The 68614-nt window shown below is 39.1% G+C and overlaps 2 protein-coding genes, 1 long non-coding RNA gene and 3 pseudogenes across 5 annotated transcripts; 3 read left to right on the forward strand and 3 right to left on the reverse strand.

Annotated features, from left to right (window-relative positions):
- Nucleotides 1-12288: 12288 nt before the first annotated feature.
- LOC148739768 (slit homolog 2 protein-like) lies at nucleotides 12289-15582 on the forward strand. Its single transcript, XM_088750102.1, has 3 exons — nucleotides 12289-12643; nucleotides 13235-13346; nucleotides 15472-15582. The coding sequence occupies exons 1-3, from the start codon at nucleotides 12406-12408 to the stop codon at nucleotides 15545-15547; spliced, it is 426 nt and encodes a 141-aa protein (XP_088606228.1). The 5' UTR covers nucleotides 12289-12405; the 3' UTR covers nucleotides 15548-15582.
- A 1548-nt stretch (nucleotides 15583-17130) lies between these two features.
- LOC148739769 (uncharacterized) lies at nucleotides 17131-24193 on the forward strand. Its single transcript, XR_015996829.1, has 3 exons — nucleotides 17131-17196; nucleotides 22186-22257; nucleotides 24118-24193. It is a non-coding gene; the product is annotated as an uncharacterized LOC148739769 (long non-coding RNA).
- A 13136-nt stretch (nucleotides 24194-37329) lies between these two features.
- LOC148739770 (uncharacterized) lies at nucleotides 37330-39072 on the reverse strand. The gene is made up of 2 exons (XM_088749564.1): nucleotides 39007-39072; nucleotides 37330-38529 (listed from the first exon to the last, which is right to left on the reverse strand). Exons 1-2 carry the CDS (start codon nucleotides 39070-39072, stop codon nucleotides 37330-37332), a joined length of 1266 nt encoding a protein of 421 aa, XP_088605690.1.
- A 257-nt stretch (nucleotides 39073-39329) lies between these two features.
- LOC148739771 (uncharacterized) lies at nucleotides 39330-40981 on the reverse strand (annotated as a pseudogene).
- A 10948-nt stretch (nucleotides 40982-51929) lies between these two features.
- LOC148739772 (uncharacterized) lies at nucleotides 51930-54187 on the forward strand (annotated as a pseudogene). Its single transcript, XR_015996943.1, has 2 exons — nucleotides 51930-52224; nucleotides 52402-54187. The product of XR_015996943.1 is annotated as an uncharacterized LOC148739772 (transcript).
- On the reverse strand, nucleotides 52909-55927 carry LOC148739773 (uncharacterized; annotated as a pseudogene). Its single transcript, XR_015996959.1, has 3 exons — nucleotides 55654-55927; nucleotides 55097-55386; nucleotides 52909-54909 (listed from the first exon to the last, which is right to left on the reverse strand). The product of XR_015996959.1 is annotated as an uncharacterized LOC148739773 (transcript).
- Between the last annotated feature and the right edge of the window lie 12687 nt (nucleotides 55928-68614).

A 68614-nucleotide genomic window follows, 5' to 3' on the forward strand; every position in this document is an offset into this window, starting at 1 on the left:
AAATCTGCATTTTGATGGACTACATAATTTAAACCTGACAAAATTACTTTCGAGATACTTTGAATGGCCTAAGATCATTTTTTAAGATTATCTGCTCTATAGAGATTTTGAACATGTTTTTGAGGATATATAACAAAAACGACAAGAATCGTGACAAGAAACCAGAGAGGAACTAACTTTTGACGCCTGTTTTTATTTTCATTTATCAAAATGGAAAGTAAACAGTTATTTTCATTGTAAATTTTTAGACGAAGCTTGTATAAAATTGCTTTCTTAGTAGGTGAATTCAAACATTCAAGTTATTTCACCGATGGCTTCCTTACTCCACACGTTAAAACAACGCAAAAAAAGCCGTTTCTTTAAATATTTCCTTTTAATTTCGCGTTCCTCCTTTTAAATTTTAGTCAGACATTAAATCCTCTTCTTATACACTTTTGTGTTGCTGATTTACTAACATATATCCCCTGACTTTTTTCTCCGCTAACACAAAATATTGGAAGCTTAAAAAAAAAGAAACGATCCGAATTCAATTTATATTTAAATTCTTAATGCAGAAAAATCGTGTGTCGGTCATAAAGACTGTAATTAAGAATTAATACTTCATCGTTGTCAGTTTCTATCAATGTTTGCATTTCTATTCACTAAGGGGGGAATAATTTTTGAACGCAAATGTCCAAGCTTTTTTCTTAGCTGTTATTAGATGACAGCGGGCCACTTTTTGGGAACCAGAATACGTTTTCCCAATATCAGTTTTTTGCTGAGTTCTTCTTGTAAAAGTCTTGTATTTCAAGGTTACCGGTATTCCTTTTTCAACGAAAGAAAGGGTTAACTCTCTCGACAATATCAACGCTTCCGATCAAGGAAAAAGGTATCGAGAAAAATAAGCCTTGCATTCGACTGGGTTCTCACGTAAAGAAATGTTATCATGTCTAATTTCTTAGACTCGCTCTCTAGTTCAAGGGAGATTTGCTGTAGTTTATATGCTTCTCGAAAACAAGCTGGAGTTGTTGAAAAAAATGTTTTGTGGCATATTATTTCGCCAAGCGCGATGCTGACATAATTTTCATACTGCGTTAGCGATATTTTCTAAACCAAAACACTCAAAGGTTTCTTCGGGGACTACGCCTCCCATTTCCCCCTGCTTCAACACTTATGAAGAAACTTTATAAAACGTTTATGTTACCCCATTTTCACTACTGTTCAATGATATGGCACTTCTGTAATTCAGAGGACCCTGTTAAACTGGACACCTTTAATAGACTTATGTTAAGATTTGTTTTAAAGGACTGGGACTCGAACTATGATGATCTTTTAGACAAGGCAGGTGTGTGTGGTTTAGCCAAGAGGAGGATACAAAATATGATGACTTGTATATTTAACTGTATCCATCTTGATATGTATCCGTGCTATTTGAAACAACTGAGCAAGCTAAGATCTACTGCTTACTCCCTAAAGAGCACCAATATTTTATCACTTCCTAAGCCGTTTACAACCCCATATGGTCTAAATCCTTTTAGCCACTTATCTGTTAAGTACTGGAACTCCCTCCCTGACCACTTTAGAAAGACTGTAGATAATAGTGAATTTAAGCGCAAACTATTAGTGAACGGTTTCTGTTAACATTACATTAATATTACATTATATTATTATATTAATGATTATTATATTATGAATTACTTTTTTATCTTTTTAGCCTTGTTCTTGCTGTAACTTTTAAAATTAGTAATTAGGATCGGAGATACTAGCTTGTAAGCTACACTGAAATCCGAGGATAAATAAAGCTTATGTATGTATGTATGTATGTATGTATGTACTTGTAACTGCATCAAATTTCAAATTTTCGCTGACGAAGTTAACAACTGATGTCTACTGAAAGGATAGCCATGTACGTTAAAATCAAGAAAAAATTAAGCATATATCAACTTTTTTTTTAGCAAACTTTAATGGGATGGTATCTTCAATGGCCAAGTGGATTTTCATCCTTGTTTTCTGTAAGCACTTCAAATGTCTACAGCCAATCTCTAAATGTTAAGCTATTCAAAGTGGTTTTTTTCCTTATGGAGGGAGAGAGGAGGCCCTAGGGTAGGGTGGGCGGTAAGGAAGACAATGGAGATGATCGGTGGGACATTCGTCGAAAGAGGGCGATGAAGAGTTCGAGGATGGCATCTCCTGAAAGATAAGCAAGAGAGTATAATCTCTTGAAGATAAGTGTTTAATGCAACTAATATTAGGCTTGTGAAATGGGGTGCATTACTTCTCAGAAGATGTCCAAGACGTCAATAGTGTCCCATCTGAAGTCTCTGAGCCCCAGTCCTGATATCTGTTGGGTCACTGAGCTCGATAATTTACAAAGCGACTGAGCTTATGTTTTCCTTTTGCTTTTTATTACTCTGAATGCTGCCGAGGAATATTGGGGTTTTTTAAAGTTCAACTTACCTTGAAATGACCTTTTTTCCCAGCTCGAGCAAAGGTTAATCTTTGGGTACTGCCTCTGTCTCTCTCCCCCCCTCTCTCTCTCTCTCTCCCTCTCCTGTGCGGAGTATGAATGAGAGTAAATGTATTTTTGTGAAAGATTTATTTTTGAGTAGTCTAAAATCGAATAAATGGAGTAGTTGTGTTTGCAAGAGGGTGCCCAGCAAGTATGCAAGCCCTTCTTTTGTGTACTAGCACATTCTTTCTTTTTCTTGGTCTCTATATATCATTTAGAATTTATTTATGATAACCAGCAATTGTTTTTGCTGCAATCAAAATAATTGGATTGATGCAGTTGTTGCAGGTTTGTTGGAGAATGCTAAGCAAGCACAAGAATGGAGACAAGTCCAAGAGTTTGATGAAGAACACGTTCTTTTAGTTCCACAAGGAAATTACGTGGAACTTAACTTTACCATGCGCGGTCAGGAGCCACGATATTGTCTGCTGGATCTTTATCTCGAGATCCGTGATGGCAATAATCAGTCAGCCAACCTTCTTGGTGAATTCTGCGGAGATTACGGAACTGAAGTAGTGAGATCAAGGGGACGATACATGTGGTTGAAATTTATTATAGTTAATCGCTATGATTTCACTGCATTCTATTCTGGCAGACTCTACAATGAAACAGGCATGGAGTTCATATATAGATATAGATATAGATATAATCCAAGAGTTGGTTATTCGGTCATTTATTCGCTACTCTGAGTTTCATTGACCGCCGCCTGATGATTGCTTCGCACGAGGCATGAAACTCAGAGTAGCGAATAAATAACCGAACAACCAACTCTTCGATTATAATTCATTGCTCTAGTTCAGCTATCGAGCACTTTCAAGTTGATGAGGATTTCATCCCATTCCTAGATTATATATATATATATATATATATATATATATATATATAGTAGAGAATATTAAGAAAGGTTTTTGCAAAGTCTTCCGCGACAATGACTTAAAAATCACAGTCGAGGCTAACATCACCAAAACCAATTTTCTAGACGTCACGCTTGACCTCTCAAATGGGAAGTATTACCCTTTCACTAAGAAAGACAACATCCCCCTGTACCTGCATAAAAAAATCCAACCACCCACCATCCATTCCGCATAACATCCCTGAATCAATCAATAGGAGGCTCTCCGAGATATCTTCCGACAGGGAATGCTTCGATAGCGCTAAACCTATTTATCAAGAAGCTTTCAAAAAAAGTGGGTATAGCTACACCCTATCATTCAAAGCCGCATCAAACCAGGCACCACGTCCACGACGAAACAGGCAGCAAAACATTACATGGTTTAATCTACCATATAGCAAGAACGTGAAAACTAACGTCGAAAAATGCTTTCTTGAACTTATTGTAAGCATTTCACCAAAACTAGTCCTCTTCACAAAATTTTTAACCGAAACACCCTTAGATTGAGCTACAGCTGCATGGGCAGCATTAAAACTGTCATATCTAGTCATAGCAAAGCAGAAATCCGGAAACTCGCACGTATTAATGATCAAGCTAGGAAAAGCTGCAACTGTAGGAAACCTGACATACGCTCCATGGATGGAAGCTGTAACATGGAAAGCGTAATTTACCAGGCCGAGGTTACCACAGAAACCGCAAAGGAAACATACATCGGTCTCTTTAACACTGTGTTTAAAATGCGTTACAGGAACCACTTCCGTCCATTCCGAAACGAACGTTACAGGCATGCCACTGAACTTAGTAAATATATATGGAGTCTTAAAGATAAGAACACTAAGTTTGATATTAAGTGGCGCAAGGTGAAACAGGCTAGTTCTTATTCTAAAGTAGCTAAGAAGCTAAGAGATGCAATTTTATGTTTGTGGGAAACATATTTTATCAATTGTAAACCGCAAATGGCAAGTTTAAACAAAAGAAATGAGCTGACATCATGTTGCAGACATGTCAGGAAATTCCTGTTAAAGAACGTCACGTTGCGATAGCGCGTGTAGTATATTGCGCGCGCATGTACACATTGTTCTGTATTTTAAATTTTGGTGGATTGTAACCGTTATTTCTGGCAGTTGCCTGACGATTGCTTCGCAAGAGGACATAAAAGAATTCTACCCATCCATCAGCCTAGCCCTCCTGAACAAAGCACTAGACTTCGCACTCAACTTTGACAGGACTACCGTCGACGAACAGAACCTTATAATTCACGCCAAAAGCTCCATTTGAACCCACAAACAGCAACCCTGGCAAGAAAAAGGAGACACTACATTTGACGTAACTATGGGCAGCTATGACGGCGCTGAAACCTGTGAACGTGTCGGAAACTTCCTCCTCTCCCAGCTACAGGATATCAACATAAATGTTGGACTATACCGAGACGACGGACCGTGCCACCACTGACGCCTCACCTAGGGACACTGAAGACATCAAGAAAGAGATATGCCGCATCTTCAACGCCAACGGACTCCGCATCATCGTAGAAGCCAACAAACAAGTAATCAACCTCCTAGACGGCACATTTAACCTCAGCCAAAACACCTACCAACCATACACAAAGCCCAACACTACACTGCAATACGTCCACCACGAGAGCAACAATCCAACGATCACCACAAAGAACATCCCCGGCGGTATCAACAGACGCTTATCATCTCTCTCATCCGACAAAGCTTCCTTCGAGAAAGCCGCTCCCGCCTACCAGAAAGCACTAGACGACAGTGGATACAGCTACATACTTTACTATGAACCAACGCACATGCAAAGGCGCAAGAATCGTCAACGCAACAAAATCCTCTGGTACAACCTACATTTCAGCAAGAGCGCCAGCACTAACATCTGGCATACATTCCTCGTGCTGATAGACAAACACTTCCCTAAAGACCATAGGCTTCGCAAAATCTTCAACAGAAACACTATCAATTTCAGCTACAGCTGCATGAACAATACAAAACAAATCAATGAGAACCACAAGAGTGGCTACACATACAAGCTGCACTTCACTGAAACGGAACCGCACCGACCGCAACACCAAACCAAACCACGCTGGAATGCTCCTTATCAACTATCAAAGTGCTCAATAGTTGGACTAGAGCAGTAGATAATATTATCAGCAACGAATTGGGTTATTTGGTCCAAGACATTTAATTGCTACTCAGAGTTTCATGCTCCATCAGGAGCAATCGTCAGGCAACTGCCTGAAAAACGGTTACGTTCAAAGTCATTTGAAAAAAACGGTTACATTCAAACTTTTGAAAACATGTGTGGCGCGCGTTACGTAAGGGAAACGTATATCGGACTTTGTGATACTCCATTCAAATTAAGATATCGAAATCACATTTTCTCATTCCGTAATGAACGTTATAGAAATGCAACTGAGCTTAGTAAGCATATTTGGAACCTGAAAGACCGAAACATTGAGTACAACATTAAATGGCGCAAAGTAAAACGGGCAAGATCTTACTCAAACGTCACCAAGAATTGTAATTTGTGTTTGTGGGAGAAGTATTTTATTTTGTGTAAGCCCGAAATGTCAACCTTAAACAACCGAAATTAATTAGCATCGTCCTGTAGACACTCTAGGAAATTTCTGCTAAAAATGTCATCCCATTATTAGCGCGCGCCACACCTTAAAAGTTAAAAGGCCTCGAGCCAAGTTAAATACAAGTTAAAAGTTAAAAGTGAAAGTTAAAAGGTGTCGGGCTAACAGTGACGCAACGCCAGAAGGATCCAAAAGGATTCACAGTCCAATCCTCGATAAATGGTAGGAAAAATATTGTAGTATATATATATATATACAAAGTGTGACTTGATTTTCGTAGAACAGTGCTCAATACATAGAAGTAGAGCGAAGTATATATTGTGTATATATTAGTATATATTAGTTTACTTGTCTTTTTCCTCCCACAATATATATATATATATATATATATATATATATATATATATATATATATATAAGTGTAAAACGATGAGACATGAAGCAAACTTCTAACTGCTCCAGCTTTAATGTGGCGACGTTTCGGCCTTCGGCCTTCTTCAGGTGGAACGTATTTACATAGAAATTAAAAACTAAAAATCCTAGTAGGATTACAGAATGACCTGAATTTATACTAAACGTAAGAAATAAAAATAGTATTGCGTAATGCATTCCAGACCTAAATAATAGGACGTAATAATGAGTTCTATACTCCTACTAGGATTTTAAGTTTTTCATTTCTATGTAAATACGTTCCACCTGAAGAAGGCCGAAGGCCGAAACGTCGCCACATTAAAGCTGGAACAGTTAGAAGTTTGCTTCATGTTTCATCGTTTTACACTTACTTAACATTTTCATCGAAGCACTGTATCTTCTGCGGATCCTTCTACTGGGAGCTCATCATTTGGTTTACCTTTTTATTCTGTTTATATATATATATATATACAGTAGCAAATGGACTACTCAAGTAACGCACATATGGATTTTAATACAGCCTGTTTCGTAGACCAACAAAAGTTGATCCACTCATCAGTTAAACTCCATACACACTGAGGCATCGTGACGGTTAACTCTAACTCAGCAACGTGATCACATTACATTGTTTAAAAAATTCAAATCTTGAAAACCGTGCGCGCGCCGATAATAGCGTTAAGAATACCTGAGAATATATTTTCGCTGATGTCTACAATTGGATATTATTTCACTTCGCTTGTTTAAAGAGGCTTCATGTGGATAAGACAGATAAGAAATTTCTCAGTGAGGCATAAATTGCAACGTTTTGTGGCATTGGAATATGCTCTAGCCCTTGCAATAGTTTTCCATGAAATCGAATATTCTTCCCTGTTCTCCTTTAGTTTCCACAGGTACTTGCTCAGCTCTGTGTCATTTCGCCGTCTCTCGTGGTTGAACGACATTCGGTGGTTGCGCCATATAGTCTTAAAATCTGTCGCTGTGAGGCTAACGTACGTTTCAGTTCCTTCCCTGGTAGCGACTGTGGCTTGGTAGGCGACCTCGCTTTGCAAACATTCCCCTCCTAAAGGGCATTCGTTTTCGTTCCTGCAGTTGCACAATCTTTGGGGGCGGCTATCTTCGGTCATTTTTTCGTTCCTGATTGTGGCTTTGTTATGCCCGTCTATGATCTGTTTCATATTTGGTGTACATGAGTAGCTCAGTTTAATGGTGTTTCTATTGAAAATTTTCCTCAGTTTGTGGGCGACTGGAAAGCACTTGTCAATAAGGTTAATGAACGCTCTGCCAATGTTGGTCTGTACGTTTCTGTTAAATGGTGGGTTAAACCAAATTATATTTCTTCGCCTTTTGGTTTGGTATTGCGGTCGGTGCGGTTCCGTTTCAGTGAAGTGCAGCTTGTATGTGTAGCCACTCTTGTGTAACGCGTCTTGGTAGGGAGGTGCGGCTTTGTTGAACATATCACTACTATTTAGCAATACTATTTACTATTCTTTAACTACTATTTAGCAATGGGACCTCTTGGCAGAAGAAAAATTCCAACGGCCTTTTCGATGTCACCATGAGAAGGTATGATGGAGCGGAGACATGTGAACTAGTCGGCTGCTACCTCCTATGACAGCTTGCGACTATACCAGATATTAACATCGGACTTTACCGTGACGACGGCCTTGCAGTTATAAACGAGACACCCCAAAAAGTGGAGAGAATTAAGAAACAGATTTGCACGATATTTGCCCAAAACAATCTTAGAATTACCATCGAGGCAAACAAGAAAATCATCAACTTTCTCGATGTAACGCTTGACCTGATAACCGGCAGATTCGGACCCTATTCCAAACCAGCAACTACCTATCTATACGTACACAGCAAGTCTAACCACCCACCCTGCATACTACGAAACATCCCCGAAGCAGTTAATAAAAGACTTTCTGATATCTCTTCTGACGAAGACATGTTTAACAAAGCCGCACCTCCCTACCAAGACGCGTTACACAAGAGTGGCTACACATACAAGCTGCACTTCATTGAACCGCAACCGCACCAACCGCAATAATAAACCAAAAGGCGAAGAAATATAATTTGATTTAACCCACTATTTAACAGAAACGTACAGACCAACATTGGCAGAGCGTTCATTAACCTTATTGACAAGTGCTTTCCAGTCGCCCACAAACAGAGGAAAATTTTCAATAGCAACACCATTAAACTGAGCTACTCATGCACACCAAATATGAAACAGATCATAGACGGGCATAACAAAGCCACAATCAGGAACGCAAAAATGACCGAAGATAGCCGCCCCCAAAGATTGTGCAACTGCAAGAACGAAAATGAACGCCCTTTAGGAGGGGAATGTTTGCAAAGCGAGGTCGTCTACCAAGCCACAGTCGCTACCGCGGAAGAAACTGAAATGTACGTTGGCCTCACAGAGACGCACATATGGATTTTAATACAGCCTGTTTCGTAGACCAACAAAAGTTGATCCACTCATCAGTTAAACTCCACACACACTGAGGCATCGTGGCGGTTAACTCTAACTCAGCAACGTGATCACACGACATTGTTTAAAAATTCAAATCTTGAAAACCGTGCGCGCGCCGATAATAGCGTTAAGAATACCTGAGAATATATTTTCGCCGATGTCTACAATTGGATATTATTTCACTTCGCTTGTTTAAAGAGGCTTCATGTGGATAAGACAAGATAAAAAATTTCTCAGTGAGGCATAAATTGCAACGTTTTGTGGCATTGGAATATGATCTAGCCCTAGCAATAATTTTCCATGAAATCGAATAGTCTTCCCTCTTCTCCTTTAGTTTCCACAGGTACTTGCTCAGCTCTGTGTCATTTCGCCGTCTCTCGTGGCGTCTCTTGAGTAGTCCATTTGCTACTGTAATCGCTCCTTCATTGTCGAGCACTGTCATGGATCCTACGTTGCCTATTTCGCTTATATATATATATATATATATATATATATATATATAACCAAAATAGCGGAATGAGATCATCATCTACTAAAAAGTGCTCAATAGCAGGGCTAGAGCTATGGATAATTATACCTCAAGATTTAGGTTACTGGAACTTTTCCTGCAAATCTGAGTTTCATGCCTCTTGCGAAGCGATCGTCAGGCAACTGCCAGAAATAACGGTTACAATCAACCGAAATTTAAAAGATAGAATAATATGTACATGCGCGCGCAACATACTACAAGCGCTATCGTAACGTTACGTTCTTTAACAGGAATTTCCTGACATGTCTGCAACATGATGTCAGCTCATTTCTTTTGTTTAAACTTGCCATCTGCGGTTTACAAATGATAAAATATTTTTCCCACAAACACAAATTGCATCTTTTAGCTACATTGGAATACGAACTAGCTTGTTTCACCTAGCGCCACTTAATATTAAACTTAGTGTCCTTATCTTTAAGACTCGATATATATTTGCTAAGTTCAGTAACATGCCTGTAACGTTCGTTTCGGAATGAACACAAGTGGTTCCTATAACGCATTTTAAAAGCGGTGTCACAGAGACCAATGTACGTTTCCTTTGCGGTTTCTGTGGTGACCTCTGCCTGGTAAATTATGCTTTCCATGTTACAGCTTCCATCCATGGGGCATATGTCAGGTTTTCTACAGTTGCAGCTTTTCTTAGCTCGATCATTAGTGCGTGCGAGTTTCCGGATTTCAAATGTGTTGTGGTTAGATATGACAGTTTTAATGCTGCCCATGCCCCTGTAGCTCAGTTTAAGGGTGTTCCGGTTGAAAATTTTGTGAAGAGGATTAGTTTTTGTGATTTGCTCATCAATAAGTGGAAGGAAGCATTTTCCGACGTTAGTTTCCACGTTCTTGCTGTATGGTGGGTTAAACCAAGTAATATTCCGCTGCCTGTTTCTTCGTGGACGTGGTGCCTGGTTTGATGCAGCGTTGAATGACAGGGTGTAGCTATACCCAATTTTTTTTAGAGCTTCTTGATAAATAGGTTTAGCGCTATCAAAGCATTCCCTGTCGGAAGATATCTCGGAGAGCCTCCTATTGATTGATTCAGGGATGTTGGGCAGAATGGATGGTGGGTGGTTAGATTTTTTATGCACGTATAGGGGGATGTTGCCTTCCTTAGTAAAAGGGTAATACTTCCCACTTGAGAGGTCAAGCTTGACGTCTAGAAAATTGGTTTTGGTGATGTTAGCCTCGACTGTGAGTTTTAAGTCATTGTCGCGGAAGACTTTACAAAAACCTTTCTTGATATTCTCTATTTCCTGCGGTGTTCCACTGAGGGTAGCCAAACCATCATCCCGTTATAAACCAATATTTTGACCATACTTCTCAGTAAGAATTCATAAGAGAAAGCATCCAACCAGCTCACACGTTTCCGCTCCATCGAAGGACCCCATGGTAACATCAAAGAGGTTGCTGGCAGATTTTTTCTCCCATGAGCAATCATCGTTAAATAACAGAGATCCTTTTGCATGCAGGATAATTTCATGCTCATGGCTGTTGATTGGGCAGTAATTAGAGGTGAAATCTAGTGCTTTGGGAAGCAACTTCTCAGCGATGGAGGGGTATAATTCAGAAACGTAGAAACAGATGAATGAAAGAGAGCTCTTGTTTTCTAAACTATTAAACCATTTGAGGACACTTGAGGTGTTTTTCCACTGGTTTACTTTACTGCTGGTGTTGATAGCGTTGCTAATTTAATCGAGGAGATGCTTACAGATTTTCCCAATTTCAGGCTTAGAAGGGTTTATTAAGCGGCATGATGGATTGTCTTGAAAATTGCAGTTGCCTGACGATATATATAAAGAAGCGAAATAGACAACGTAGGATCCAGGAAAGTCCTCGACAATGAAGGAGCGATTACAGTAGCAAATGGACTACTCAAGTTACGCACATATGGATTTTAATACAGCCTGTTTCGTAGACCAACAAAAGTTGATCCACTCATCAGTCAAACTCCATACACACTGAGGCATCGTGACGGTTAACTCTAACTCAGCATCGTGATCACATGACATTGTTTAAAAATTCAAATCTTGAAAACCGTGCGCGCGCGGATAATAGCGTTAAGAATACTCGAATTTCCTTTAGGAGGGGAATGTTTGCAAAGCGAGGTTGTTTACCAAGCCACAGTCGCTACCACGGAAGAAACTGAAATGTACGTTGGCCTCACAGCGACAGATTTTAAGACTAGATGGCGCAACCACCGAATGTCGTTCAACCACGAGAGACGGCGAAATGACACAGAGCTGAGCAAGTACCTATGGAAACTCAAGGAGAAGAGGGAAGACTATTCGATGTCATGGAAAATTATTACTAGGGCTAGAGCATATTCCAATGCCACAAAACGTTGCAATTTATGCCTCACTGAGAAATTTTTTATCTTCTCTTATCCACATGAAGCCTCTTTAAACAAGCGAAGTGAAATAATATCCAATTCTAGTCATCGGCGAAAAGATATTCTCAAGTATTCTTAACGCTATTATCGGCGCGCGCACGGTTTTCAAGATTTGAATTTTTTAAACAATGTCATGTGATCACGTTGCTGAGTTAGAGTTAACCGTCACGATGCCTCAGTGTGTATGGAGTTTGACTGATGAGTGGATCAACTTTTGTTGGTCTACGAAGCAGGCTGTATTAAAATCCATATGTGCGTAACTTGAGTAGTCCGTTTGCCACTATATATATATATATATATATATATATATATATATATATATATATATATATATGTTACGTTTTATTCATTATACGTTTTATTTTATAGAAGTAATTATACCAAGTTAAATGGCTTTAAATCTGAGATACAAACAGACAGGCAGAGACAGAAGACGGAGAAGGAGACAATAGAGCTCCTATGCTACCTGAAATTTGAATTGTGACAGGATTTGGAATGATTTTTTTTATGCGCAAGTAAAATTGGTTCTCCTCACATACCGTGTGTAAGGTTTACTTGTTCTGTACACGATAAAATATCATTTCAACAAGTATTTTCCTTAATTCTTTGAAACCTAATATAGTAAATCCAACCATGGAACAAGTACCAAAGACGCAGTTTATATTCTTGAACAGAACCTCTAACCTGTGGTGCCCAGTGAAAGGTGCGCCGGCTCCATACATTGCATGGAGAAAAAATGGTGTCCCTGTTCAAAATAGTACCAGCATAACATTTCAGCTTAAAATAACTTCGGGAAACGACGTGAATTACAGCTGCGAGGTACAAAGAGATGGAGAGATGTTTACAAGGAACATCAGCCTCAGAGTTGAAGGTGAGGTGTCATGTCAGTACTTTTCATAACTGCATTGTGTAAACCTCCGAGAATTTTTTGATTTGCTGAATTCTTACCACGCAAAAAACGGTTAAGCTTCTTTGATTAGGGAATAATCTTTAACCTTTCAAAGTATTTTTTCAATACCCCGTTGATTTTACTTGTATACTATTCATACTTTTGAATGCTTATTAGTGGTATGGTAGTTATCTGTTGAAGGGGACAGCGTAAATGATTAGAAGCAAAGGATATTCTCCCATTTACACGCCTAAACTTATTCCTATTTCAATTGAAGTTACTATGCTACAGTTTGTCGATTTTGGCGCCAGCATACAGCGTACCTGAAGTTCGTGTTGTCGGTCCAGTTTTCATCTTTAAGTCACCTTTTAAATCATCCTCGTTCTTATTTATGGGTAGTGTACATTTGGACTTTCAGTGTTCGAGTCCAATCTCGGTAACTGATTTTGCCGTTACATTCTATTCAAATGGAAAATTCTTCGTCGTAAAAATTAGTGACTTAACACTTTCAAATTTGAATAATTTTATGTGCCTATCTGAATCATGTTCACAGTTGCTTTTACCTTATTTTAGAGTGTCCAGACCCGTGCGAATGTGACGTCGTCCACAAAACAATAAGTGTGAATTGCAGCGGAAAAAATCTTATTTCAATTCCATGGAAATTTCCATTTGCCATCGCAAAATTGTGAGTACGATTAAAAAGTTGTCAATACCAAGAAAAGCTTTATCTCGAGGACTACTTCCCCAGTACAAGCCTTATTCTCAGAGGAATCCCTCTCATGCTATCGTAGAACTACCTCCCTCTAAGGCCTTATCGTTAAAGGAATCTGTTTCATGGTCTTGTAGGACTCAAGCCAATCAGGATAACCCCTGGATAATATATGATTTACGATGACGGATAGTCGATTCATGGAAATTCCTAACGTGCACAATGCTTCACCCATGCCGAGAAATCGAATACGAAATGGCGGCGGAACATGCGCAGTGTGAAAGATTTGCGGACTTTGAAAATGGTTTCCGTTCAAAGTTTTATGTGAGAAATGAACAAAATGTGGCTTAGTGTTTGAATATAAAGTGGATAGTCAAAATGTGCACGTCTAAATCATTAAAAAACAGCGTAAGCAGCACACAAGAATTCCTACGATCCCCCGATGTACCTAAGTTCGGTCATTGTTTTGACTACTTATGGCCTCCCTGATCCTTTAAATCCGCCAGTGTTTACCATTTTCCATGTCTCACCACGCCGGTGTGAGGTAGTGTTTTCCAACAGTGCACGTCAGAACGTCTTCTACGATGATTGATCGTCCATTTGAGACATATTTCAAGGTACAGAGAGCCGTTTAAGTTCGGCCGAAATAGCTGACAAAATCCTGTATTTCATGTTTTTCCAGGTGTTGACCTCTTTGGGGAAACGAGCGCTTGTGTAATCAAAAAATGAGTCGAATTTGGTGAAGTCTTTAAACTCACAAGAAAAATAGTCACCATCTTTGAAGGGCTTTGTAACCTAGTTTTTTAGAGGATTTCCGCTGTTGTTCATCCCATGGAGTATTGTGAGAAATTCGATTCCGATCTTATGAATTATGCATGAGTAACATAATTCGAGTTAATTCCATTTCCTGTTGTTCAATGATATCTTTAGAGTCCTTTGACTTCCAAAACATAGTAATCCTTTATTTATAGAACGCTAATTTCAATTTAAAAATGTCTGATAGACCCCCATTAGAAGCCTTTTTGAAGTGGGAATTGAGAATTGAAAGTCCCTCATTAGCATATGCAGCACCCACGACATCAACCGCTGACTGTCGTCGATTTCTCGGCATGCTCAGGATTGGCTATATTCTCCTGAGGTCTACAAGAATGGGTGTGATCTTGAAAAAATTTCAGAGGGATTGCCCCATTAATAAGGCTTAAGTGTAGGATTTGGTCACTCGACTTGATTCTCTCTTTGAACTAGTATAGCGCTTGTCTTAAACCGTGCAAATTTAACTCTAGCGTGTAGTAGAATAAAAAAAAAAAATTGGAGAATGAGGGATTTTCTTGCTTGGGTTATCCAAAAGAGGGAAGAAAGTTGTTAAATCTTGCTAACAAAGGACCTAAATGTACTAAAGTTCTAACCCTCAATTTGAACTGAACAAAGGTTGTGATACACACAAAGGTGAAAACGTTCCATCTTACATCACTAAATTAAAAGTGAAAAACATAATATTTTCAGTCTATTTTAGTTTGTCTGCCGACGCAACTTTTTTATTTTGATAAGCTTAATGCTTGCCCAACAATTAATGTAACTATCCTGAAGCTTGGGACACTCAATATTCTTTGTATGAAGACTACAGAAAAGGAATAATTCATCGATCAGCTAAATTTGAGCTTTAAAAACAAGTATTCAATACCAAAAGACGGAAAAGAACGTCAATCATGAGAAGCGCTATATGTGCCAATTGCTAGTGCTGCTCTTACCATATGTATCAGAAAGCGGCAAAAGATCGGCTGTAATGGGTCATTAGGCTGAAGAGAGTAACCTATGATTCAAGATACGGTCATACGTCGCGTGCTCGTCATCGTAATCATGCTATGTCCAGCTTCAACTTTCCTTAAATTTCCAAGTGCGGTAAAAATTTATCAAAGGTACTAAAATACTTTACATTAAGGTTTCATGGAAGTATCGACTCATAGACTTAGAAGTTATCTATTAGTTACTTTCTTTATTTAGTTCCATATGGTTTTGATAGTGAAAAGATTAAACGTTCAGTTGACATTCTTATCAATGCATTCAGCGTGTTATTTACACGTTTCTAACCATTTCTTTATAGGTACCTACAAAACAACAAACTCAGGGACTTGCCCCTAGGCATCTTCAGTACTTACACTGAGCTGGAATGGCTGTAAGCCAACACTCTTTTTTTACCTTCTGTTCTTTTTATCTTCTCTTCTGTTGTGCTTTCAACAACTTGAAATGGCTGCCTTTTTACGGAGAAACTCGTATTATTGAGATGTGCAATACTGTATAGGAGAATTGAACACGCAGTGCCAGAGTATCTTATGGACTCCTTGAGATTGAATAGTTTTCAGCATTCACGTAATACAAGGTTTGCCAGCTTGAATTTTATTACGCCTACATACCAGAGAAAGACTGAAGGAGGAAGCTCGTTTGTAGTGTCTGCAATACAAGACTGGGACAATTTAAATTGTGAAATAAGGAAGCAGCCAAATGGAAAATGTTTTAAGCTCGCCTTGAGAAAGAAAATTTTTCAAGATCAAGCTCACTTGCCTTACTTTTATCCATAGATTTTATTGAAATTTATTATGTATTTATTTATTTGTTCAATTGTTATTATAGAATTATTACTTGTCCATGGTTTATAGTTTAATAATGTAATTTTCATTCATATGTAGCAGAGGGCCGCAAGTTTATCATATTTTAACTGTTATGTGCTACTCTCTTTAAATAAATACTACTACTAAAGAGTACTATCGATCTGATAGTGAACGAAAAAATCCGTATTCGACACTTAAGTAATGAATTTTGATAGGAAAGTGAGTAGCAGTAAATCAAAGGACTCCTCTCCTATTAATCTACGATAACAATACCGATCCTTTTCAGCTCTCAAAAATCATTATTAGCTCCCCGCCCTCCCCCCTCCAAACTTTACATGAACACCTCAAATATACCTGAAGTAATTACTTCAGTCACTGTCAGTGACTTTGACTGACAGTGACAGAAGGAGTGTTATGACACGGTGACATCCACTGATGGACAGTAATTCCGAAAACAATCCTACGCAGGGCTATTCTCACTTGGACAATCAAACTGCGATAAAATCTTTTCACACGAACTTAGTGAAGTGGAGCGAAATTACAACGGGCAAAACTTTCAGTTATCTCGACTCCATCACCAATGATGCTGTGGTTGTCACTGAGGGTGGGAGACGAAACAGGTTTCTGGGATCAGCTTTCCGGCGAGAATACTCGAATCTTCCCTCCAACCCCCCCCCCCCCCCTTACCCCATCCTCCTTGGATATTAACCTAATACCCTCCCTTTCCCCCTTCCTCCCTGGATATTAACCAAATACCCTCCCTCCCCCTCTTCCTCCTTGGATATTCACCTAATACCCTCCCTCCCTCCCCCCCTGCCTCCTTGGATATTAACCTAATACCCTCCCTACCCCCCTTCCTCCCTGGATATTAACTTAATACCCTCCCTCCTTCAAGCTCTGAGTTTAAATAGAGCTCCCTAATAAGAGAATTGTTACACAGTCACCAAAGATAAAAATCCTCAACTTGCAGTTCTGGTGAAGTACAAAATAGATTCGATTCGCAGCTGATAGAAAAGAATTATATAGGTTTGTTTGAGACCCCATTTTAAAGCATGTAGGAAAATAGAGCATTACCAGATATACCCTTTAATTTAACTTAAATAACGAATACAGTGTAATGAACATCACCCTCTATCATCTCTTGGTAGGGAAATGAGCAACAATATGTTGAAGGAGTTGCCATCAGGTATATTCAGTTACAATACCAAGCTGGTCGCCCTGTAAGTTAGGACCCTTCCTTCGTTTTGTAAAGAATGCCCGTAATCCATCTCGTACTGGGAAAGAAACCAGCAGATTTGCAGATCACACTGACTTTTTGACAGAAAACACTTTTAGTTCTGATCGGACAGAGGCCCCGAAAACGAAAAGTTCTTAACAGAAATTTAATGAGCCAATCCAAGGCTTACAAGAAAACACTCAATGTAGAAAATATACCCTGGGTTGTCATCAGTAACATGACTCAACTGTGGCAACCAATGACTGAATGTCCTCCTAGGCGCCAATGAAAAGTATCCCGGTGTTTAAGACATTTTAGTACAAATTTTGTTGATTAGGAGTAAATGTATAAGATGGTTAACCTTTGACTTATATGTTGGAACTTACTTCTAGCATGTCAGGTACTGTGGCATATCTTTTTGCTTTTCATATTAGTGCCTTTACAGATGAACACGCTGTTTAAAATCTTAGGAAAAACCATAGAGAGACTTTGTGCAATTATTCCATATAGTTTCCTTTACTAACTTTCTTGATAACAATATAATAACAATATAATAATCAGTTTAATTACTCTTTTTGTAGCTTGCACCTAAATTACAAGAGTGGTCAGGATACAAATCATATCTATACATAACATGAAACATTTCACTAAAAATATCTATATGTATTAAATTTTACTACATTTGACTTCTACTTCTAATTTACTAAGAATATCTATATGTGATAAATTTGACGAGACGGTTAGTAAAAGCCATAGCGGGATCATCTCTAAGAGTGCCTGAGCGTAGATTGTATCCATGGGACACAGTTGTGCGATGTGGCAACAAGTTAACAAGGACACCAGTGTCCCGAACTTTCTGGATAAACTTAGTGGATGCAGCGGCACGCCGATCAGAGAGAGTGCAAAGACCACACAGCACAAGTGCGTCCCTGTAGGGAAGCCCAGGAAAGACTATTTCTAAGGCTTTTATCGGCACATTCTCATTTAGGAGGCTAAGATAATCAGGCAGGTTTGCCCAAACTTGGGAGGCATGCTCCAACACTGAGCGAATCAGGCTGGAATACACCATAACTAACTCCCTTTCCAAAACACCTGACCTCTTCAGACAACGCAGTGCGAACAGGCGTTTGCGAGCTCTCTGAACAATATACTCACAGAGCGTATTCCAGCTTAAATTTTCAGTAACATACACCCCAAGCAACTTGTGCTTGTGGTCACACTCGATTTCAGACCTTCTGAAAGCTGTAAAGAAGGAAGATGGTGCTGCTTATAGTGCAAGAAGTCGATAAACATCTCCCTGCACTTCACAGGGTTAAGGCGCATGCCATTCTTGTTAGCATAAGTGTAAATATCTCGCGCAATGAACGGAAGAACACTAGTGGAACACCTAGGTGTCATCTCTACAACTGAAAGGTCGTCGACACATATAGCCCTGAACTTCTATTGCCTTGCCAGGTTAGTAACAAGTATTGCAAATAGTAAGGGGGCCAGTTTAGTCCCTTGGGGAATACCACCCTTAGGTACGACATGACCCGAGGTAGCACCACCTATTTTAACAAACTGCGATCTATTTGACAAAAATGATCCGAACCAGGAAATTAGGACATTATGTACACCAAGATTACACAATTCAGTGCAAAGGACATTATGGTCCACAAGATTGAACCCTTTGCTAAAGTCAGCAAATAAAATTCTAGCATAGCAGTGTCCAGAGTCTAGGGCCTGTAAAACACAGTGTAAAAGGTAAATTAAGGCGTTTGTCATTGATTTTCCCGGTATGGCAAATTGCAAAGGGTCATCAATGTTATCAATGACGTGGCTATACAGAGAGCTAAGTGTTAAACCTTTCATGATTTTGGCTATCTGAGAAGTGAGAGTAATCGGTCTTAAATCACTGCCCACAGACTTGGGAGGCGACACTTTAGGCATGGGCCGGACAACTGATTCCTTCAATTGAGCTGGAACGTAGCCCTGTTTTAACGACGAGTTATAAAAATCAGTGAGCACAGCGCACAATTCTGCTGTAAACTCCTTTAAGATCTTGTTGGGAATCGGAATAGGGTCTGGGGACTTGTTGGGCTTTGTTACAAAGCCTTGTACACCAACCTCTGATCAACTAGGAACTCCTCAGGGACCTCAAGGTCCAGTTCACAGTCCGTCAAGTCAAGGAGAATAAAAGGAGCAGTCAATCCCGCAAGGGAGTTGTTGAAGCAATCAGCTAGAGCGGTAAGAGTCGGGATGTTTTCATCCAGCATTTGAAAGGCGCAGTTGTCGGTAGTAATCCTCTCACCTGTCAAGCTCTTAATCTCCTTCCACCACCGTTTCACATTGCTATCTTTCAAGGCCGCGACTTCCCTTTCATAAAAGTTCTTTCTGCACGTCTTACATTCTTGCCGAACCATGTTTGGCCAATGTTTAAAAGCAGTAGAATCTTTACCATGTGACACAAGGGACTTTTGACGCCGTGAAACTAAGGACTTGAGCTTGGAAGTCATCCACGGTTTGTCAGAAGTGCAACACTTTGTGCGCTGTAAAGGGAAGAAGCGACCCATCGCTTCCGACATTGTTGTAGAGAAGAATTCAAATTTATCCTTAAAACACCTGAGATTAAAACAATTTTGCCAATCATGCCAATTTTTCCAATTTGATAACTTACCCTTCCTTCCTCCCTTCAATCAGTATGGCCTTTCCTTTTATGAGGAATGCACTAAATGACGAAATGTTTATAGCTGCATGGTAATCCTGCTTTGTCTACTGCAGGCCTTTTTTTTAGATCGAAAAGAAACGTATGTTACTAAGAGTATTAATTTTTTAGCCAGTATACTTTATGTCCTCACATAAGAAGATGAAAGAAAGTGCAATAATTTGAGCATACAAATGTCTTGAACTTAGTTCACGAGAACGATGTTGTTAAACACCATTTTGAATTATTTCTGGTGGGTTTGTATAAAACAACCAGCTGAAGAAATTACGATTGGGAATTTTTTGTAACAATACTCAGCTGATTTACTCGTAACTTTTGGAGGCTGCCTTATTTTTCATGTAAAAACGGAGTTAAATTCATCCCAATTCACCGATAATATTATCAGCTCTGAGCAGTGATTTTATAGCGATTTTAAAATTTTCCATAGACCCCTCCAAATTTCCTTGAATTACCACCTTCTCAATCACAACACTCCTAAATTTCGAATTTAAACACTTTTCCATGATAAGTTCTCTTTGAAAACAAAGACAAAAAAAATAAATAAATAAAACAAACTGACCAGTCTGTTGGAAAAGAAAACCCAGTAAAACAAAAAAAAAAAGAAATTTTATAAAATATCATCTAGTGAAGCGAAATTGCGAAGCGTCTATTTCTATGCTTTGTGTAGTCAAAAAGGGAACAGGTCAAATGAACAGTGAGATACTCATTACCTTACCCACTATTTCATCTTTATCGTATGAATCGAAAGTCACAGACACTCGCTCATAACACGTAGGGTGCTTAACTTGCAATTGCCATAAGGGCATGTTCTTTTCGTAAATATTCTATATAACCTAAGAGGACAAGAAGAAAATTTAGGCACGATGTCAGTTTTTGAGGGCACTCTAGCCGCATGTGTTCAAGTTCTCTCCATAGAACCGCGATCTCTTTAGGTCAGAGGCTGACTATCAGTTTTGAATTACAAGCCCAAACGTTGCGTTAATTTAAGAAAAACGAAAAGTGTATATATATATGTAATTGCAAGGCAAGGTAATGATTAGGTCACGTTTTTAAATGGTTATAAAATGGAATATCCCATGACTCACATGCATTTTACGTAATCAGCATTAACACAAAAATACAATCAAGTTGCACTGAAAAAAACTTTAAGGGATAAATTGTATGAGGTTGCAGTAGATTTTTAGGACAGAGTGCGGATAAATATTATTTCTACTTGGTCTACAAAGTCAGTAGCTTTCCACCAAAGAACTTAGAGAAACGTATTGAAATTAATGAAAAAAACCACAGGGGTAAGCTTTGGACATTATCAAACATTGGAACAGCATATTGAATTATTTTCCCCACAAAGTTCTAACGAAAAAACGAAGTTTCTCCGAAATAGCAATACAAGGCACAGATGGCGCTCTTGCAAGGCCCTTGTAATAATATATATCTCACCACCCAGCTGTCCTCTGAACATCTGTCAAGAGCTGAGGTGGGAATATTTTACATTTGGGATTAGTCATAAGATATTTTGTTGTATTGATAAAGGTCGTGCGAACAGTCCGTTTCTTACAAGCGTTGAACAGAGCATTTTTAGTTGAAAGCTTTGCTTGGAGTAAATCCCAGCTCTCATCTGATAATATGTTTACGATTATCATATCAGTTTTTAAAAAAGTCGGGAACATAACGAGGATTTTGCACGGTAATGTTCTAGGTCGAAAACTAACTTCGAGTGCTATTACCACTGACGCTTGTTTTCTCACGTGACAGTGTTCTAGCCACAGATGAGTAGAGGCACATACTTTTCGATAGAACTTCACTTCTTTCCCAAAAAAAGTCAAGGTCATGCTTGGTAATAATCATGGTTAAGAAAAAGCTATTCTGGAAAGCACAAACATTATAATAATAAAGTATTATCGTTTGTTTCACGATGCGCTTCCTTACGATGTGAATCACGACGTTTCGACAGCATACTGCATTTCTTCACAAGGTGATAAAGTCGTCTGGTTTCTGGTCATCTTACAAAGCAGGATGCTCCACTGTGATGAACAAGCACAACCCTTTTTGTACAAACATTATGTTAGTAAATCCAGGACGACATTGATCCCTTTCAACTGACTAAGGGGATTGGCCAATGGCTAATGGTGAATGTTTCAAAAGATATCCACGAACGACGAGCAAAATTGAATTATGGAGTTGGCAGATGCGCCCGAAAAATATAAATTTATTGTTGGTTAAGTAGCATTGGTTCTTTTCCAAAAAATTTCTAGCAACTTAGAACTACTTACTTGACTCATTTGTTGACAGGCGCTTGGACAAAAATCATTTGGAGGACTTGCCAAATGACATATTCGGTAACAATATCAATCTATTACAGCTGTAAGTCAAACCAATACCTTTCCTAAATCTAATCCTACATGCATTGTAAAAGGAAGTCAAGAAGGCATGACCAGGGAATATATGGGATAGTTACATCAGTAACGGTATTACATCTGTTTTAAAACACTCGGTTGACAAAGTGACAAAATGTACCACATTTGATACATCAGTCTTAGAAGATCTGGCACTCACCGATGCAAAAAGGCTAAGCTTTAAATTCATCCTACATGTAAGGGGGATATAGTTCTTAATTGCGCGATGATTATCTACTTTAATGAAATAGGACCAATATTAAGATTTATTATTTAGCTGTGTCTCACAAGGACTGGAAACTACTGAATTCACGAAATCGATTGGCTGAAATCAACATTGAAAGCGGTCTAGATTTTCCCATCTAGACCGGCATCTAGACCGGTCTAGAAAAAAAGGTACAAAGAATATAAAAAAGTTGGCATATAAGACACAGCCATATAATAAACATCTTATTAACCGAGCTGGGTCGGTCTGTATGGGAGAATCTTGACCTCGGTCGCTGGTACAGACCTCACTGTGTTCGGTCTGTACTGGCGACCTCGGTCAAGATTCTCCCATACAGACATCCCGCCAGGTTAGTAAAAACTAAATATCAATCCATTCAAGCACTTCGTTGCCTATAGTTTCCCTTCGTGCATCGAGGTGAAGAAAGGGGGCGACGTGAGAGGGGCGCCGGCCACTAGAGGCTTACATATGTCTCCCTAAGGAAGATAATTTCTTTTCTTTGGGCTTGACTTTAAATCTGCAGCAAAGCATGCGTTCGTTAGTTAAATAGAATAAAACAAAGTCAGGTCGGATTAAACGTACGCAAGTTACTAATTTTTTCTAGCATTGGAGTTGAACCCTGTTTCGGAACAATGTTGTCTCATTAGACAGGTTTTGAAGGCTCCAAAAGTCATATATACATGCTAGAAATTCCTGTAGTACTTAACATACATAGTAAATCTCATGAAAGGTTATTATTTTCCCTTAATGAACTTCAACACTAAATCTCAGACAAATTATCCTTTTTTTGGAGTCTCTCAGTAAGGTTCCCTAACATTCCTCTTCACACAACTGCTATCCCTTTTGCTCTGAGGATGTGATTAAATTTAAATTTGGGTTGCAAGTTTCAATTTTGTAATTGAAAACAAAAAAAACAAAAAAATACGAAACAAGATACGCTTTCGGGTACAATTTCTGGTGCTAGTGGTGTCTCTTTATTGAGATTCTCTTAGCCTGAGAGGAATGATTTGCGTCCCGCTTTGTTTGAGAAGCTTAAAAGAAAGCAGCGGAGAGAAAAAAAAATTCGCGCCTCTTCAAGGGAATGGACATTTCTTGTTCTGACGTGAAAAAATAAAGGAAAAGTTTTGTTTGGAGAATTTTCTTGGTGCTCTTGTGGCTGCGTGTGCCTCTGTATTGCATTTTGTGTAGGTTGAAATTTTCAACACTTAGTAGTCACCCATTTCGAAGTAAATGTTTTGAAACCACGTGGATAAGTTATATATGTGTGTTGGTATCTTACCCTCCCCGTCCCTGCAATCAATGTCGTCTGGCTTATAATGAGGACTACTCTTAATGACAGTGTGTAATGTCAGGCGCCATGTTTCACAACAATGGGTAATGGGAAAAGGGAGAAAAGGAATGTGTAATGTAATCTGTTTATTTTCAGTGCTTTACACAATTTCGTTTTGTCCCAGATTATAGTTTCTAATCCTATCTTAGGTCTCTATATGTAAAGCCAAAAGAAGAGATACTACATACGACATAATCGGGCAAACACAGTTTCTACGTTATGTTGACAAGTATAATGTAATTAACACTCCCCCATAATATTACTTTTGGTAGGTGGTTACACAATAACCAGTTGAAGAAATTACCATCAGGCATTTTCAGTAACAATACCCAGCTGATAGGGCTGTAAGTCTAGAATGTCTTTCTGTGTAAGGAACGCACCAATCCACCACACACTAGTAAAAAAAACCAGCAGATATTAGAAGCAATGCCTAAGTTCTGAATAAAAATTAACTACGATTTTATTTCCCGTGCAAGTACAATGTTGAAAGCAGGGTGGAGGAAAGGTAGGTCACATGCACTTATGAACCCCCTGCTCCTACCACTAACCTTCATTCGTTTCCTCGCTGTTGCTGAACACTACATGCCTTTCTTGTGTAAATATTAAATTTTGCTCGCCACAAACATTATCAAAGATAAAAGCTGATAGTTTCTAAAGAAAATGTTTGGGGCTGCGTCGGTGGGGGTAACGAAATAATTTGAATGTATCAACAAAGTTGAAATGATAAATTGGCCACCGTTACGATTGTAAAAGCTGACATTTTGAGCGTTAGCCCTTCGTCGGAGCGAATAGAGGAATTGTGGGTTGTGTGTGTTTTTAAAGGCAGAAAATGGAGCTACGTTATTGGTGGCAACATGGCACCGAGAGAAACACGAATAAATTAGTGAAATGAAAAGCATTCGTTAATACCTGTGGGATTTAGACTGCCTGTTTGAAAGATGAGCTTTTGTTCAAGAGTTTCACGGCTTTCCGTACTACCTAAGTGCAAGGAAAGACCGCATATTGCCATATGTTGCTTAGAATGATTAGGTAAGTTAAAATGTCTAGCGACTGGTTTCGATGGTTTTCGACTGGTTTTCGTGTCCTTGTCATGGCTCTCCACGTCGCGAAGGTGTTCTCGGAATCGGTCACATAGTCTTCTGTCTGTTTCGCCGATGTTAATCCTTTTGCAATAAGTGCAAGTTATGCAATAGATTACATGGGCGGAGGGGCACGTTATGTGATCGGTATTCTTAATAGATCGTTTGGGTCCCGATATTTTGTCAGTGTTGTGAGTGAAAGGACACGTTTTGCATCCTGTACGAGTGCATTTAAAAGTGCTTGGTTGGTTATTAGTCTGAAAAGAACTTCTGACCAAAAAATACGGCAAATAGTTTGTCGTAGCTAATAGCCGTTTTCCTTATTGTTCCGCACTCGTTGCTCGGAGGGCTGCTCAAATTGACCGCCGATGAACTTAAAAAGTTCCCGGATGTGTCGCAGCATTCTGCACGATACGAGCTCTGAACCTAGAAGCTAGAAAAGGGCCAGGAGCGTGGCTGACAGTACTTCCTCCCCGAAAATTGGGCTTCAACCTAAATAAACAGGAATTCCTTGATGCTGACAAGCTTTTAAAATATTCCCTCCAAGTGTGTGTGTGGGGAGGTTTTTACGCTAGACCACGCCATGATTTTTAAACGAGAAGGATTTTTCGTACAAAGACACAATGATCGAGATACCTGGCTGCTGAACTCTTGAGTACGGTATACAGCGATGGTGAAGTTTATCCCGAACCTCAAGACATCAGTGGTGAACAGCTGAAAAGAGGAGGTGACAAAACAAAAGGCGTAACATTGAACCTTCACCCACATGGATTCTGCGAACAACAACGATCGGCATTCCCTGATGTCAGGGTCTGCCATCCAAATGCCGAGTCTTATAAGAATAGCCAGTACTCAAGGAGAGTTCTAGACACTGAGCACTAAACATTGGCATGTCTAATATTTACCACTACCGGCGAAATTAGCCTCGCAGACCTGAAACCTTGAAGAAGGAAAAGCAATATGCCGAGAAAATCCCTCGGTTCGGGGAAGAAACATCTTTTTCCCTTTAAAGAACCGCCCTCATCTGCTTAAAGGGTTCAAGAGCGGCGAGGAGAGTCCCCGGTGATGTAAGGAATGCTTATATTCACAGAGTTAGCAATTCGATCGTGAAATTTAGACTTTAGGTTTTAAGTCCAAAATGTTCTTTAAATTTTCAAAGAGCTATTTCGTACGTTCCCAAAAATGAAATAAAATTGAATAATTTATCAATCAGTTGAAGAAATTACCATCAGGTATTTTCAGTAACAATATCCTGCTGAGATGGCTGCAAGGAAGGAACCTATCTTAATTGTGTAAGGAACGCGTCAAATAACTATCGTACTGGTGGGAATATCTCAGATCAGAGCAACGATGTGCTATCACCGAATAAAAACAGCCACGAGGTTGAAATTTTCCAATGTAAATGTAATGAAAGGCATGTGAAGTAGATTGAGTGTTCACATGCACTCTTGGACTCCAAGCTCGCTATATGCGCTTTCAAAGAAAAGGTTTTAACGGAAAATTATAAAAGAAAACTTGCTGGAGTACAATTTCGGATCCCGTAGACCCATCCCAGTTTTCTTGAATAAGTTTTTACGTTATAAGTTTCCTTGCTCAAAAAGTGTATTGTCAGCTAATTAAAAAAAAAATCAAGCTAACCATAGAAAAGCATTGATCTCCAAACGCAGTGCAATAAATCGGAAATACGTACAATGCAATACCCATTAATTTATCCCTTCTTGCAAATTTGTGGTATAAAAGTCAAAGTACTAGCTCTTAGCACTCAATCCTCAACTCGCGCAAAAAAAGAGCTTAAGTTGAGGATATTGTAAAGCAGTAATCGGTTCTTTTTTTTTTACTGAATATTCGAAGTGAATTGAAGGGACAAGAAGTAAACGTCTCAAACTCATTAATAATTCATGACGTTACAAGCCGACCAGAGCGCTCCATTCGGGTCAGGCGGATGACTTTGAAGCTCAAGGAAACACCGTTTGAAAATAACTAGTGTTTTGTCACGTTTTCATCACTAGTGATAAAAATGTGCTTAAGAGCCAATTTTACCAATAGTCAAACATTTGGTGGCAACAGCCAAAAAAATCGATTCGGCTCATATTCTTAAGTAAGGTAGGCGCTATGGTGAAACAAAGCAATGCATACTTCGTTTGGCTGAATATCGATTTATTTACGAGCAAATGCCGTAAAATTCCGAGCAAAATTTCGACCAAATGCCGCATTTGAAGCTCAAAATTTCAGACAAATTTCGGAGCATCACGCCACGAATTGAAAACACTTGGACCGATAAAAACTACCAAATCTTGAAAAACAACATCAATGCATATGCTAGACAGCAATTTTAGCAATTCTTAATCATTTATTTACACAACGTAATTGAATTTATCCGACCTTCTTCTAACAAGATTAAAAATAGGTCAAAAGTAACCTGTTATTTAACTATGTGCTATACAAAATAATAGACTGAAAATCTGGCTTTTGTAAGGCAAAGTGTGGTTCTTTTCGATCTCCAAATGATTTTTTGGGGAAATAATTCAGTGCAATTTAATCAAATTTTAAAGTTGGATAAAATGAGCTGATTTGACGATGCCGTCATTTATTCGAAAATGTACACATTCACACGCAAACTCGATTGTTTCGCGTTTTACATCCAATCTACAGCTTATTTAACATAATATCATTTTACCGTCCATATTGTTGTATTACAAAAGGGGATTGCAGTCCTAAAATTGTTGCTTTGCTCCCTCAATAGCAATAAAACTTGTCAGGATAGTTAACTCATCCTGATAATGATTGTTTACAAAGCGTATCTCGGGGTTTCTCTATTCCCATTTCGTTGAAATACTTCGTGTAAGAGATCTTTGTTTAAATATAAGTCTACAACCGAACCGTAAACCAAATGTAAGCGGAATGTTGCTAGTTGAGAAACATGTTTCTCACGTAGAGAATAACGCTAATTAATTCAAAATGAGGTCTACTGAAATAAAACGCAAAAATAAAGCTTTGGACTATGAAGCTCGTGGCTACAGGAACTAAGGTCGTGTGTTACATATACGAAAAAGAAGCAAACAATTATCCAGCTGTGATCATAATTTAATGTATCATAATTGAATTTTTCATGGTACTTCGGGGGATAAAGCTCATTTTAGTCCAAAAATGAGCGACAGATCTGCAAAGGGCATAGCCCATCATACATCATTGCAGACGTGCGACAAAGAAAAGTGTAGTGTTTGAATATTTGTTTATCTAAAGGAAGTTTCATAAGGGTCAAACATGGAAAACCACAACTTTCGCTGACATGTTTGTAAAAGTCAACGGTATACAGCTTTATATTTATACTACTTTTTCTCCAGAGGCTACTGTACCTCGTTAAGTTACACGTGCCGGTAGTAAGACTACGACCCAGTTAGCACGTCCACATTTTCCACAACCACCTTTTCCCGGCAGCGGTCCGAAAAAAGCTCACATCTGGAAATGAAACCATTTCTGCGTATCTCGGGATTCAAGAAACGCTTCGAGTAATCATTGCACCAGCTGACACAGCAGGCTCGGGTGCGAGTCGGTATACCTACATCAAATAGTTGCATTTTGGAAACAGAGGCTTTAAAAAATCAACTCAACTAGTTAGTTATTTAGGGTTCTTGCCCAGGAAGGTAGCCAAGTAGTGATCTATCCCCCTGAAATATGGTCGGGTCCAAAGCCATCAATGCATTATATGGCGAAATATTATAGAGTGGGCTGATGCGTAATGAAACATTTAACATAAGCTTGTTGTCTGGTCAGACCAGAACGTTCACGCCCATCGGGAAAAGGTTGACATCTAGATTTAACCAGAAAAAAAGTAAACAAACCCATGTTGTGCCTTTCTCCTTAATCTTTCCTTCCAAGATAATAAATTTAAGAAGTGAATGGCTACTTCTTATAGAAGTCCAAAGCTAATCGATGCATCATATGGCGATGTATTATTGAGCATGGTTTGATATATCAGAAGGAACTCTGCGCCTCGACCTAGAGCCTCTGGTTCACCAAGTTTTGCACTTAGCGAGGGATAAATTGTAATGGAATGTATATCAGCGGGAGGAGAGAATATGGCTGCTCGGCTAAGAACTAGGTCAACTTCGTCTTTTAGCCCGGAAAAACCGAGACTAGCGGAATTGCTCTCAATCAACCTTGAACAGGGAAGAAGAGGTCTAATTACTATTTCCCATTTTCTGGATCGTCTGTCGAATTCACAGTGTACTCTTACTATAGTTTTGAACAAGCAGCAGATATCCTTATGAGGAGAACGCCACGCAATGTTGTTGCAGAGTTCACATCTTTTCTCTGCAGTTCGTTTTATTAGTAAACGAAAATGCCAGGTTCAAGGTAATTTCTGTAATTAAGGAAACAATAAATAGAGATTATAGTAGTAAGGAGGAGGAAACAAATACGATTAAATTTTTCAGCGTCTTAAAAAAATACTTATAAATTATAGTCATTTAAAATCCTTACCTCTACTCGAGGCAACTGTCATCTCGACCGGTTCCTTACACAAAGTAAGCACCAAGTGTGGTTTCAGCGATTAACGATAAAAACACCACTCTGAATTTCATTTGGTGGGTTTGACTGTAACTCATTTTGAATATTACATACAGTCAACAGAAGAAAATTTAGTAAGAGTGCAGGGAAGTTGAAAACTTATACAGTAGCATTGTAGGAAGCAGAGGTTTTAATCACCGAACTAGGTTTATCTTTGGTTCTTTTTGTCCTAAAATGAGCTTTATTAACCTAAACAATAACTTACAAAATAAAAATATGAACTCAATAGGGATCGGAGCTAAATAAGTGTTTGCTCCTGTTTCCTTTATGTAACACTCGACCTTAGTTCGTGTAGCCACGTGCTTCACTTTCCAAACTTGTATATTGCGGAGTTGTCGGTTTCTGCATGTGGACCCTAAATTTGAATTAATTAGCGTTATTCAGCACACGAGAAACATGTTTCTGAACTGGCAACATTTCGCCAACATTTTGGTTCGCGATTTAGTTAAAGACTTATTTTTAAATAAAGATCTCTTACGTGAAGTAATTGCAGCCTCCTTTTCAACGAAATGGAAAGAGAGAAACCTTGGGATACGAATTGTAAACAATCATTATCAGGATGTGTTGACTACCCTGCCAAGTTATATCGCTATTATGGGAGCGATGCAACAATTTCAGGACTGCAATCCCCATTTGTGGTACAGCAATATGGACAGTAAGATGATTTTATCTTAAATAAGCTGTAGATTGGATGTAAAATGCGAAACAATCGAGTTTGTGTGTGAATGTGTACATTTTCGAATAACTGACGGCATCGTCAAATCAGCTCATTTTATCCAACTTTAAAATTTGATTAAATTGCACTGAGTCATTTCCCCAAAAAATCATTTGGAGATCGAAAAGAACCACACTTTGCCTTACAAAAGCCAGATTTTCAGTCGATTAATTTGCATAGCACATAGTTAAGTAACAGGTTGCTTTTTGACCAATTTTTAATCTTGTTAGAAGAAGGTCGGATAAATTCAATTACGTTGTGTAAATAAATGATCAAGAATTGCTCAAATTGCTGTCAAATTATGTATTGATGTTTTTTTTCAAGATTTGGTAGTTTTTATTGGTCCAAGTGTTTTGAATGCGTGGCGCGACGCTCCGAGATTCGTCTGAAATTTTGAGCTTCAAAAGTGGCATTTGGGCGAAATTCAGCTTTTATCGATTTTCTCGTAAATAAATCGATATTCAGCCAAACGAAGTATGCCGTGCTTTGTTTCACCATAACGCCTACCTAACTTGAGGATGTGAGCCGAATCGATTTTTCGGCTATTGCCACCATATTTTGAAAATGTTCGAGTTTTGGCCACATTTCCTCTTAAATTCATCATACAGAGCTGTAAATTGAGTACAGCGTTCGAGATAGCAGAAATCAACACAAGTGGCAAGGCCGCCATATTGTGGAATTCAATCCTCCCTCCGAGTTTTTTTTACTTCCGCTGCGGCCGGAACCTGTTCACACGATGTCAAAGAGTGGTACGAAAAACTATCCGATACGTGACGATTCACTTTCAAGATCGAAGCGGCAAAGCGTCGCTCCGTTGTAAAAACCGCGCCCAAATCAGAGTTGCCTTTGTGAACAGAAGCCCTATCCGATATGGTTTTTGTGTCGGAGCACGAGCTATCCGGTATAGTGTAGACATAGCCTCCACGAGGCTGCAGGCCTCGTGGTTTCAAATGTTTTCTCTAATTTGGAACCTGATAAAATCCTCGCAATCGCTTTTTAGATATTACTAGGAAACGATATCGTTTTCTCAAAGCTCTCAATAGAACTCTCTTGCATTCCTCTCCAGAAAAACCGTAGTCCCCTTTTGGCAGAGGCTGTTATCATCACTTTTGAAAAAAGGCTGCGATTTTAAATTACGCGATAAGATCACAACTTATTTCGAACAGGACAAATACCAGTTATGCAACGTTTTTTAGCGATTGTACCTTTATGAAATGTCAATGTCAGCTGGCCTATTATCGTTCAAGATGCATCGCAACTCTAGCAAAGTGGTGCTCAAAAGAGACTTACTTTCATGAATGAGAAGAAATATTCAATAAACAAGGGGAAAAACGACGACGATTTCAAAATTATAATTTGAAAATTATGAAGAAGAATGAGTAGAGCTGAAATCTAGTAACCATCCAATGACAGCGACACAAATCGCATACAAAAATTATTTAATTAGCTGTAATTTTGATTGATGAATCAATAGACACGAGACCCAATTGCAACTGGAATGGAATAAAGTTTAATCACCCATGTGGATTCATGTTATCATCTTACTTGCCGTATCAGTTCTATAGCTTGTTGCATAACTCTCAAAGAAGATAATTTTATTTTCCTTTAAAGATATTTTTAAAACCAAAAATTTGTGTTAGCGATCTTTAAGGAATAAAGGCTGATAGTTTCTAAAGAAACTGTTTGGTGCTGCGTCGGTGGGGGTAACGAAATAATTTGAATATATCAACAAAGTTGAAATGGTAAATTGGCCACCGTTACGATTATAAAAGCTGACGTTTCGAGCGTTAGCCCTTCGATCTTTAAGGAACCGAGTTTAGGATATTCAAGAACAAATATAACGTTGACATCTGTTTGCACCGACTGCTAAGTCGCTCCAGAGGCACAACTAAATGGGACAACATTTATTGACTCCGTTTGTTACCGGTATTTCTGCTGCACGCGCTAATAACATCATTGACTGACGACTTCTCAACAGGACATATAGCAGCTTTCTGAGTGAGTTTCAGTCGAATTTGGGCTAGCTTTGGACCGAAGCACGGCGACAGACACTTGACATTATATGACGTCGAAAGCAGATTGCAGCAGCAGCTCATCAGTTCCAAACCTCAAACACCGCAGCAAATCTTTAAATCTTTCAGTTATTGCATAGCTAGATCTCCGCGGAGATCTAGCAAAGAATTAAATAAAAGCTTTAGTCAGAATTTGCACTGGAGACTGGACGACTATCGAGTAGCAACTTTCATCACATGTAGCGGGCCAGAAGCCCTCGATATCAAATCTGGTTTACCTTCGCCTCCAATGAGGAGAAAGGTAGGACCGATAAAGTTTTGAACTTTTGAAATAATTACTGCCAAGGCGAGACGAACCCAATTTATGAGCGCTGAACAAATGTCATGCAAGAGTAAGACCCTTGTTGGGAAAAACACATGAAATTGATTAATGAGAAGCTAGAATTCTATTGACGGGAAGTGCCATTCATTGGACGTGTGATGACGAAGAGGCAATGGTAAAGGCAGCTCCGAGGAAAGCTGACACAATAGTCATGGTAGAGCGACCGGAAGAAGTGCCAGCAGTGCAGAGATTTATAAGGCTAAGGAACCTTTCATAAATGTTGGAGCCACTATGCTGCCTGACACACAAAAACGGCGGGTGAATCTGCATCCATTAGCAGAAAGTTCCCTTCGAAGAGATCAGACGCTGCTTTCAAAGCACCAGTATTTCAGCTAGAGTGACCAAACAGAGGGCCAACGAGATGTATCCAAGGATGGGCTTGCCTTTTTATTGATGCAAAATTGTTAACCAGTGACATTTTCAAGGAGGACTCTCATGTGGCAGAGAGAAAGCACTCGCAGATCGAAAAGAAATTTTAGCCCCAGTTTTTGGCATAAAGCGTAACCACCGAGATGTGTTCGGCTGGAGAGCCATCCGGCAGTAGACTGACAAAAGCCCGCGGTTTTTTTTTTTTAGAAGTTATCGGCATCAGCTCACAATAGGCTACAGTACCTCTTGTCGCGACTCGAGCAGTGTGAGTAGCAGATACACCAAAAGCCATGGAAATATCTTTTTTCCAGACGATACTCTGTCAAGAGCTCGTAACCCACTTTCTTCCTGTTCTAGACTATTAACATAGGGAAAATCAGACAGCGAGAGGACTTGTGAACGAAACCTTCAGAGCTTGGATTAAAAAACCTCCGATTATTTACCAGATGCAAAAGATATTCCCCAACGGCCATCCATCCGAGCAAATCCAGGCGAGATTCTGCCACCCCGTCAGCAAAGGCTCAAACAGTTCCTAAACAGCTAGACAAACCCATAGTGGCAATACCAATTAAATTCAAGGCTCTATTTGTAACACCTGACAAGCCCTAAGTAATGGAGTCCAGCACCACGAGATCTAAACGGTTCTCAAGGGCACCAAGTTACTTGCAGAACTATTCATGACTGTAGACCATCCAAACTTTTAAAGAAAGAGACATTGAACTCATAGTACCTGATTTACCCGTCAGAAACGTTCCCAGTAAGTTCTTTAACTCTAGCTTCCTCACAAGTGCTTATATTGTGTTTTGGCGCTGCTTTCTAAATGAGGAAAGGTTCGATAGTGGACCTGTGATGAGAGGTTACGAGACCAAGTAGAACCATATGTTGCGGGACTGGAAGGCCGTAAATCTGATCAAAGTTATGTTTACCATGTCTTCTCTGGTATTTCAGGTCGCTAATGTATATTGTATAACACATACTATATAATTATTTTCTTTGACGATATTTTGACAGCGAAACAAAGATCCTATGAAAGTACATCACAAGGCACCGGAGGTGCTCACTCGTGCAGGGGCCTTGCCACGCTAATAACACACAGTAAATTCTTCGTGCCTCTTTAGTTGGCTAGTTTCATGATTTGAAAGTTCAATTGAAATAACGAATATCCTTCAAATAACGACTCGTTGACACTGACCAGCAGAACATAATTTTACGTTCAATATACATTCACATTTTTCTAGTGAAAATCTTCTTGGAAATAGAGAAACCTGTGCCATTTTTGTCAATTATATTATCCCAAGTTGCCCATAAGTAATCATTTGGTTTTTTTCTTTTATTGTTTTTATTTACTTATTTATCTATTTATTTATCTTATTGAATGAGAAATATCTCATCACCAGTCCCTGGGTTTCAAAAGCTTTTAAAACTTTTTTCGAGGGCTTAGCGCTAAAATAGTAAACATGTCTACTTACACCCATCACTTCAATGTACATACCTGAAGATTTTCAAGAATTTTACAAAATTATAAAAGTGTACAAGATTTAGCCAGAGGGAATTTTGTGCAGATATTTTGCGATTGTACACCCTCATGTATAGGTATGAAGAAAGTCATATGCAATGAGTTAAATTTCAAATAATTTGAAATGGAACACAGAATCAGTCTTATTAAACACAAAACTCTTGAAAAAAGGAGTATCCTTTAAATCGGCACTCTTAACCCTATAGGTGTCAACGCACGCTTTTCATTTTACTAGTTTGTTCGTGTTTTTCTCGTCAATATGTTCCCACCAATAGCGTAGCTTCTCGGCTTTCTGCATTTAAACCCACACGCAACCCACAATTCCTCCATTCGCTCTGACGAAGGGCTAACGCTCGAAACGTTAGCTTTTGAACTCTTTACGGTGGCCGATTTACAATTTCAACTCATTTGATATAACCGGATTACCTTGTTAGCCCCACCGACGCAGCACAACAGTTTCTTTAGAAACTTATCCTCCTTCATTCTGTGGTGGATCACTCCTTTTGACGTTATTCCTCGCCAAGAATAAATAATAACCCATTATTTTCTCTTCTCCTTATCCATCTACCACCTGAGCGTTTAAAATCACAGAATATTGACCATAGAGCATGCAAATTTTCAGTTATAAAGCCTATTCAGAAGACTAACATGTTGCTTGCCTTTAGATCATTTCCTCTGAAGCATTCAAACAAATTATTTTAAACAAAATATCGATTTTATATCATGACTTTACCTGGCGATATAAACCTAAACATAGCGTTTGAATTTGCATGCGCGCGCTCAATATATAGTTTTAAATAAAACTATTGAAATATTTTGTGTTTACCTATTATTTCAAACTTTTCCACTCTTAGCCGTTGTCGGTCAGGAACCCTGAGCCTCCCATACAATTACGACAAAGTGTAATTTTACCCTTTAAATTTATTGTTGAGTAGCGTATTAACTGCTTTCAAGCGTTAATACAGAACCCCAAAAAGAAAACATCCGATCATGTACGAAATCAATTTGTTAGAGTATATGTGTTAGGACTTTGTGTAGAATATGGAAAAGTACAACAATTTCAGTTTGAGAAGAACAATTTCCATAGTTTATTTACGAATCCAGTGTAATTAACATCACTCTTAATCATCTTTGGTGGGTGGCAAAACAATCAGTTGAAAAAGTTACCATCAGGCATTTTCAGTAACAACAAGCGGCTGGCTGACTTATAAGCTTGGTCCTGCCCTTTTTAAATAAAGAACGCATCAAATACATCCCGAGTAGGCGGGAATATCAGCAGATCAGAGGAGCGATTTTCGAGCGAATTTTGGTTCGCGCTTTCGATGTGAAGCGTTACTGTAGCTTTGAAGGCTACAGATGTATGGTGACCCGTTTATTTTCGTACTAGTTGCCAGAGGAAGCAAGTCAAACTAAAAAAACAAATACAGATTTTTTCAAATATAGAATAATATTTGAGAGTTCAACGAAATGTAACTTACAATTCGTAGGGCATTCCATACATCTTATAGATCTTTACGTTATCTCTGGCTGACCGTTATTTTCAATATTGGATTCGTTGCGTCTTTAAATAAAAGGGGCGGGTGGGTTGGTCCCCAGACTACCCGAAACAACGCTCTGGCGCCAAAACTATTAAACACTGAGTGAAAATCACTCCGTCCGAGTGTGGAATTTAAGAGTTTAACTCTAATTGAGAAAAAAATTGTCATTTAAGATTGAAAGATTCATGCAAGTGTTCATTGTTCTTCAATTCATCGAAACTAAAGTAGTCCTGCATCAAGCTCTTCCTTTGTCGCCATGAAACACAGTTTGTGAATAGGTCTGTCGTACTCTACGTCTCTTGTTTCTATTCTCACTTTTCGGACAAGGCCGTCGTTTCCAGGATAGGTGCCTATAGTACGCGCCATTTTACATTCACATCTTTTGTGTTTGGGATCTAGCTCAATACAAGATCACCGGTCTGAATGTTATCTCGCACGCGAAACCACTTGTTTCTTGGTAACAAGTTTGGGGCGAAATACTTCATCCAACTCCTCCAGAAATCAGCGACTCTGTTTTGTGTGCTTCTGAGTATTGTCGCGGATTGGTTCTTCCCTCTGGTTCTGGCTGTGGCGGTGGATTGTGATGGCCTAGAAGAAGGTCGTTGGGAGTGATCGGTGGTACTTCCCAGATATCATAGGAACTGGGGTGCAGTGGTCGTCTGTTGACTAGGAAGGTAACTTCTGACAAAAATGTTCTCCATTGTTCCTCGGAATATGCTTGGTTCTTGCAAGTGGCGTTAAGTGCTAGTCTGACTGACCTAATTAGGGTCTCAACAACTCCGTTTTGGTGACTCGCATGTGGTGTGTTCCACTCCCATCTGAACTCGCAGCCAAATTTATCGGAGAGGACTCTCTTTATCTTAGGAAAATCCTAGTTCTGTGTGGTTTCTTTTAGGTAACCTTGGGCACCCACAAAATTTGTTCCATGGTCTGTCCAGCATACACTGGTGTATCCCCGAGGGTAGGCAAATCGTCGAAAGGCCATCAAGAATGCATCTCAGGTTTTTTCAGTGACCAGTTCTAGATAGATCGCATGTGATGTCATACAGGTGAAGATGATCACTTGGGCCTCTTTTAGAGTCTTGCGGCCAAGCTTAATCTGTATTGGTTCGAACTTGTCCATGGCAGTGTTTGAAAATGCCGGGAGGCCAGCTGCTACTCTTGGGTTTGAAATCTGTCCCAGGAGCTGGTTGAGGGGTCTTTTCCGTAGTTTTGTGCATGTGACACACTTTGAGGTGACGGACTTAGCCATTCTGCGGAGTCCAATGATCCAAAATCCTTTTCTGGCCTGGTACATTAAACTCTTATAGCCACAGTGCCCAAGTCGTTCGTGGAGAGCACGCAGAAGCAAGATTACAAACGGGTGGTAAGATAATAAGCTTTCTCAATTCTTCAGGGAGAGACCTGACAACTTCAAGACGACCATGCGCACGAAGGAGGCCGTCTTCACCCTTCTTTGCCACCAGTTTCTTATCCAATCTCCCTTTGTTGACGGGAAAGTCACTCCACTTCAGAGGACGGGCCTCGGCAGCCTTCAGTTCCGGAACTAAAATGGGTCCTGACCTCGGGTTTATTTTTCGTGCGTTGCGAATAAAACTACGGACGTAGGCAAGAGTTCTCCGTATTTTGGAGTACGTAGAACAAGTTTTCAACGAATGTGAAAGGATAGGACCTCCTTCAGATTCAGGCTGATTTAGTTCAGGGCATACTTCTGCGAAAGCATTGTAATTTTTACTGGCTTTCTTCTCTTTTTGAAATACTTTCTTCTTTTTTAATGCTTCGGGGTCGTCCACGTGAGCGTTAACTTGGGTGTGGTCTTGAAAGTTGGGCCATTTTTCTTCTGGCAACTTTAGGAGGGATGGTCCCTCCGACCACTTCACGCGATGATTAAGATGGATTCCTCTCGTTAGAGCATCTGCAGGGTTATGGTTAGACTTGATGCAGCGAATTTGGTCTGCCCCATTTGACTCTTGGATTTCTGCCACTCTGGTAGATACAAAGGGTCTGAATTCCCGTGGTAGCGTTCTGACCCAGGACAAAACGATTGTTGAATCGACCCAGTAGAATCTCTCCCAGTATTGGGCTTTTGTCAACTCCAAGGCCTTTACACATGTAACTAACATCCTTGCAAGTGCTAAACAGCCCAGCAGTTCTAGTCTCGGGATGCTTTTCTTCTTCAGCTGTGCGACGAAAGCCTTTATCATGACTAGAACACATTGGTAGTCTCCACCAGTAAGTTTCCATCGTTGGAAGATTACAGCACCATAAGCCTGTTCCTCAACATCGGAGAATCCGTGAGTTTGAAGCACGCCCGCGGCATGGCTTGGTTTTAGCTTACGGTCAAACTGAAATGACAAGAGATCATTTATGGTCTTAACATTCTCTAACAATGTTTGCTGAATACTCTCGGGAAGAATGTCGTCCCAGTTGTAACCTGAACTCCATAGTGCTTGCAGATCAATTCTGAACTTGATATTAACGGATGAAACAAGACCGATGGGACCCTAGAGTTGAGCGAGAAATTTCAGACAGTTTCTTTTGGAGAAGCCCTCCAATAGGCCAACCGCGTTTTCTTTCTTGAAGGTAAAGTTATCTTCTTTTTTATCTCATTTGTGGCCAAGCAGATCTGTAAATCTTTCACCTCTAGACTGATCGATTTCCGAGAAGTTGGAGTGCCACGCCTTAACTTGAAATTTGCCTTTTCCGAGGATGGTGTCAATTTCTTTCGTTATTTTCCTGGCTTCTGTTGAGTTGCTTTTGGAGCCCGCGATATCGTCCACGTACACGTGATCTCGCGGTTCCTGGGCTGCGTCCGGAAATTCGACTTGTGAGACTTTGGCTAAGTAATTGATGGCGTTTGAGGCGATGTCTGGTGCTTGCTTGTCGTTGAAATTTAATCTGAGCCACTGAGAGACTGAGGGCGTTTCAGTTTTGTCGCTTCTCTACAAGAACCTATGGAAAACTTGGTCGTCAGGGTTCACTATAACTTGATTAAACATTTTTCGGATATCACCCAAGTAAGCCACTTCGTTCCATCGCCAGCCCATAAGTACATTGGGAAGACTGTTAATGTAATTAGGTCGTTTCTCAAGGTGATCGTTCAGGAAAGACCGTCGTGACCCTTTGAAGACGCATCGAAAACAAGGCGGACCTTAGTGGTTTTCTCTGGTGGGAGGACTGCTTGTAAAGGCAGATACCATTCAGGTTGGCTGTGATCAACTTCTTCTGTAAGAACTTTAATTATGAAGTCTTGTTGCAACAGCTTTTGGACTTCGTCATTTACGATTTCGGAGCATCCTGTTCTCTAGAACGATTTCTCGGCAGACTGCATTCTTTTGAGGGCAATGTCATAATTGCTGCGTTCTGGGGGTCCATTCTCATTCCAAGGCATTCTTACTTGGATTCTCCCATCTACCAATGTAGTTGAATCAGACAGCGACTTGACGAACTTGTTTTCTCGTAGCACGTTCTCACTACATATACACAGTTCTGTTGGTTTAACTCCCAGCGTGTCCTGATAAAGTAGTTTCTTGAAGTCGTCTTCAATCCTCACTGTTCCAACTGCAACGGACTGTATCCTGTAACTGTTAACTTGTCCTAAGACGTACCAACCGAAGCAGTTACATTTGGAAATCGGCTCTCTAGGTTCCCCTGACAAGGTATGAATGTCAACGAATGCATCGACGAAATCTGTACCAATTAGAAGATCTATTGTTCCCCCAGATAGATGCAGTTTGTTCGCCGCTGGTTTGAGATGAGAGAAGTGTTTAATAGTTTCCTTCGAGATCGTCTTCGCGGCACTACAAGGTTTCTTTATAGCGTATACTTCCAGTGTCTTTCTGACATCCTCATTTATGGTCGAGGTAATATTTATCTCGATGATTTCTGAAGCTTCAGACCTCTTCTCTCCACCTGCTAGATTCATAGTAAGATGGTAACTGTCCCAGCTATTCCGAGTCGTTCAGCTGCATTATTTGATAGCAGACTTGTGTTTGATTCGGAATCTATCATCGCTAGTATTTCAACAAGCGTTCCACCTGAGTCCATAACTTTGACGTTTTGGACAGGACATAAACCAGTGATGAGCTTGAAATCTTTCTTCTAGTTAGTGGCGCAGTTGGTATTTCCTTCTGCAGGAATATCTTGCATTCGGAAAGGCACTGCGTGCGGGCTTAAATTCGAATTAATCTTCTCGTTGTGAAGAGAATGGTGGTGGTTCTTTTTGCAGTTCTCGCAGGTAGTACCGTCCGGCTTCCTACAGTCGTTCGTATGATGTGGCCTGAGACATTTTCGGCATCTGTTGCTCTGTTTGACTACGTCCCATCTTTTATTTACAATTGAACTTTGATACAACGGACAGGCCGCTAACTGGTGCTTCGACGTACAACCAAGTGGACACGCTTCTTGCTCAGGAGTTCTATCATTGTTTGCTGCGTGGTTATCTGTTCTTCTAAAGGTTGGTCCTCGGTGGGTACGTTCTTTTTCGTCGGCGTTGTCATTGTCTCGTTTTCCTCTGGAGCGGAGGGTTGCCTCTCGATGTAACCAGGTTACGAGGTTTGACACATTTTCTTCCTTTCCCGCTCTTTGCATCTCTCTTCCAAAGTTTGTGTTGTCTCTTTGATCGAGCTTCGATAATAGCTGAGACATGAAAAACGGAGCTTCTGACGCCTCTAACACGATGTAGCCGCTGTCTTTCATATCATTGACAAATACGGAAATCGTCGTGGCGCAACGCGTGAGTGACTTGGAGTCTCGTTTAACTTGTTTCAGATTGTTCATTTCAGCTAACAGTTCGTCCATAAGTTTTCGCTCATTTGCGAATTCATTTTGGAGAGTTTCCCAGGCTTGGTCAACATCTTTACAAGTCTTGACTTGATCTGTCTAGAAGAAATCCTTAGGCATTGCTTTTCGGAATCTTTGAAGTTGCTCATCTTTGTCTTGTCCATATTTTGCCATACAGTGTCTAAACTCTCTTTTCCACTTCTGATAAGTTTTGCGACTTCCGTCCCAGATCGGAACTGTCAATTGCTCAAGGCTGCTGGGTTTTGATCCCATTGCAATGGCCACTTTCTCAACTGCAGAACTCATCGTTTTCAAGGTTTCTTTGTGGTCAGGAACATTTGGATGACTATTTTCGCTTTGATACGCTGCGTATTTCGAGGCGATTTGAAGAAAATCCCAGAGTTTTCTGTTCATTAACACCAATTCATCTTCCGATGAAGCGCCTTCTTCAATTAATTTGTCCGAGATCACCTCTTGCTGCTATTTAACAGATCTGTACTTCGATTCCACTAAATTGAACACTATTTCGAGTCTTTCAAGTCCCGGTCTTATAGCGAAGATGGATTCAAATTCTTCCATTAACTCCATAAGAATTCCAACGGCATTTTTCATTTTTCCCGTGAGGGTTTTTACATCAACTCTCGGCGGCATTGCGAGGTTGCTGTTCTTTCACCAAAAGTGCAGATTGAAATATTTTCTAGAACGGTCAGTCGCTCGCTTTTGGGCAGTCGGTTGTTCTGGAAAATGAGGCGTTTCTTTCGTGACCCGGCTGTAACGGATTCCAAGGTCGATCAGTCGCTTGTTTCGCTCTCAGTTGTTCTTTAAAACCAGTAGCTTTGCCTCACGATGCTGTCCTTCGGGATTTTGAAGTCGATGGTGTAACTTTCAATTCGTAGAATTTATAACTGATTCGCGCGTTCAATGTGAAGCGTTACTGTAGCTTTAAAGGTTACAGATGTATGGTGACCCGTTTATTTTCGTACTAGTTGCCAGAGGAAGCAAGTCAAACTAAAAAAACAAATACAGATTTTTTTAATTTCAGAATAACATTTGAGAGTTCAACGAAGTGTAACTTACAATTCGTAGGCCATTCCATACATCCTATAGATCTTTACGTTATATCTCTGGCTGACCGTTATTTTTAATATTGGGTTCGTCGCGTCTTTAAATAAAATAAGGGAGGGGTGGTCCCCAGACTCCCTGGGACAACGCTCTGGCGCTAAAACTATTAAACACTAAGTGCAAATCAAATTCCATTAGTATTTTCCATACACCCCTCAGTGTAATACCGCTAAAAATTATGTCCGTTCTGATGCCCTTAGAATATGGTAATTTGAGGTAATGGAGGAAAACTAAAAAATCCTCTTCGGTTGTTTTACATATAGTACGTTGCAGATTTTTGCCTTGGCGTCCTTCGCAAAACAACCTTTTGGTGCTTTAAGTATACTGCATGGACACTAAAAACAGCAAACAACGTTTCCTTTAATTCCAGTCCACTTGTTTTAACAGATAACTCGAACCTTTTTCAATGTCCCTTGAAGATTCGAGTAATCGGTTGACAGTAGTAAGATTTTAAAAGGGCAAGAAAGGATAAAATGCAACCTCATACAGAGAAGGACGAAGAGAGAACGTTCTATGCGCACATGAAATAAACAACTATGATTAAGAAATCACCCCTCTCAGAGATGTCAGTAATGATGGACGAGAGAATCCTAGAGAAGAAAAAGGAACCAATCAATTTTGAGTCCAGAAATGCTCTTTAAAACTTTATAGAGCTGTTTCATTTATCCTTAAAGATTATTAACCCTTCGAGTTAGATCCTCTTCGATGTAAGGCCCTCTGTTCGCGACAATGGAGTCCACTCTGCTTCTTTTAGCTTGACCACAAGACTAACATGTCGGGTTTCTTTAATTTCTAAGCTTTCAAAGAATTTCTTTAGGAATAATAAATATTAAACGAGCTGACACTGCTCAGGGAAGTTTAAACATGGTGTGATCATTTGTGCTTGTACAAGTGAAGACACTGTATCAGAAAACTCAAACAAAACTATTGAGACATTTTGTTTCCTGTTACCTTACTCTCCCCCTCTCTGCAATCAATGTCGCCTAGCTTATAATGAGGACTAGTGAGTAATGTCAAGCCATATGTATTACAACAATGAGTAATGGGAGAAGGGAGAATGGGCATGTGTAAAGCATTCAGTTGTTTTCAGTCTTTTACAAATACACACACAGACACACAAAAAACGAGCACCCTATCTTAGCTCTTCAAAAAAGAAGACATCAGACACTCAACATTTTACGAGCAACCACAGTACCTGCACTATGTTGACAAGCACAATTTAATTAACACTCCTTTATATAACCTTTGGCAAGCGGTTGAACAATAACCAGTTTTTAGAAATTACCACCAGGCATTTTCAGTAACAATACCCAGCTGAGATCGCTGTAAGTTTAGAGTTTGTCTCGTCTGTGTAAAGAACGCGTCAAATCCATCGATCATTGGTAAATATACCAGTAAATACGAGCAGCAACGCCTTAGCTCCAGAAAAACTCAGCTACGAAGTAGGACTGTTCTGTTTAAGTGGACAGGGATTTTATTTTTCTATTACAAGTACAATGGTGGAAGCAAGGGGAGGAAGGGGGGGGGGGAAGGGAAGGTAAAGTGACACATGCCGCCTGTGGACCCCAGGCTCCTACTCCTAACCTTCATCCCTGTCCTCACTTCTGCTGAACATTACATGCCATTCTCATACATACAAATATATCTTTCAATTTTGCTCGCTATGGACATTATCAAAAAATACTTGTGAAGGAAATTTATTAAGAAGCTTTTAATGGACCAGAATTGCCTTTCGTAGTGTTTATTTATTTTTTTTTTGTATTCTTCTTGTCAAATACAATGCTTCTAAACCTTGCCTTTTACAAATTTTTCCATGTTAAACTTCCTTGGTCAAAAACTGTCATAGCTCGTTGAAAAATAAATCCAGTAAAAAACAGAGAAAGTAATTCCTATAAAGAAGCGACATTTCACAGGGTCGAGCTCTAAACTCCATACAACAAATCGAAACAGGGTCAAGTCAATAAACAGTGGAGTACTCCTTAATTTAACAAATGTTATATCTTTGTGGTGCGGAAGTCAAAAACGCTCGCTCGAAACACTTAGGGTGTTTAACTTGCAAAACAAGGATATCAAAATGTCATGCAATCTTTAGTTAGTTCGGTACTATTTAGCCATTCGTTCATATTTAGTACGGGATTCACAAGGCCACTCGAAATCAACAACACAATACTTTAGAAAGAGTCAAAGCCAATCACAAAAGGAAGTAAATATTGTAACTACTATTAACTTATCACGGACGGCAAAGAGATCCTGTCATCAGAAGGGACCGCAGATCCGATCGCTATGGCTCTTTATGCTCTTAGCATCCAGCCTCTGATCACGAGTCTACAAGTGGCGTCCACAGCAAAGCAATGCTGGTTCGCTTATGCGGGTAGGGCAGGCTCTGCTACAAAAATCAAGAGATAGTGGGGCACCTGAGAACCCTGGGTTTAGATTTCGGCTACCTTCCAAACGATAGGAATTGCTGGACTATCGCAAAGCCACACAAGAATGAAAATGTGAGAGTATTCAAGGAAACGGACATTAACATAAAAAAGGAAGGGAAAAAACATTTGGGCGCGGCGTTAGGCTCACGAGAGTGTCTAAAGGAATACGTCAGTGAAAAGATCTCTGATTGGGTGAGCGAAGTAGCTAGATTAGCAGAGTTCCCTCAGATACAGCCAGAAGCACGCTATGCTGCTTCCACATGGGTGACTTACTTCCTAGTAATACTGCCCGACAGTCAGGATCTACTAGAGCCACTGGAGGATGCAATATCTCAGGTACTTATTCCTGTGATTACGGAACACAGGTGTAATCAGCTAGATAGGGACATCCTTGCGATCCGAGTCCGCCCAAAATGGTACTGTCTTCCGAGACATGTATTCACAGTGCCCAGTTTATCAACGGGAGGAAAAGCAATTGTCATGAAACATAGGAGTAACCTCTCCATATGCTGACTGTGAGGTTTCACGAATCAAAGAGTTCATCGGATTAATTAAGCTAAAGATCAGCTTCCACACTGAAGAGCATCTACAGGTGCCATTTTTTCAAAGTAGATTCGCGAAAACAAGTTTTGATACAAATTTGTTTCTTAAACCAGCTTCTACAAAATCCATATGCTGCCAAATAGTACAGCGAATAGTTTTCCGTAGCTACTAGCCACTTTCCTTATTGTTCCGCACTTATTGCTCGGAGGACTGTTCAAATTGACCGCCGATGGACTTAAAGAGTTCCCGGATGTGTAGCAGCATTCTGCGCGATTCCAGCGCTGGACGTGACAGCAGAGGAAGGGTCAGTAGTGTGGCTGACAGTACTTCCTCCCGAGAATTGGGCTTCAACCTAAATAAACAGCAATTCCTTGATGCTGACAAACTATCAAAATGTTCCCCCCACGTGGTGTATGTGGGGAGGTTTTTACGCTAGACCACGCTATGATTTGGAAACGAGAAGGATTTTTTATACAAAGACATAATGATCCGAGAGACCTCACAGCTGAACTCTTGAATACGGTATAAGGCGATATGTTGAAGTTGATCCCGTAGTTCAAGACATCAGCGGTGAACAGCTGAAAAGAGGAGCTAACAAAGCAATAGGCGCAAGATTGAACCTTCACGCATATGGATTCTGCGAACAGCAACGATCGGCATTCCCTGATGTTAGGGTCTGCCACCCAAATGCCGAGTCTTAAAAGAACAGAGCCACAACAGATCTAGAGAATGAAAAGAACAGCCAGTACTCAAGGAGAGTTCTCGACAATGAGCACTAAACATTCGAACCCCTAATATTTACAACAACCGGCGAAATTTAAAACCTCGCAGAGCTGATAGCTTTAAAGAAGGGAGAGCAAAATGCAAGGACAATCTCCTGGATTGGGGAAAAAACATCTTTTGCTCTTTGAAGAACCGCCCTTATCTGATTAAAGGGTTCAAAGGTAGCGAAAAGAGTCCCCGGTGATGCAAGGAATGCTTATTTTCACAGAGTAAGCCATTCGATCGCGAAATTTTAGATTTTACGTTTTAAGTCCAAAAATATTCGGCTTTAAATTTTCGTAGAGCTATTTCGTACGTTCCCAAAAATGAAATGAAATTGAGTTATTAATCGATCAGCTGAAGAAGATGCCATCATGCATTTTCAGTAACAATATCCTGCTGAGATGGCTGTAAATAAGGAACCTGTCTTACTTGTGTGAGGAACGCGTGAAATCCATCTCGCACTGATGAGAATATTTCAGGTCAGAGCAACGATGTACTATCACCGAATAAAAACAGCCACGAGGTTGAAATTTTGCAATGCAAATGTAATGAAAGGCATGTGAAGGGGATTGATAGTTCACATGCACTCTTGGACTCCTAGCTCGCTATATTTAACATAAAAATAAGGTTTTAAAGAAAATTTATCAAGAAAACTTGCTGGAGAGAATTTTGGATTCCGAAGACCCATCCTAGTTTTCTTGATAAAGTTTTTTTTTCGAAGTGAATTGAAAGGACGAGAAGTAAACTTCTCAAACTCATTAATAATTCATGACATTATAAACCAACCAGAGCACCCCATTCAGGTCAGGTGGATGACTTTGAAACTCAAGGAAACACCAGTTGAAAATAACTAGTGTTTCATTACGTTTTCATCACAAGAGATAAAATTGTTCTTAATCTGCATATTCATAGATAACTCAAACAGCTTCACCCTCATTAAAAACCCCAGCAACCTTTCGACTATTGGAAACTTGACACTTTGCACTCGTTGCCAATCCTCAAAAGTGCCTACTGCCCACTTATTTTTATATCTGGTAGACGTCGGTATTGCTCTCTCTACGCAAAGTTCTTCTTCCTCGATTGTTTTCGGGAAGCGAAACCTTCCTTCGGCCGTGGCAAAAACAGTGTGTAAAAGACGTCAAGTTCACAACGCTTTTGAAACAGAAATTTGGTGGAACGCTAAACTATTGGATAATTAAAAACAAAAGCTGACTAATACAATGAATGCCGGCTGAATACAACAAATCACACATAAAAGGGATTTAAAAAAAATGAAAAAAATACATCATTGTATAATTTTATATTGTTTCTTTGAAAAGTCATTACAACAACTCATTCTTCTGGTTTCACCATGTTTCCAAACGCTCGAAAACAATAAAACCACTCAGACTGCGGCCTCGTGGTTTGAAATGTCTTCTCGCGTTTGGAAACCTGATGAAACCCTCGCTTTCGTTTTGGAAGTAGTACTAAGAAACGATATTCTATTCTCGAAGCTCTCAATAGAGTTGTCTTGCATTCCTCTGCAGAAAAACCGTAATCCCCTATTGGCAGAGGTTGTTCGCATCACTTTTGAAGGAAGGCTGCAGTTTTAAATTATGCGATAATATCAGAGCTTATTTCAAACAATACAAATACTAGTTGTGCAACGCTTTTAAGCAGTTATATCGACACGAAATATCCCAGAAGTTACAACAATAAGATAATTTTATTAGGTTTGAATATTCAAACCTGATAAAATGCCGTTTGCAATAAAGCAAAATCTTAATGGATGAATCGCAAACTTACAGAATACACACGTACTGTAAAAACTTTAGTAAAGAGTGTAGACAAAGATTTGCATAACAGGGAAAAAGTCAGTAACTTTCCACAAAAGTCGGTAAAACAAAAAAATCCTTGCTTGAATTAATGAACATAACCGCTGAAATATACTAATTTGCATGCACTTATTCTGATTTGCTGGCCAAAACTTTTATTTGCCCGATGAAGCTGTGATCAAGGGACCAAGATCTCTTGAAATCTCGATACAGGGCACTCGATGTACTCTTACAGAGACTTTGCAATGCTGTGAACACCCAGCAATTCTCTTTATTCTCTTGCAGACAACTTCCTCGCAAAGACAAAATAATGTGTCATAACTTTCCTGCGTCCTCACCCGTCCACCGCGTGAGAGTTAGAAATCACAGATCATATATCACTAACCGTAATACAAGCAAAGTATGCTTCATAAAACCTGATCAGAAGACAAACTTGAACATGCCGGTTCTATTTTTACCATTACTTTTAAACTCTTAAACAACTAATGTTTACAGATTATTGATTTGATGTCATGAACATACCTATATGGCAATATAAACTGGAACATAGCGTTTTCATTTGCGGCTGCTTAAATAAACACACTGTATATAATTTTAAATAAAACTACTGAGACATTTTGTAATATCATTTCAAATTTTCCCACTCTCAGGATTTGTCGGTAACCAACCCTTAGCATCCCCTGCAATCAATGTCATCTGGCCTTTTATGAGGGCTACACCCCATTTACCTCTTACATGTATTGCTGGGTAGCTCGTTAACCTTTCTTAGGCATTTAAATGGAACACCGCAAAGAAAACATCGAAACTTAAACGAGTTTAGTCTGTTAGCGGTTATGTTTCAGGACCTATCCTAACTTATACTAACTGTCGTCCTGTGTTGACAGGCGATTGGAAGACAACCAGTTGGAGGACTTGCCAAAAGACATATTCAATAACAACGCAGAATTAGGAGATCTGTAAGTGAAAAAGTTAAGACTTTTAAGCTATTTCGTACGTTCCCAAAACTGAAATGAAATTGAATTATTTATCAATCAGTTGAAGAAATTACCATTAGGTATTTTCAGTAACAATATCCTGCTGAGATAGCTGTAAGGAAGGAACCTGTCTTACTTGCGTAAGGAACGCGTCAAATACATTCCGTAGACCCATCCTAGTTTTCTTGAATAAGTTTTTACGTTATAAGTTTCCTTGCTCAAAGAGTGTATTCTCAGCTTATAAAAAAAAACTAAGGCGAACCATAGAAAAGCATTGATCTCCAAACGCAGTGCAATAAATCGGAAATACGTACAATGCCATACTCATTAATTCATCCCTTCTTGCAAATCTGTGGTATAAAAGTCAAAGTACTAGCTCTTAGCACTCAATCCTCAACTCGCGAAAAAAAAGAGCTTTAGTTGAGGATATTGTAATGCAGTAATGGATTCCTTTTTTTTACTGAATGTTCGAAGTGAATTGAAGGTACAAGAAATAAACTTCTCAAACTCATTAATAACTCATGACGTTATAAGCCAACGAGAGCGCTCCATTCGGGTCAGGTGGATGGCTTTGAAATTCAAGGAAACACCGTTTGAAAATAACTAGTGTTTTGTCACGTTTTCATCACTAGTGATAAAATTGACCGTAAGAGCAAATGTTACAAATAGTCAAACATTTGGTCGCAACAGCTAAAAAATCGATTCGGCTTATATTCTCAAGTTAGGTAGGCGTTATGGTGAAACAAAGCAATGCATACTTCGTTTGGCTGAATATCGATTGATTTTGGAGAAAATCGATAGTAGCTGAATTTCGACCAAATGCCGCTTTTGAAGCTCAAAATTTCAGACGAATCTCGGAGCGTCACGCCACGAACTGAATACACTTAGACCGATAAAAACTACCAAATCTTGAGAAACAACATCAATACATATGCTGACAGCAATTTGAACAATTCTTGATCATTTATTTACACAACGTAATTGAATTTATCCGACCTTCTTCTAACAAGATTAAAAAAGGTCAAAAGTAACCTGTTATTTAACTATGTGCTATACAAAATAATACACTGAAAATCTGGATTTTGTAAGGCAAAGTGTGGTTCTTTTCGATCTCCAAAGGATGGTGCAATTTAATAAAATTTTAACGTTGGATAAAATGAGCTGATTTGACGATGCCGTCATTTATTCGAAAATGTACACATTCACACGGAACTCGACTGTTTTGCGTTTTACATCCAATCTACAGCTTATTCAACATAATATCACCTAACCGTCCATATTGCTGTATCACAAAAGGGGATTAGCCATTTTCTAAACGAGCGGCGGTCTGGGTACGATTTGCCACTATAAAGGCTCTTGGGATCGTTTGGAGGGACAACATGAAGGTAAACAAACATGGCGCACTATAACTGCTGTATTCCAGGCTGCACTAATAGTTACAGAAATGCACCTAACCTTCAGTATTGCAGAATTCCTAAAGAGCCTGATATTACCTAGAAAGTACGTGGTTCTTATGAGGAACGAGACGCTGAAATTAGACTCTACAAGTACGCGGATTTGCTCAGCTCATTTCGATGGAGGAGAAAAACTTAGCAGAACACGCTTGCCTTCAATTTTTCCATGGACAAAACCGACAACTCCACGTAGAGAACTCAAGAGGGCTAGTTTCGAAGATACGCAGAAAATGGAGCAAACCAAAAAAAGAAAAACAACACTTGCTCAGTTACCACTGGAAGCGAACTTTAAATTTGAAGAACAGTCGGACAATATTAGTGTTAATGCTGACACCAGTACCAGTGTGGAAATACAAACATTACTTACTGGTGACCAACTAAACAGTTTATATAACAGAATACAAACAAGTGAACAAGAAATTGTTAAGCTAAAGGGAGAGATTCAGCAGTTGGAGAAAGAAAACAATAACATAAAAGAAGTGAACAGCAAATTACAACAGTGGTAATTTGAGCAATTTGAGCAAGTGTTGTTTTTCTTTTTTTTGGTTTGCTCCATTTTCTGCACATCTTTGAAACTGGCCCTCTTGAGTTCTCTACGTGGAGCTGTCGGTTTTGTCCATGGAAAAATTGAAGGCAAGTGTGTTCTGATAAGTTTTTCTCCTCCATCGAAATCAGCTGAGCAAATCCGCGTACTCGTAGAGTCTAATTTCAGCGTCTCGTTCCTCATAAGAACCACGTACTTTCTACGTATATCAGGGTCTTTAGGAATTCTATAATACTGAAGGTTAGGTGCATTTCTGTAATTATTAGTGCAGCCTGGAGTACAGCAGTTATAGTGCGCCATGCACGTTTGTTTACCTTCACGTTGTCCCTCCAAACGATCCCAAGAGCCTTTATGGTGGCAAATCGTACCCAGACCACCGCTCGTTTAGAAAATGGCTAATTGCAGTCCTGAAATTGTTGCATTGCTCCCTCAATAGCAATAAAACTTGGCAGGATAGTCAACACATCCTGATAATAATTGTTTACAAAGCATATCTCAGTGTTTCTCTATTCCCATTTCGTTGAAATACCTCGCGTAAGAGATCTTTGTTTAAATATAAGTGAACCGAACCGTGAACCAAATGTAAGCGGAATGTTGCTAGTTCAGGAACATGTTTCTCACGTGCAGAATAACGCTAATTAATTCAAAATGAGGTCTACTGAAATAAAACGCAAAAAAAAAATATTGGACTATGAAGCTCGTGGCTACAAGAACTAAGGTCGTGTGTTACATATACGAAAAGGGAGCAAACAATGATCTAACTCCGATCATTATTTAATGTATCATAATTGAATGTTTCATGGTACTTCGGGGGATAAAGCTCATTTTAGGACAAAAAGAGAGCGACAGATCTGCAAAGGGCATAGCCCATCATACATCATTGCAGACGTGCGACAAAGAAAAGTGTAGTGTTTGAATATTTGTTTATTCAAAGTAAGTTTCATAAGGGTCAAACCTGGAAAACCACAACTTTCGCTGACATGTTTGTAAAAGTCAACGGTATACAGCTTTATATTTATACTACTTTTTCTCCAGAGGCTACTGTGCCTTGTTAAGTTACACGTGCAGGTAGTAAGACTACTACCCAGGTAGCACGTCCACATTTTCCACAACCACCTTTTCCCGGCAGCGGTCCGATAAAAGCTCACATCTGGAAATGAAACCATTTCTGCGTATCTCAGGATTCAAGAAACGCTTCGAATAATCATTGTACCAGCTGACACAGCAGGCTCCGGTGGGAGTCGTTATACCTACATCAAATACTTGCATTTTGGAAACAGAGGCTTTGAAAAATCAACTTAACTAGTTAGTTATTTATTATTCTTGCCCAAGAAGGTAGCCAAGTAATGATCTATCCCCCTGAAATATGGTCGGGTCCAAAGCCATCAATGCATTATATGGCGAAATATTATAGAGCGTGACTGATGCGTAATAGAGTGGCAAAGTATGACGTCACGTTGGCATGACCGCATTTTTTTCAGTTCTAAACAAACTGTTCAATCCAATATGGCGGACGCAAGCGTCATGTGAAGCTCCGTTTTACAGACTTTGAACTCCTTGTTTGACGCTCGTGGTACATTCAAGTTATGCTGGAAGTAGAAGGATAAGGCCATAATATCTTGCAGAATCTAAAATATTGGAGAATTAGGCGAAATGGTTCAGTGTTTCGCACCCGAATGTAATCACCAGTCTGAGAGTCATTGCTGTCGCTTCTTTGCATTCCCGAGCAAAGAAAAGAAAAAATCTGAGTATGATCGATGGAGAAGATTATTAAGGTTTGTATTTTAACTTACATATATACTGTAAAACCAGAATATCGCAGCTAAACTAAAGTATTGTGGCTTTCGGACTAATAAACATGGTACTTGTTGGATTGACGCTTGTTTCGATTTACTTCTAACAAAATCCAACTCTGATCTAAATACATTCCACATCTCTATATGTTTCAACAGGAGAGAAGATCGAGAACCAAGCAAACATAGCCGTGTTTGCAGCTGCCATTTCAGAAATGGCGAGAAGGTATTTGGGCCAGAGATTTTTAAGCACAACGAAGGAAAACTTTTCCCTTCTAGCAGTAAACCGCCACCAAAGAAGAAGAAGAAATTGGAAAAAAGTACAGATGGCAAGGAATTAGTCGACATCGAAAAAATGAGAGAAGCCTTGCAGAGCAACGAAAGTGAAGATCAAGAACGGGACGTACTCAACGATTTAACTGCTTCGGAGATAATCCTTGAAGCAGAAGTAAAGCAGCTGAGAAATGACCTTCAACAACATGAAGAGAAGTCAAAATATTTTAGAGAAAAATACTCAGTGTCTACGTTAAGTGACGATGTAATACGCATGGAAACCGGTCTTCCAACTAAGCAAGTATTTGATGTAGTTGTACTTTATACTTTAAGATTCAAAGACTCAATAATATATTTTCATGGCTGGAAGGTGGAATCAATAAGTTTTGAAGACCAGATATTCATAACTTTAATGAAGATTAGACAGAATTACACGAACCTTCATATAGCTCAGTTATTTTCATGCAGTGAAACTACTATATCTAATATTGTCATTACATTTATTCATCTCTTGCACGAGATTTTGTTCACTTTTTTGATGTCAACAGTACCTTCTAGGGAGAAAAATAAGACTTGTTTGCCGTCATCATTTACACAGTTCAGTTCTTGTAAGATCATAATAGATTGCACAGACATTGAAGTTGCAACCCCTGGCCTAATGAGTCATCAAAGTGCAACTTATTCTTCATACTGAGGTATGAATTCATTTAAAGTACTCGTTGGTGTGGCACCTAATGGGGTCATAACATATGTTTCTAACCTTTACCCTGGATCAACTTCAGATAAGGCTATAGTGGAAATGTCTGGTTTTTTGAAACACCTTTATCGAGGAGATCTTGTTGTTGCTGACAAGGGCTTTCTAATCCAAGATATAGTTCCGAGGGGTGTGTCTGTAAATATTCCCCCATTCTTAAACAATGGTAAATTTACTGAAAATGAAATAAAAGTAACTAAGTCGATTGCCAAATGCAGAATCCATGTAGAGAGGGCTAACGCCAGGTTAAAGGATTTTAAGATTTTAAGTTTTATTCCCTCTTACCTAAGATGCTATTCTGAAAAAAATTTTCAGCTTTGTGCTGCTCTTGTTAAGTTGCAGTTTCCGTTAATCAAGGAAGGTTGTACAAATGTATTTTTTGAGTAGAAAATTCTCAAGAGAGGCTCAAGTCATGTTTTCGATGACTACAAAGATTCAATAGTTACAGTAATAAAAAGTCAATAAGTTATGACAATTTCTTCAATTCTTTTTTTTTCTACTTTTTGCTCTTTACTTAGGGTGTGATTCTTACTTAAATAGGCATGAAAGCATCACTCTAGTTTCTGTCTCTATTTTGGAAAAGTAGTCTACCAACAATTGAGATAGATGGATAGATATAGGTTATTCCTCATAACTTTAACAACTATGATATTCTATGATTATTTTCCTAGTTCATATAATCCTAACTGTACAAGGGAAGAAGAGAATCATTAACAGTTAATAATTTTCAATCTTTTCAATTGTTCTACAGAGTTGAACAGTAACATTATTTTTTAATTTCTCATTTCCACATAAGGTAGAATAAATATAAAGATTACAAGTGTATATGTCTCCTCTTATGTATTCACACTTATAATAATTCCCCCTCAATCATTTTAGGGTAGTAATGATGGAAATAAAAGTTTCTTAGAATATCAAGATTAGGTTTCCATTCCTCATCTCTATGAATGACCAAAGTTACGTGGCCCTTGACAGTCCACACAACAAAATAACAATACATTCTGTTTGTGAGATGGAGCTGTCCTTGAATTTGATGCCAATACCCAGACTTGTGATCCCTCTTAAGCTCAATTTTGTCCTTTCGCTTCTCCAAATAGAATGATTCTGATTCTATAACTTCTTCTATGGTTGAATTCCTAAAGGTATATGGGCATTTTACTTCCAAAATACCTTTTTGATCAACTAGACCATCAGGTGTGGCACCAAGAATACCTGACTCTTCAAACCAAATTCCTGTTGGTTCAACTTTTAAACAATGTGACATCTCAAATGCATTCACAGCTTCCTTTTCATTGTTGACTCCCCATGTGATGGCTTTGACTCCAGATAAATCATACTCGCCCATGAGTCTTTTCAAGAGTGATTGTGAAACTCTCTTGGCTGCTAAGACAGGACCAAAATTACTAGCTGTGAGTCTTCCCTTTCTAAGCATTGACCATGCTGGATTCTCTCTTTGACCCACTGTGAGTTTTGCTATTTCTTATATAGTACTACTTTGGATTTTGCATTTTTCCTTAAAAAAAGAGAGCTGATCTTCCTTTCCATGGGCTTGAAGGAAGCCATCAGAATAAATTATTTCTTCGATTGTAAGCATTGGTAACGTCACCGGTTCAGGTTCAGGGCTCAGAATCCACCATAGTGGATAAAACACACACGGCATCTATGTAAAGCAGAATTTCTTTATTTTTTTCTATTTTACTTTTAAATTTTAGATCATGTTTATATAGATTAGAATAGATTGTAACTGCAAAAATAGATTGTAATAATATTATTATTTTATCTGATAGATTTACCGTGTCTAAATAAAAATAAAGTTCAAGTTTTAGTCCTGTGAACTTTCCATATTCACATAACGATCGGTAAATGGATGAACGATCTGCTTGCGTAGGTTCTCTCGATAGAGCACAGTACTGTTTCGGAGGAGGAAACATCTCAGTGACGTCCCGAACTGCAGGGCAAGTTGGCTTTTTTGGCTTGTTCCATCGACATTCGATGTCCGTACGACTAACATGATGTATGGTGTAAATGAACACAGCTGCGGCATGACTGCACTTGAAAGCGCCCTTACGACATTCACACTCTGTCGACTTGATATTCAAGTTACTATCTACGTATATCTAAAGTAGAAGAAGAAAAATTTTTATTCTTTTAGTGATTTTATTGGTTGTAAATAGCTATCAGGCGTTCTCAGCGCTCCAATCGAACAGCCATCGAACGGATCCTATTTTAGAGGCGCTAAGAGCTATACTTTATGAAGTCAATATTATATACATCGGAGCCTATAATTTAGATATTAAAGCTATTGAGTAGCTTTTATAATTGATCTAATGATTCCCAACCGATTCACAAAATATAAACATAAACATACAAGAGAGCTTACGTACCGTAACCTCGTAGACTTTTGATCTCCTACTAGCGTGAACTTTGCCTCTAAGAATGCCTTGATTATACATAAAACATTCTATATGATCAGATTTGACGTGGTTCTCCCCTTTTGCGATAGATTTCTTTTCATCTTCGAAGTAAGATAGCAAAGAAGAGATTGAAAATAAGGCCATGATTAATATGGCGCCATACACAACGAGACCTCAGCGTTTGTTTAGAACTGAGAAAAATGCTGTCATGGAAACGTGACGTCATGGCTTTGCTACTCTATGAAACATTTAACATAAGCTTGTTGTCTGGTCAGACCAGAACGTTCACGCCCATCGGGAAAAGATTGACATCTAGATTTAACCAGAAAAAAAGTAAACAAACCCATGTTGTGCCTTTCTCCTTAATCTTTCCTTCCAAGATAATAAATTTAAGAAGTGAATGACTACTTCTTGTAGAAGTCCAAAGCCAGTCAATGCATCATATGGCGATATATTATTGAGCATGGTTTGATATATCAGATGGAACTCTGCGCCTCGAACTAGAGCCTCTCGTTCACCAAGTTTTACACTTAGCGAGGGATAAATTGTAATGGAATGTGTATCAGCAGGAGGAGAGAATATGGCTGCTCGGCTAAGAACTAGGTCAACGTCGTCTTTTAGCCCGGAAAAACCGAGACTAGCGGAACTGCTCTCAATCAGCCTTGAACAGGCAAGAAGAGGTCTAATTACTGTTTCTCGTTTTCTGGATCGTCTGTCGAAGTCACAGTGTACTCTTACTATAGTTTTGAACGAGCAGCAGATATCCTTATGAGGAGAACGACACGCAATGTTGTTGCTGAGTTCGCATCCTTTCTCTGCAATTCGTTTTATTAGTAAACGAAAATACCACTTTCAAGGTAATTTCTGTAATTAATCAAACAATCAATAGAGATTAAAATAGTAAGGAAGAGGAAACAAATACGATTCAATTTTTGAGCGTGTTAAAAAATACTTATAAATTATAATTATTTGAAATCCTTACCTCTACTCGAGGCAATTGCCATCTCGACCGGTTCCTTACACAAAGTAAGCACCAAGTCTGGTTTCAGCGATTAACGATAAAAACACCCCTCTGATTTTCATTTGGTAGGCTTGACTGTAACTCATTTTGAATATTACATACAGTCAACAGAAGAAAATTTAGGAAGAGTGCAGGGAAGTTGAAAACTTATACAGTAATATTGTAGCAAGCAGACGTTTTTAATCACCGAACTAGGTTTATTATTTTTTTTTTTGTCCTAGAATGAGCTTTATCAACCTAAACAATAATTTATAAAACAAAAATATGGACTCAATAAGGATCGGAGTTAAATAAGTGTTTGCTCCTGTTTTCTTTATGTAACACTCGACCTTAGTTCGTGTAGCCACGTGCTTCACGACAGAAAGTTTGTTTTGGATTTAAATTTATGTTTTCAGATTCCCTAGCGAAATAAACGTTTGGTGCTTTAAGTATATTGCATAAATACAAAAAACAGTAAACAACGTTTTTCTTTAATTCCAGTCCTTTTTTTTTTCAACTCCTGATAACTCGAACCTTTTTCAATTTCCCTTGAAGGTTCTAGTTATCCGTTGACAATAGTAAGATTTTCATAAGGCAACAAAGGATAAAATGCAACCTCATATAGGGAAGGTCGAAGACAACATTCTATGCGCACATGAAATAAAAAACTTTAATTAAGAAATCACCGCTCTGCGAGGTGTCAGTGATGACGGACGTAAAAATGCTGTGGAGGAAAATGAAACCATTCGATTTTGAGTCCAGAAATATTCTTTAAACTTTTATAGAGCTGTTTCATATGACACCAAAGATCATTAACCCCTCAAGGAAGATCCTCTTTAATACAAAGACCTCTGTTCGCGATAATGGTACTCACTCTGCTTCTTTTAGCCTGACCACAAGACTAACATGTCGGGGTTTCTTTAATTTCTAAGCCTTCAACGAATTTCCTTAGGAATAAGAAATATTTAACGAACTGACATTGCTCAGCGAAGTTTAAACTAAGCGCGATCATGTTTGTGCTTGTACAAATGAAGACACTGTATTAGTAAACTTAAACAAAACTATTGAGTCATTTTGTGTCTTGGAACCTTATCCTCCCCCTTCTGCAAACAATGTCGCCTGGCTTATAATGAGGACTAGTGAGTAATGTCAAGCCCTATGTATTACAACAATGCGTAATGGGAGAAGGGAGAATAGGCATGTGGAAAGCATTCATTTGTTTTCAGTCTTTTACAAATACACACACACACAGACACACAAAAAACGAACATCCTACGTTAGCTCTTTAAAAAAGAAGACATCAGACACTCAACATTTTCGAGCAAACACAGTTCCTGCACTATGTTGACAAGGAAAATTTAATTAACACTCCTTTATATTACTTTTGGTAGGTGGTTGAACAGTAACCAGTTGAAGAAATTACCACCAGGCATTTTCAGTAACAATACCCAGCTGGCAGAGCTGTAAGTTTAGAGTTTGTCTCATCTGTGTAAGGAACGCGTCAAATCCATTGCGCATTGGTAAATATACCAGTAAATACGAGCAGCAACGTCTTAGCTCCAGGTAAAATCAGCTACGAAGTAGGAATGTTCTGTTTAAGTGGACAGGGATTTTATTTATTTTTTGTATATAGAATATCAGTAACTCAATTCCTAAAGAACGCCGTTTCGTTTGTAACGCGAAAAGCTCGCGTGAAACCAAAGAAGACAATCAGCATCTCGAGGCTGGAATTAGCGGTTGCCACTTTATCTATTAAGATTGGTGACATTTTGAAGGACTACTATCTGATGGACAGTAAAGTCGCTCGAAGATTTATAAGCAACGAATCCAGTTGTTTTCATGTCCATGAAGCCAATAGAGTTCAACTCATTCATAATCCCACAACCCCGGCACTGTGGCCCTACGTAGACTCTACGTCAAATATCGTAGACGAAGGTTTAAGGGGGCATATCACCCAAAAACTTTGTAGAAAAATCAGAGTGGATCAAGGCTTCCTGAATCACTCAGAGAACCTACAGACAGCCGGTTTAAGGAACAGAACTACGAAAAACACGTAGATCCCTATTCTCCAGAGGTCAAGAGAATTCCAGTTACTACAAGTACGGTGAAAGAGAGTTTCGACATCCTCAAGAGATTAAGGAGATTGTCAAGTTTGCAGAAAGATAGCTGTAGTGCTTTGTTTGAGATACAAGAGAAAACTAAGAATTAAAGTCTTATCCAAAGTGAAGGAGCCCAGTGATGGTACATCCGAGCATGGATCGACCAAGGAAACCTCTGCTTACACAGGACCCAGCGTCGCCGACTTAGAGGAAGCCGAAGTAGAGATAATAGAGCAATTGCAAAGAGAAGTGTTTCCTTCAAAAATTAGAAGTCTCCCAAACATTCAAAACAAACGCCAAGTACGGTAGTCGTGCACTGGACAAAGAAAAGAAGAGTGTGTCAAGGAAGACAAGGTCTCTTTACAAACTGGATCCACATCTAAACAGAGACGTTGTCATAAGAGTTGGTGGACAAATACGGAAGGCAGATCTCTCAGAACCTCTTAAGACCCCGTTCTTCCTGCCAAAGTCAAGTCATGTCCCTTCACACAGATGGAAGAATAGTGGAAGAGGGATCACCTTGAACGAAATTTATGTCAGGGGCTATTGGGTTATCAGCGGAAACACATTGGTGCCACATGTCGTTTTCTCCGAGGTACCATGGGACAGCAAAGGAATTCTTGACTTACCAAAGTCGCGCGTGGATCAGCACCCCTCTTTATATATTGTGGTACAGATTTCTAGGGTCCTTGGCATATTTGACAGGAAGATCTGTCGTGAAGACATTTGGAGCATTGTTCACTTTCATGGTAGCAGAGCAGTACATATAGAGGTATCAGATTCCCTCGAAATCGATTCTTTCATACAGGTACTGAGACGATTCATCTATCGAAGAGGACCTGCCAAAAAATGCGCCGTGACAGAGGAAATTTCATTGGCGCGGAAACCGAGCTTAACAAGGCTAAAGAAGAAATGGATGATAACACGAACAAGGCAGCCTCCTTGAGGCTAAAATCGATTGAATTAAAAAGCCAGCATCTGCCAGTCACTTTGGAAGTGTCTGGGAAAGGCAAATAGTCCCATGAAGGAACCTGGAAATCGTTTAGACGAAGAATCGCTGAGAAAGTTCCTGTGTGAAGCTGAGTTCATAATCGACAACAAACCCTTGACCTTGGAGACACTCAGTTACCCTCTTTCGGAACCGTCTGCATCGCCAGGCAAAGCTTATGCTGACTCCACTCGGAGAGTTTGTAGGAAGAAATGGAGACCTACACAGTATTTAGCATAAGATTTTGATTCAAGGTGGAGTAAAGAATTTCTTAGTAGTTGCAAGCGAGAAGTAAGTGGGCCCGGCCTAAAAGAATCGTCAAAATTGGAGATATTGTGTTATTGAAAGAATATTACAAGATTTAGTTAGAGGGAATTTTGTGCAGATGTTTTGCGGTTGTACACCCTCAGGTATAGGTATAAAGAAAGTCATATGCAAGGAAGTAAATTTCAAATAATTTGAAATGGAACATAGAATCAGTCTTATTAAACACAAAACTCTTGAACAAAGGTTTATCCTTTAAATCGGCGCTCTTAACCCCATAGGTGTCAACGAACGCTTTTCATTCTACTCATTTATTCGTGTTTTTCTCGTCACCATGTTCCCACCAACAGCGCAACTCCACTTTCTGCATTAAACCCACACGCAATCCACGATTCCTGCATTCGTTCTGACGAAGAGCTAACGCTAGAAACTTTAGCTTTTTAAATCTTTACGGTGGCCAATTTACAATTTCAACTCACTTGATATAACCGGATTACCTTGTTACCCCCACCGACGCAGCACATCAGTTTTTTTAGAAACTTATCCCCCTTCATTCCATAGTGGATTACTCCCTTTGACGTTATTCCTCGCCAAGAAAAAATAATACCCCATTATTTTCTCTTCTCCTCATCCATCTGCCGCCTGAGAGTTTTAAACCACAGAATATGTATCATTGACTATAAAGCACGCAAATTTTGCCTTATAAAGCCTGGTCAGAAGACTAATATATCGGGTGCCTTTAGATCATCTCCTCTGAAGTATTAAAGCAAATTATTTTAAACAGAATATCGATTTTATATCATGACTCTACCTGGCGATATAAACCTGAACATAGCGCATTAATTTGCGCGTGCTCAATATATAGTTTTAAATGAAACTATTGAAATATTCTGTGTTTCCCTATTATTTCAAACTTTCTTACTCTTAGCCTTTGTCGCTAACCAACCCTCAGCCTCCCATACAATCAATGTCGTCTAGCCTATTTATAAAATGGAAACTACGCTACATGACAAAATGTAATTTTACCCTTTACATTTATTGTTAAGTAGCTTATTAACTGTTTTTAAGCGTTAATACGGAACGCCAAAAAGAAAACATCGGATCATGTACGAAATTAATTGTTAGGGTTTATGTTTTAGGACTTTCTGTTGAATATGAAAAGTACAACAATTTTTAGAATAACAATTTCCATAGTTTATTTACTAATCCAATGCAATGAACATCACTCTTAATCATCTTTGGTGGGTGGCTGCAAAAAGAATCAATTGAAAAAATTACCACCAGGCATTTTCAGTAACAACAAGTGGCTGGCTAACTTATAAGTTTGGTCCTGCCCTTTTTAAATAAAGAACGCATCAAATACATCCAGAGTATGCGGGAATATCAGCAGATCAGAGCAGCGATGAGCGAATTTGATTAGTATTTTCCATAGACCCCTCAGTGTAATACCGCTGAAAACTATGTGCGTTCTGATGCCCTTAGATTATGGTAAATTGAGGTAAAGGAGGAAAACTGAAACATCCTCTTCGGTGGTTTTACATATAGTACGTTGCAGATTTTTGCCTTGGCCTCCTCGGCAAACGAACTTTTGGTGCTTTAAGTATACTACATGAACACTAAAAACAGCAAACAACGTTTCCTTTAATTCCAGTCCATTTGTTTTAACAGATAACTCGAGCCTTTTTCAATGTCCCTTGAAGGTTCGAGTTATCGGTTGATAGTAGTAAGATTTTAAAAGGTTAAGAAAGGATAAAATGCAACCTCATCTAGAGAAGGACGAAAAGAGAGAACGTTCTATGCGCACATGAAATAAACAACTATAATTAAGAAATCACCCCTCTCAGAGATGTCAGTAATGATGGGCGAGAAAATGCTATAGAGGAAAATGGAAGCAGTCGATTTTGAGTCCAGAAATGCTCTTTAAAATTGTATAGAGCTGTTTCATATGTCCCCACAGATTATTAAACCTTCAAGTAGGATCCTCTTCGATGCAAAGCTCTCTGTTCGCGATAATGGTGTTCACTCTCCTTCTTTTAGACTGACCACAAGACTAACATGTCGGGTTTATTTAATTTTTAAGCCTTCAAAGAATTTCTTTAGGAATAATAAATATTTAACGAGCTGACATTGCTCAGCGAAGGTTAAACATGGTGTGATCATTTGTGCTTGTACAAATGAAGACGCTGTATTAGCAAACTTAAACAAAACTATTGAGACATTTTGTGTCTAGGTACCTTACCCTCCCCCTCTCTGCAATCAATGTCGCCTGGCTTATGATGAGGACTAGTGAGTAATGTCAAGCCCTATGTATTACAACAATGGGTAATGGGAGAAGGGAGAATAGGCATGTGTTAAGCATTCAGTTGTTTTCAGTGCGTTACACATACACACACAGACAAACAAAAAACAAGTATCCTATCTTAGCTCTATAAAAATGAAGACATTAGACAATCAACATTTTCGAGCAACCACAGTTCCTGCACTATGTTGACAAGCACAATTTAATTAACACTCCTTTATATTACCTTTGGTAGGTGGTTGCACAATAACCAGCTGAAGAAATTACCACCAGGCTTTTTCAGTAACAATACCCAGCTGAGATGGCTGTAAGTTTAGAGTTTGTCTCATCCGTGTAAGGAACGCGTCAAATCCATCGCGCATTGATATAAATACCAGTAAACAGGAGCAGCGATGTCTTAGCTCTAAATAAAATCAGCTACGAAGTAGGAATGTTCTGTTTCAGTGGATAGGGATTTTAGTTTTCTCCTGCAAGTACAATGATGAAAGTAAGGGAAAGGGGAAGGGGGGGGGGGGGAGAGGAAGGTAAAGTGACACATGCCCCCTTTGGACCCCACCCTCCTACTCCTAACCTTCATCCCTCTTCTCACTTCTGCTGAACATTACATGTCATTCTCATATATACAAATATATCTTTCAATTTTGCTCGCTATGGACATTATCAAAGAATACTTGCGAAGGAAATTTGTCAATGAACTTTGAATGGACCAGAATTGCCTTTCATAGTGTTCTTTTTTTGTACTCTCCTTGTCAAATACTATGCTTCTGAGCCTTGCCTTTTACAAATTTTCCCATGTTAAAGTTCCTTGGTCAAAAACTGTCATAGCTCGTTGAAAAGAAAATCCAGTAAAAACCAGAGGAAGTAATTCATACAATGAAGCGACATTTCACAGGGTCGAGCTCTAATCTTCATACAACAAATCGAAACAGGGTCAAGTCAATAAACAGTTGGGTACTCCTTAATTTAACTACTGTTATGTCTTTGTAGTGTGGAAGTCAAACAGGCTCGCTCGTAACACTTAGGGTTTTTAACTTGCAAAACAAGGATATCAAAATGTCATGCAATCTTTAGTTAGTTCAGTACTATTTAGCCATTCGTTCATATTTAGTGCGCGCTTGACAAAGGCCACTCGAAATCAGAAGCACAACTATTTTAAAAAGAGGCGAAGTCAAAGCAAATCAAAAAAGGAAGTAAACATTGTAACTACTATTAACTTATCACGGACGGCAAAGAGATCCTGTCATTAGAAGGGACCGCAGATCCGATCGTTATAGCTCTTTATGCTCTTAGCATCCAGCCTCTGATCACGAGTCTACAGGTGGCGTCCACAGCAAAGCAATGCTGGTTCGCTTATGCGGGTGGGGCAGGCTCTACTACAGAAATCAAGAGATAGTGGGGCACCTGAGAACCCTGGGTTTAAATTTTGGCTACTTTCCAAACGACAAGAATTGCTGGACTATTGCAAAGCCTTACAAGGAGGAAAATGTGAGAGTACTCAAGGAAACGAAGATTAACATAAAAAAGGAAGGTAAAAAAAACATTTGGGCGCGGAGAGAGTGTCTAGAGGAATACGTCAGTGAAAAGGTCTCTGTTTGGATCAACGAAGTAGCTCGATTAGCAGAGTTCCCTCAGATATAGCCAGAAACACGCTATGCTGCTTCCACATGGGTGACTTACTTCCTAGTAATACTGCCCGACAGTCGGGATCTAGTAGAGCCACTAGAGGATGCAATATCTCAGGTACTTATTTCTGTGATTACGGAACACAGGTGTAATCAGCTAGATAGGGACATCCTTGCGATCCGAGTCTGCCCAAAATGCTACTGTCTTCCACGACATGTATTTACAGTGCCCAGTTTATCAACGGGCGGAATAGCAATTTTCATGAAACATAGGAGTAACCTATCCATATGCTGACTGTGAGGTTTTGCGAATCGAAGAGTTCATCGGATTAATTAACCTAAAGATCAGCTTCCACACTGAAGAGCATCTACAAGTGCCATTTTTTCAAAGCAGATTTGCGAAGACAAGTTTTAATACAAATTTGTTTATTAAACCCACTTCTACAAAATCCATATGCTGCCAAATAGCTACAGCGAATAGTTTACCGTAGTTACTAGCCACTTTCCTAATTGTTCCGCACTTTTTGCTCAGAGGACTGTTCAAATTCACCGCTGATGGACTTAAAAAGTTCCCGGATGTGTCGCGGCATTCTGCGCGATTCGAGCGCTGGACGTGACAGCTGAGGAAGGGTCAGTAGTGTGGCTGACAGTACTTCCTCCCGAGAATTGGGCTTCAACCTAAATAAACAGGAATTCCTTCATGCTGACAAACTATCAAAATGTTCCCCCCACGTGGTGTATGTGGGGAGGTTTTTTACGCTAGATCACGCTATGATTTGGAAACGAGAAGTATTTTTCATACAAAGACATAATGATCCGAGAGACCTCACAGCTGAACTCTTGAGTACGGTATAAGGCGATATGTTGAAGTTGATCCCGTAGTTCAAGACATCAGTGGTTAACAGCTAAAAAGAGGAGCTGACACTGCAAAAGGCGCAAGATTGAACCTTCACGCATATGGATTCTGCGAACAGCAACGATCGGCATTCCCTGATGTCAGGGTCTGCCACCCAAATGCCGAATCCTATAAGAATAGAGCCACAACAGATCTAGAGAATGAAAAGAACAGCCAGTACTCAAGGAGAGTTTTCGACAATGAGCACTAAACATTCGAACCCCTAAAACTTACAACAACCGGCGAGATTTAAAACCTCGCAGAGCTGATAGCTTTAAAGAAGGGAGAGCAAAATGCAAAGACAATCTCCTGGATTGGGGAAAAAACATCTTTTTCTCTTTGAAGAACCGCCCTTATCTGATTAAAGGGTTCAAGGGTAGCGAAGAGAGTCCCCGGCGATGCAAGGAATGCTTATTTTCACAGAGTTAGCCATTCGATCGTAAATTTCAAATTTTAAGTTTTAAGTCCAAAAATGTCCGGCTTTAAATTTTCGTAGAGCTGTTTCGTACGTTCCCAAAAATGAAATGAAATTGAATTATTAATCGATCAGTTGAAGAAAATACCATCTGGCATTTTCAGTAACAATATCCTACTGAGATGGCTGTAAATAAGGAACCTGTCTTACTTGTGTAAGGAACGCGTGAAATCCATCTAGCACTGGTGAGAATATCCCAGATCAGAGCAACGATATAGTATCACCGAATAAAAACAGCCACGAGGTTGAAATTTTCCAATGCAAATGTAATGGAAGGCAGGTGAGGAGGATCGATAGTTCACATGCACTCTTGGACTCCTAGCTCGCTATATTTAACATAAAAAAAAAAAAATATATATAAATATATATATATATATATATATATATATATATATATATATATATATATATAACTAACTGCAGACAGTACTGTTTCGGCCTTCTGGGCCTCATCAGTGCAGTGCTAATGCTAGGATGGGGGAGAACCGAGACGTTCACCCCAAACGACCCAACCTTTGTGGTATCGTCTAAGCCATGCCAGAGTGCTCAAACTAGAGTAAACCAGCGAGCTATATAAAGAAAATTTATCAAAGAAAACTTGCTGGAGAGAATTTTGGATTCCGTAGACTCATCCTAGTTTTCTTCAATAAGTTTTTCCGTGATAAGTTTCCTTGCTCAAAATTTGTATTGTCTGCTTATTAAAAAATATGAAGCGAACCATATAAATGCATTGATCTCCAAACGCAGTGCAATAAATCGAAAATAATTACAGTGCAACACTAATTAATAAGTTCCCTTTATGCAAATTTGTGGTATAAAATTCAAAGCACTAGCTCTTAGCACTCACAACCCTCAACTCGCGGAAAAAAAAAAAAGGGTTTTAGGAGAGGATATTGTCATGCAGAAAATCGGTTGTTTTTTTAATGAATTTTCGAAGTGAATTGAAACGACAAAAAGTAAACTTCTCAAACGCAATAATAATTCATGACGTTATGAGCCAACCAGAGCGCCCCATTCAGGTCAGGTGGATGACTTTGAAACTCAAGGAAATACCAGTTGAAGATAATTAGTGTCTCATCACGTTTTCATCACTAGTGATAAAATTGATCTTAATCTGCATATTCATAGATAACTCAAACAGCTTCATACTCTTTAATAACCCCACCAACCTTTGGACTATTGGAAACTTGACACTTTGCACTCGTTGCCAATCCTCAAAAATGCCTACTGCCCACTTATTTTTATATCTGGTAGACTTCGGTATTGCTCTCTCTACGCAAATTTCTTCTTCCTCGATTGTTTTCGGGAAGCGAAACCTTCCTTCGGCCATGGCAAAAACAGTGTGTAAAAGACTTCAAGTTCACAACGCTTTTGAAACAGAAATTTGGTGCAACGCGAAACTATTGGATAATTAAAAACAAAAGCTGACTAATACAATGAATGCCGGCTGGATACAACAAATCACTCCTAAAAGTCATTTCAAAGAAAAGTAAGAAAATACAGCATTGTATAGTTTTATATTGTTTCTTTGACGAGGTCATTACGAAACCTCGTGCTTCGGGTTTCATCATGTTTCCAAACGCTGGTTTCAAATGTTTTCTTGCGTTTGGAGAACTGATGACACCCTCGCTTTCATTTTGAAGTAGTACTAAGAAACGATATCCTTTTCTCGAAGCTCTTGATAGAGCTGTCTTGCATTCCTTCCAGAAAAACCGTAATCCCCTATTGGCAGAGGTTATTCTCATCACTTTTGAAGGAAGGCTGCAATTTTTAAATGCGATAATATCACAGCTTATTTTAATCAAGAAAAATATTAGTTATGCAACGCTTTTAAGCAGCTATATCGACATGAAATATCCCAGAACCTACAACAGTATGATAATTTTATGAGGTTTGAATATTCAAACCTGATAAAATGCCGTTTGCAATAAAACAAAATCTTAAAGGGTGAATTGCAAACTTGCAGAATACAGATATACTGTAATAAACTTTAGTGAAGAGTGTAGACAAAGATTTGCATAACAGGGAAAATGTCCGTAACTTTCCACAAAAGTAGGTAAGAAAAATCCCTGTTTGAGTCAATGAACATAACCACTGAAATATACTAATTTACATGTGCTTGTACTGATTTCCTGGCCAAAACTTTTATTTGCCCGATGAAGCTGTGATTAAGGGACAAGATCTCTTGAAATCTCGATACAAGGCACTCGATGTACTCTTACAGATACTTTGCAATGCTGTGAACACCCAGCAATTCTCTTCATTCTCTTGTGGACAACTTTCTCACAAAGACAAAATAGTTTGCCATAACTTTCCTGCGTCTTTACCCGTCCACCGCGTTGGAGTTCGAAATCGCATGATATATCACTAACCGTAATAGATGCAAAGTATTCTTCATAAAGCCTGATCAGAAGACAAACTTGAACATGCCGGTTCTATTTTGACCATCCCTTTTAAACTCTTAAACAAATTACTTTTAGAGATTATTGATTTGATGTCATGAACATAACTACATGGCAGTATAGACTGGAACATAGCGTTTTCATTTGGGCCTGCTCAAATAAACACACTTTATATTATTTTAAATAAAACTACGGAGACATTTTGTAATATCATTTTAAATTTTCCCACTCTTAGGATTTGTCGGTAACCAACCCTTAGCATCCCCTGCAATCAATGTCACCTGGCCTTTTATGAGGGATACACCACATTTACCCCTTACATGTATTGCTGGGTAGCTTATTAACCTTTTTTAGGCATTCATATGGAACACCGAAAAGAAAACATCGCTTCGACGAAGGGCTAACGCTCGAAACGTCAGCTTTTATAATCGTAACGGTGGCCAATTTACCATTTCAACTTTGTTGATATACTTAAACGAATTTACTCTGTTAGCGGTTATTATATAGCGGTTTGTTTCAGGACCTATTCTAACTTATACTAACTGTCGTCCTGTGTTGACAGGGGATTGGACAACAACCAGTTGGAGGACTTGCCAAAAGACATATTCAACAACAACGCCGAATTAGAATATCTGTAAGTGAAAAAGTAAAGACTTTTAAATCCTAATGAATTTGGGAGAGGAGGACAAGGAAAGCCAAATAGATAATTTCAGGGATAGTTGTAACAGTAAAAGCTTTACAATAGTTAAACGTTGTTGCCAAAGTCTTAAGTTTGTATTATTGTTGGACACATCACTCCTAATAGACCTGTCAGCTAAGCTTGTGTTTTGTATTACAAGCAAATGGAAAATTTTTAATATGAGAAATCAAAAAACTTCAGTGCATCC

Source organism: Stylophora pistillata, chromosome 2, assembly GCF_964205215.1.
Source record: "Stylophora pistillata chromosome 2, jaStyPist1.2, whole genome shotgun sequence".
NCBI classification, from domain to species: domain Eukaryota; kingdom Metazoa; phylum Cnidaria; class Anthozoa; order Scleractinia; family Pocilloporidae; genus Stylophora; species Stylophora pistillata.

Bases quoted from the DNA above. Each gene is read 5' to 3' on its own strand.
- LOC148739770 (XM_088749564.1), bottom strand. From the start codon at position 39,072: ATGGGCTGGCGATGGAACGAAGTGGCTTACTTGGGTGATATCCGAAAA. The intron at 38,530-39,006 runs GTGAACCCTGAC...GCTCAACTCTAG, and splicing joins AAATGTTTAATCAAGTTATA to GGTCCCATCGGTCTTGTTTC.
- LOC148739768 (XM_088750102.1), top strand. From the start codon at position 12,406: ATGGAACAAGTACCAAAGACGCAGTTTATATTCTTGAACAGAACCTCT. The intron at 12,644-13,234 runs GTGAGGTGTCAT...ACCTTATTTTAG, and splicing joins CATCAGCCTCAGAGTTGAAG to AGTGTCCAGACCCGTGCGAA. The intron at 13,347-15,471 runs GTGAGTACGATT...ATTTCTTTATAG, and splicing joins CCATTTGCCATCGCAAAATT to GTACCTACAAAACAACAAAC.